Source organism: Arvicola amphibius, chromosome 6 (genome assembly GCF_903992535.2).
Source record: "Arvicola amphibius chromosome 6, mArvAmp1.2, whole genome shotgun sequence".
Lineage (NCBI taxonomy): Eukaryota > Metazoa > Chordata > Mammalia > Rodentia > Cricetidae > Arvicola > Arvicola amphibius.
The window spans coordinates 124,231,020-124,291,967 of NC_052052.2; the positions used below are offsets into that span (position 1 = coordinate 124,231,020).

The window sequence follows — 60,948 nt, forward strand, 5'->3', positions numbered from 1 at the left end:
GCAGATCCTCCCCAAACACTAATGCACTAAATAGCCGAAATACAGGAAACCATTTAAAGAACACACCTGTCTTACCAAAACTAAGACCTGAAACGGAAGCTTGGTACGTACCCGACTGGCCCCAGTTTTCAGTTGAACTAAAAATGTAACCGTGTTTCCATCCCCAGTCTGGCTTTCTAAACTTGTTTGGCTGCCCAGCATTGATTGATAGGGCCGTACTTACTTGTTTGGAGGTCTCACCGTTCAGTTCACTGAACGTATAGAGAAATAAACCAAAGCGTACTCAAACTGAGAATTCCTCAGCCGGTACAATGCACGTAGCACGGCTCAGCATTACAACGCCTTTTCAGAGTAGATGGGCGGCCCTGAGAAGGGCCTTTGGTTATGAAAAATGAATGAATAGCCACCAAGCTTTTCGAGGACCAAATCGGTGGAGGAAACGCAGCAACAACTTAACCTCCGAAGCCGTAGAGGGTGCGGCCCTGGCGCTTGAGCGCGTAGACCACGTCCATGGCGGTGACGGTCTTGCGCTTGGCGTGCTCCGTGTAGGTGACCGCGTCGCGGATCACGTTCTCCAGGAACACCTTCAGCACCCCGCGGGTCTCCTCGTAGATGAGGCCGGAGATGCGCTTGACTCCTCCGCGCCGGGCCAGGCGGCGGATGGCGGGCTTGGTGATGCCCTGGATGTTGTCGCGCAGGACCTTGCGGTGGCGCTTGGCGCCGCCTTTGCCCAGGCCTTTCCCACCTTTGCCGCGACCAGACATAGTGACAAAAGAAGAAAGAGAAGTGAGTGATAACTGAGAGAGCGGGTCCTTATATAGCTGCTTCGCCTTAGTCCCCACCCCGACGGAACGAAAGCCCGCCGGCGGGAAAGTGACGTCACAAATTCGGCCTTTGAACCCCGCCCAACAGAGCCGAAAGCCCGCCAAACCGATGGCGGGAAAAATGACGCCACAAATCCCGCCTTTATGTCTTGGCGATTTCAAATGACAGCCCGCCGGGGGGAAAAGTGTTGTACAGACACAACTTTTAACCACTGCCCAACAGCGCCGAAAGCCCGCCAAGCCGGAGGCGGGAAAGTGACGTCACAAACCCCGCCTTTATGCCTTGCCCGTGCAAAATGAAAACCTGCCGGCGGGAAAAGTGACCAGACACAGCCCTTGAGCATTGCCTCAAATCCCAAGTGGTATCATAACACCAAAGCAAAACTTATTTTAAAATACACGGTTCCTAGGACTTCTTTACTAATTGTCAGAATAGAGCATTAAGGGGTAGAACCACTAAAACGTTTCCACACATTTTATTCATGACGGTTGCTCAAGTGGCAGGACCTAAATAGATTGGGTTAATGGAATTCAATTCGCAAATGCTTAAGAGAACGTTCTAACATATTTCAGGTTTGAAAAAGGAAACCGACCCGGCAGTTTTAGACAAAGTTTCTGCCCGATCAGGCCGGTCGTAGGGACGTAAATATTATCTCACAGCTATTTTACGTGAAATTGTGGGTGGCTCTGAAAAGAGCCTTTGATTGAGGTTAAGACGTTACAATTACGCCCTCTCCCCGCGGATGCGGCGGGCCAGCTGGATGTCCTTGGGCATGATGGTGACGCGCTTGGCGTGGATGGCGCACAGGTTGGTGTCCTCAAACAGACCCACCAGGTAGGCCTCGCAGGCCTCCTGCAGCGCCATGACGGCCGAGCTCTGGAAGCGCAGGTCGGTCTTGAAGTCCTGCGCGATCTCGCGCACCAGCCGCTGGAACGGCAGCTTGCGGATCAGCAGCTCGGTGGACTTCTGGTAGCGCCGGATCTCGCGCAGCGCCACGGTGCCGGGCCGGTAGCGATGCGGCTTCTTCACGCCGCCGGTGGCCGGGGCGCTCTTACGGGCAGCCTTGGTGGCTAGCTGCTTGCGCGGGGCCTTGCCGCCGGTGGACTTGCGAGCGGTCTGCTTTGTGCGAGCCATAACAGCAAATAAGTACAATGACCAAACAGTTGACACATGGCAACGACGGGCTCAGAACTACTATTTATAGTACACAAAGCATCCTGATTGGATGAAAATACTGTTCACCGGTGACGTTTAAGGCTCTGATTGGTTTACTTTTAAGAACCGCAATTGCACAGTTTTCCTGACTAAGGTTTGCGGCTGTCATTTTCTTGTATGTGTGCATTTTTTAAGGGAAATAAAATAAAATTTCGGTGACTGTTAACTTCTCCACCACCTCTGTTGACCAATACATGGCCGTTTGATCTTGCTGCCCTTAAAGAATCGAGAATAAACTTGATTTGTAATGTTGAATTAGCTAATCTTATGAGCTGGGAGATGGTCGTCCAGAGTCTACCTTTTGATTGGTTTACTTAATAGCCAGTAAAAAGGCAGATCTTGAATCCTTCATTTGCGTGCGGCTTCTCCATTTCGTCATAAGCTACAGTATAAACAACGGAGTGGAATGTAGAAATAAAAATACAAAAATCTGACTCAGGTTATTCTGCGTACTTTTACCTTTATATAGCTGAGTTTGTTTAGAAGCTTTGCATTCTTGCATTTAAATCCAACTCTTGTCCAGAAATCATTCCATGCATGTGAACATTATTTTTTAATAAATAGTAGATCTGGTCATACAGTAGGTTAAGATTATTTAGTATTTTATATAAGAGAAAGTGTATAAATCCTTCCCAAAGCTATTTCGACTTGCATGTGCCGGGATGAGAAGTCATGTCATGGCTTTGCTCTCGAGCTTTCTCAGATTTGTAGGGGACAGTCCAACCTCCTGTCATTAGCAGTGTTGATTGGAAATGTGAAATCCCTACAGCAAGCTGATACTTCTTAAAGCCCTAAAACACTTTCTTAAGTAAAACATAAAAACTAACGTCACATAGTTCTTAGGTAAAGATCTGCAGCCTGATTTTCTGATACTCTACCATGGAAGGAAACCCTGAGTTCTGGAAGCAATCTCTTATACTTCAACTGCCCAACAGTTTGGCTTTTGATTGGCTAATTTGCAGACGCCCTTAACCGTTTGAGCTACCTTTTGATAGACGTCTTCCATCTGGAGGTGCCCCTACTGTGCTTGAATTTCCACCTCAAGCAGCCATCTAGCGAGGTTTGGGGGCAACTCTAGGCGCAGCGATCTTGCAGGTGCGTCGGGGCCCGAGGGGGCGGGGCTTCCAGGGGTCAAGGGGCGGGCGTTAGCGTGCACCAATCACAGCGCGGCCCTGCTCTATAAATACGCCGAGCGGGTGCCTGGTCTCCCTACTTCTTTTCTTCGTTTTGGCAGTAGCTGTGCTATCATCTGCAGCTATCATGTCCGAGACTCCGCCTGTCGCTCAGGCAGCCGCCGCCGCTGCTCCTGAGAAGCCTGCGGCTGCAAAGAAGACCAAGAAGCCCGCCAAAGCTGCGGCAGCTAAGAAGAAGCCCGCCGGCCCCTCGGTGTCCGAGCTCATCGTGCAGGCGGTCTCCACCTCCAAGGAGCGCAGCGGCGTGTCCCTGGCCGCGCTCAAGAAGGCGCTGGCGGCTGCCGGCTACGATGTGGAGAAAAACAACAGCCGCATCAAGTTGGGGCTCAAGAGCCTGGTGAACAAGGGCACCCTGGTGCAGACCAAGGGCACCGGTGCTGCTGGTTCTTTTAAGATCAACAAGAAGGCGGAGGCCAAGTCTAGCACCACCAAAGTGTCCGTGAAGTCGAAGGCGTCGGCGGCGTCTAAGAAACCCAAGAAGACTGCCGGGGCCGCAGCCAAGAAAACTGTGAAGACCCCGAAGAAGCCCAAGAAGCCTGCCGTCTCCAAGAAGCCCTCCAAAAGCCCAAAGAAGCCGAAGGTGGTGAAGGCCAAGAAGGTGGCCAAGAGCCCTGCAAAGGCGAAGGCCGTGAAACCCAAGGCTGCCAAGGCGAAGGTGACGAAGCCGAAGACCGCAGCTAAGCCCAAGAAGGCTGCACCTAAGAAAAAGTGAACAGTTCGGTTGGAGGCTTCTTCAGTAACCCAACGGCTCTTTTCAGAGCCACCTACACAACTTAGAAGAGCTTGGCACTCACTTTTCCTGGTACATACTAGGTGACTTGTTAGGAACCTCGAGTTAACATTGTACACCTGGCTGGCTTAGGCAGCTGAGGGCTTTTCCCCACAGAACAGGTAGATCGTAGCTTGTTTGCCCTACCTGACTTAAACCCAGGGAGGATTATCTTATGTTTCCCTTTCAAGGTAAGTCTTGTCCCCTCAACATGAGACGCAAGTGAGGTGTGCTGACATGGGGCAGGGTCAGAACAATTTTGTAAGTCCAATGGGTGGGTGCTATGAAGGGAGCAATACTTAGGCTATTTATTTCGAGGCAGGTATAGCCCTGACGGCACTGTAACCCACTACTGCCACCCAAGTGCCAGGATTAGACGCGTCACCACCTCCTGGTGGTATTAAAGCTCTTAGAGTTGGTCCATCTCCCAAAAACTGGAAACTGCATCACTTTAAGCCTTTTGGAGATTTTTGGTACCTGCTAGTGCTCTTGAATTGATTCTCCTGTCTTCCGAGTACTAGGGTTACTCCCAACCCCTACTACCCCTACTCAGTCCTTTACTGGACTCCCCTACTCAATCCTTTGAGTTCCGTTTTTTAAAGAATTATTATTGGTGTGGGTGTACACTTGTGTCTGGAGGTTGGGGAACAATTTAAAATTGGTCCTCTTTCTCAATTTGGGTCCAGGGGATTAGCTCAAATGATCAGGTTTGTGGGCAAGTGCCTTTTACTTACCCTGAGCCATCTTTCTGGCCCTGAATTTAGTTGGGCTCTTTTTTTTTTTTTAAATACATTTGGTCATAATAAGATTGATTCATCTTTCACTTAAGGGTCAATTTACTTCAAAGTGATATATGCACATTTAGACATCTTGTTTTCGTTCAACAAAACTTTAGAAAACCAATTAGTCAAGACACAGGCCTTTTATCTCAAGTACATGGGAAGTTGAAACTAAAGAATACTGAATTAAAGTCAGCCTAGGCAGCAGTCAGAGGCCGTACTAAAACAAGTTCAGGGAAGATTTGGTTGGGTTTTGTTTTCAACCAAAAATAAGTTATTTTTTATTTTTAATAAAAAGTCTCACACAAAGTATTGTATGCTAACCATTTGCTAATCTGTTAGCACTAAACTGATCATGATGCAACAAACAGGACACCATACTGCTAAATATGACATAGTCTAAGGACAGCTCAACCTCCAGAAGTGTCAGTTTCTACTTCCCCTTTTCAGTGTGAGCTCATTAACTTCTACAGCGTTTAAAGGATGTAGAATAATTTCTGTTATCTTAATGCAACATTTCTTGGCTATTCGCATCAACTTTCTTTGTTGGCTACTTTAGTACTCCTTCTGGGAATTGCTTGTTTCTATTGCTCATTGTTTCAGAGTGGTCTGTTTTCTTGTTCCATTATGAGTTTTAGACACACATTTTTATGTGTTAGTGTTTTTCACACATATATGTATGCAATTAGGAGTCACCATGTGGATGTGGGGAACAAATCACCAAGGGTGTGTTCTCTCCAAGAACAAGTGTTCTTAACCACTGAGCAATCTCTCCCCTTGCCTCTTATTTTTTAACATAGTAGAAAAATGAACTTTTTTTTTTTTACCATCAACATTGCACGGTGTTTTAACTTTGATCTTTTAGTCTCTCTTTTTTGTGTGGCATATTTATTTTCATCTGTGATACATTAAAGTTTTGAATATTATATATAAATGTTTTAATGTATTAAACATGCATATATCTTTAATGGATTTTTGGTTTCAAGTCTTGATTCAGAAATTACACCCGAGTGCCTGATTTGTGTGGTCTCTTAAGATTTTGAGAATGTTGCTTTTAAAAACATTTTAGGCTCAGCTAGACCTGAAGCACAAGTGTCCTTGAGAGGGTGAGGGAAGGTGATCCCAAGTTCATGTACTGGTTGGGCTACAGAGTGAGGTTTTTGAGACCATACAGAGTGAGGTTTTTGAGACCATCATAAGCAAATTAGCAAGACTCTGACTCAAAATAAAAATGTTGAAAGGAAGGGATGAGGGCTGGGAGAAAAAAAAGGCTTAGCACGTAGCCCAGTGGTAGAACATTTGTCTAGCATATATTTGTAAGACCCTGGGTTTAATTTCCAGTACTGCCAGAAGAAAAATTAGTTTCTTATCCATAAATACTATATTTAATGTTGTTTTAGTCAGCTGTTCCAAAAGCATTTCTTAAACAATCCATTCATTTCCTTCACTGGGCTAACATTCACTCTTTTTTTTCCTGTTTATTGTTTTTTATTTCTTTTTTATTATTATTAAAAATTTCCACCTCCTCCCCTCCTTCCATCTCCCTCCCCCTCCCCCCTAACATTCACTCTTATTTCTAAACTTCTTATATAAGAGGATCTAGGGTCTATTTTTGCATCTACTGTTCTCCATATAAACTAGGTACCTTTTAAATTTTTTTATTTCTATTTATAGGCATAGTTCTACATTGGTAATAAATCCACCTTTTAAAAATTCCTCGATATGACTTTCATGCATTTGCTGGGGGTGGGAGCTTGAGACAGGGTTTTGCTGTGTAACAGCCCTGGCCTCCCGAGGGTGGGGACTAAAAGCGGCAGCACCACCACCCAGCTGAATTCCATGCATTTTTTTGTGCTGCTTTTGCTACAAAACTCCAAAGTATTGATTTTAGCATTTCAATTTCTGGTTTTAATTTATATTGTATTGAATGTTTGTTAGCATATTTTTATTAATTTTTTAGTGTATTTTAAGTAGTTCCCTTTCATTCTCATTTGACTTAAATTGTTTTTAGTAGTTTATAGCTTTACTTTATATAGTGATATGATTTTAATTTTTTTGCACTTTCTTAAATGTTAGGCCCTCAAATATGATGTGACTGCAAGACTTAAAAGTAGATGTATAAAACTTGTTTCTCTACGACTGATGTTTCTGAAAGAGAAGCAGAGGGAAGTGATGGAGTTGAGAGGGGGCATATCATAGTTCTGAGAGTCTGAAGCCTGCGAAATTACCAAGTAGAAGACAGACTCAGCAGCTGACTTCGATGCTGCCGGTAGACTGGGAGTCAGTTCCTTAGCTCCGCTGAGCTGAAACATTTCATGGCCTTGATAGCAGTTTGTGGGAGGATGAAGTGATAAATTTGAGTCTTTCTGCTTTTAAAACTAGGAGATTGGGTCAGGCCGCCAAGATAGTGACTGTGGTTGTATATATATAAAAAAGAAAGAAGCCGGGCAGTGGTGGCACACACCTTTAATCCCAGCACCTGGGAGGCAGAGGCAGGTGCTGATCTCTGAGTTCAAGACCAGCCTGGTCTACCAGAGCTAGTGCCAGGACAGGCACCAAAGATACAGAGAATCCTTGTCTCAAGAAAACCAAAATGGGGTCTCATGTTGCTCAGTATGCAGCTGGGGATGATCTCGAATGCCTGATGCTCCTGCCTCCATCTCCTAACTGCTGTGATGACAAAGACATGCCCTACCATGGTTGGCTAAAGCCATGTTTCTCAACTGTAGATTCCAGCCTGGTAGGAATGGAATAAAACACATGCTCAGCGTGTCACATCACAGTGGGGAAAATGTCTTCCTGGAATATAGCGTATATTTTAGACATTTTTGTTGTTAGCTGTGTGCAAGCATTTTCTGCATCATTTTCACCGATATTTCATAATGGCAATCATTGTGAAATACTCTGAAACCAGAGGTTAAGATGTGACTGCAGTCATCCAGTCTGGAGAGTCTGTTTAAATGACTGTTGTCCTGACTGCAGAGCTGCAGATCTACCTATGCATACAAGAAGCAGAGACTTTAACAGAGCTTCCGGCATCTACAAGGTGACAGCAGGCACACACATATTCTTTTTATTATTCTTTTAAAAATTATTCCATTTATTTTGTAAGTGAAAGGGAGGTGGGGGAGAGGGGGGAGGGAGGAGTGGAGTGAGCATGTGACCCGATCTCCGGTGAAAGTTAGAGATTGGCTTGTGAGAATCAGTCCTCTCCTACCACGTGAGCGAAAAGCAGGGACTGAAAGTAGGTCAGGCACTTTTTCTGGCTGAGCCAATCTTAGGGATCCAAATTCTACCCCTTACCACTTGCTTTGCCTCTGCCTTTGGAGCTCTTTGAAAGGAAAAAGGAAAGGCTGCCAAAAGTCACCGGAAATGACTGAAGACCCGTAGGGCCTCAATAAAGGGGTGCACCTACACTACAAATAATGGGATTTGCCAGTTCGTACAAAGATCGCAGCTCAAACAGGAGAAAGATGGGAGTTGGAGGAAAATCTCTCATGCAGCTTTTATTGTGTCTTATGTAGCTAAATTACAAAAGGAAAATGTGGAAGGAAAAGGGGGTAATTTATTGTTTTCTTAATAGTTTCAGCTTCTGGACAATGTACAATGGAATGTAAATTCGAATATGCTAATTTATATGGAAAACATGGCCCGAGTGATGGTGAATGCTTCAGGAGGAAGGGTATTTGCTGCAGCTCAGATCCGAGTGTGCTGCTTGTGACCCACATTGCATTCAGCTCTCACAAGTTCTCTGACTCATAGCATGCCTGTGTGTCAGGTGTGAGGGTGTATGTGTGTGGGTGTAAGATCGGCTGTAGGCAAGCCTGTTGAGCACTTTAATAAGCGATTGATGAGGAAGAGCCCAGCTCTTTGTGGGCTGGTGCTATCCCTGGGCTGGTGGTCCTGGGTTCTACAAGAAAGCAGGCTGAGCAAGACAGGTGTCATGAGCCAGTAATCAATACCTATCCATGACCTCTGTATCAGCTCCTGCCTCCAGGTTCCTGCCCTGCTTAAGTTCCAGTCCTGACTTCCTTCAGTGATGAACGGAGATGTGGAAGCGTCAGCTCTTTCTTCCCAAAGGTGCTTTGGTCATGATGTTTCATCATAGCAATGGTAACCTTAACTCGGACACCATCTCCTTTATTTTTTGTAACATATGTATTTTTAAACCAAACCATAGCATTGCCCCATCTCCACCCTAACTGGTCTGGACCTCCTCCTATAGGAGTAAGGTCAATTTGGGAACTCAAACATTCAGAAGATCCCTACTTAGTGATAAGAATCAATGCCCAAGAGAACCCACTGCCCAGCTATTAGAAGGTAAGGGCTCACAAATTCCCCAAACTTTGAAGGTAGGAAGATAGTTACACCTGCTTTATCTCTTCCCGAACATTGAGCTTTGATCCTCTGCTTACTACTCCAGAGATTGTAACCTAGGCTATAACAGTGTATCTTACTTCAAGCAAGAGTATATTCTCTGTGTTAAGGCCACATCCTAACATTTGGTGGTTTGAAAGAACCAATTGGAAATTTTTCAGGCATTTTTTGAGCCCATTGTTAAGCCCAGCAGTTACTAAAAGCATGTACGTTACAATTAAATAAGATATGTTTAGAGTCAGGTACCACACTCTTCCAGCTATGTAGTAAGCATCTGTACCTCTCCTACCGTGAGTGGTGAATGCATTACATGATCCGGTGCTGTGTACTTTTTCAGTCACGCTGTTAGTTCATTATCTGGTGGGAGTAGTTCAGCCATAAAAATGGATGACGTTATGAGGGCTTTTTTTTTTGTATATGTATGCTGGGGAGATTGATTTTCTATGAGTTGGCTTGGAGGAGTAGCTACTGGGTTTTCTGTAAAAGCTGATTCTAATGGGTATAGAAGATGCTGATTGCTGTTACTGGATCCAACTGTCGGTGCTAGGAGGAACTCTTTCTGTGATGGTCTCAACAAACTGGGAAGTAAATAGAAAGCGAAGTCTTTCTTATCCGTGCAGCCTTCATCTCCCCGTGGTGCTCCCATGTAGGACCTGAGTGGGGGTGTGAGGCAGGGAGATCTGGAACTGGGGCTAAGTCTTCACAAGTAGCACAAGGTAGCTTAGGTCCTCACTGTTCCTGATCTTGTCCTGTCCCCTACTCACTGGTGCAGGTCTCAGCCTTGCCACACCTTTGTCGGAGATCCCTGCAATACATGTGTTTGATAGTCTTTTGATCTAAATTTTTCATGTGGGAATCCTAATATCAGATCCTTTCATTTTACATCATAAAAAGAGTAAAAGATAATAAATACGTATCAGTCATGATGTTGGTATCCTACTGTTTTTATTGCCCCTGTAAAGGGAGCAGGGTGGCAGATAAAGGTAGGGGCTAGAGGAGGTTGGGAGAAACAATGCTTACAGGGAGCAGCATGTAGTTGTCTTATAGAGTCTCAGGGGCCTGTTGCTGTGATCAAACACCATGACAAAGAGCAGCTTGGGAAGGAAAGAGTTCATTTCACTTACATTTCCTCAGCCAGGGTAGGAACTCAAACTAGGCAGGAACCTAGAGGCAGGAGCGGATGCAGAGGCCATGGAGGGATGCTGCTTACTTGCTTGCTCTCATGGCTTGCTCAGCCATCTTTCTTAAGGAACCCAGGACCACCAGCCCAGGGGTGATGACACCCACCATAAGCTGCACATACCCCATCAATCACTAATTAAGAAAATGCCCTACAGGCTTCCCTGCTTATGCCCTGATCTTCTGGAGATACCCTCGTCTAAGATGACCATAGCTTCTGTCAAATTGATGTAAACCAAGCCAGCACATGGAGAACAAAGGCCCAAAGGAGACAGAGACTCTGCTTTCCACTCTTCATTCACGCTGTTTAATAAGGCAGAGCCCTCGGATGTAGAAGGAAACATTTGTGATCTCTGTTAATGTTGATCATGAATCCTTAGGTCTTTGCTATAAGCACCTCTCCTAGCGTCCATTTTCTATGAGTAATCAAAGGTGCTGGTGGCTGGAGCCATCTGACTCCCTGGTGCTGGTGCTGGAGTCATCTGACTCCCTAATTGGCAGGGATTGGACTCTTTCATTGTCCACTGGCTGCCTTGAGGAAAAAGAAGGTCAGTCAAACATATAACCAAACTACATTTATGCCAACACCAGCTGATTCAGATGTCTCAGACGCCTTGAGACAGCCATACAAAGAATGCCCTGACTCTTGAAGGTACAACCTCAGCCAGGATTGTTTAAAAGTAGTTGGATGAGAACCTTTGCAATCACTAACTTGTGTGAACTCTGGATGACATTATAACTTTTCCCACCTACCTGCTCCTAACTCAGTCAGATAGCTCTGTAAAGCAAGTAGGGCTTAGGAGGAGTCAGCATTGAGTTCAGAAATGTTTAATGTCAATTTGACACACAAACTAGGGTTATCGGAAAGGAGGGAACCTCAACTGAGAAAATGCTTCCATAAGATCCAGCTGTAAGGCATTTTCCTAACTGGTGCTTGATGTGGAAAGGCCCAGCCCAGTGTGAATGGTATCTCTGGGCTGGTGGCCCTGGGTTCCATAAGAAAGCAGGCTGAACAAGCCAGGAATAGAAAGCCAGTAAGCAACACCTCTCCATAGCCTCTGCGGCAGCTCCTGCCTCCAGGTTCTTGCCCTGTCCTGGCTTCCTTCGATGATGAACAGCAATATAGATGTGTAAGCCGAATAAACCCTTTCTTCCCAACTTGCTTTTTAGTCAGGGTGTTTCGTGGCAGCAATGGAACCCTACCTAAGACAGGAAGGAAAAGAAAGGAGCTGTGTGAACCATACAGCATCAGAAACAGATACATTGCTGTCACTGTGCCTGGCAAGCACCGTTATCCTTTCCTGCCACGATACAAGGTCTGGCATTTATCCCTAGACTGGGGCCTTGGCATGTTGAGATTATCATGCTAATAATAATGTACAAAGGGCTTGGGGAGATGGTTAAGTTGGTAAAATGCTTGACTTGAAAGGATAAGGGTAAAAGTTCAATTCCCAACGCCTAGGCACAAAAAGGTCTATGTCCTCTCTGGTAATCACTTCCTCTACTCTCCTTGAAGTTACTTACCTGTGTCTCCCTGCCTCTTACCTTCTTCTGAAGACGGTAGGAACTTATAGATCTCACTGGGTTTTAGGAAATTCTCTTTTCTTTCATATAATATTCTTTGCATGTGAATAAATTCTAAGTAACTGTCCCCCTATAACGAGCTTGATGTCAGCTTCTTTCCTAGACTGGGTTCTAGAACCCGTAGAGTGCAGCGGCACAGATCTTCACAGCCTCCATGTTTCTGTTGTGTCAAATGTTCTCAGGCCTGCCTGTCTGCCGCCTGCTCCCTGTCATCACGGCTATGAACTCTAACCCCTGGAACTGTAATCCTCCAGTAAACTCTTCCTTATACAAGTCGCCTTGGTCACAATTGAAACACAAATGAGAAAGAAGGGTCACGTGGCTAACGCTTTAATTTAAGACAATGTAGAAAGCAGCAGCAAGAGAAAGGTAGGGATCATTTTTAAGGCACAGACCAGTAATGATACAAATCATATTTCTAGAAGCGTTGGAATATAAAAGTCACTTCTTTTGAAATCAGCAAGATCGGTTTCTTTGTCAAAAAATTAAGCCCCATGTGGTAGCAAATTCCTGTGATCCCAGCCCTCCGGAGGTTACAGTGACTGAATTGTACCTGCCAGGCATGTTAGATGTTCCAAAGGGAGATGTGCATCTCCTTAGCCTATCAGACTGCTGAAGTGATGGATCCCAAAAAGGAAAAGCTCCCCAGAAGTCCCAAGCTTGGGAAAGGGAAAGGATAAAGCCCCAGTGCCAGGCAGGGGAGGAATCTGCCTTCCAGGAGGAGACTTCAAACAATTCTGAGAACTTATTGGATTACACAGAGAGATGAGAGCTCAGACCATACCTTGGTAAGGTAGAACAATACCTTGACCTGAATAGTTTACCTGTGTGTACTAGTTAAGTCCTTCCCTCTATTTAAGCCTAAGCCTTATGTCAGTATCCATGAAGGCTACCAGACCCCCTGTTTGTTTCTCTTCCCACTGTGGATGACATGAGTAATCCCCTTTCCTCTCCAGTTCACTGTTTCATTAATTGGTATAATGGGCACAGGTGGCTAAGCCTAGATTGTTGAGGTTTGGGGAACCTAGATCTTGCCCTAAGAACTCTAGAAACAACTAGGACACAAATTCCAGGCCAGCTGCCTCCCTGGCAAGAGAAATAGGAGGATGAAAAGTAAACAGTGAGACAAAAATGTATTTGTTGCTGCCCAGAACAAAGTTTCAGTGGAAGTGTGTGACTTGGTTCGGTTGCAGACAGTTTCACATATTTTTTTCTGCTGTATAGTACTCCATTGTGTAAATGTACCACATTTTTTTTATCCATTCTTTGATAGAGGGACATTTAGGTTGTTTCCAGGTTCTGGCTATGACAAACAAAGCTGCTATGAATATAGTTGAGCACATGTCCTTGTGGCATGATTGAGCATCCTTTGGATATATACCCAAAAGTAGTGTTATTGAGTCTTGAGGAAAGTCGTTTCCTAATTTTCTGAGAAATCACCACACTGACATCCAAAGGGGTTGTACTAGCTTGCATTCCCACCAGCAATGCAGAAGTGTTCCCTTTTCCCCACAACCTCTCCAGCAGAAGTTGTCATCGGTGTTTTTGATCTTGGCCATTCTTACAGGTGTTAGATGGAATCTCAGAGTTGTTTTCATTTGCATTTCTCTGATGACTAAGGATGTTGAACATTTCCTTAAGTGTCTTTCAGTCATTTTAGATTCCTCTGTTGAGAGTTCTCTGTTTAGGTCTGTACTCCATTTTTTTTTTTATTGGATTATGTGATCTTTTGGTGTCCAATTTCTGGAGTTCTTTGTCAAGACCTCTGTCTGATGTGGGGTTAGTGAAGATATTTTCCCATTCTGTAGGCTGTCATTTCGTCTTATTGACGAAAAGCTTTTCAGTTTCAGGAGGTCCCATTTATTAATTGTTTCTGTCAGTGTCTGTGCTGCTGGGGTTATATTTAGGAAGTGGTTCCCTGTGCCAATGCGTTTAAGTGTTCTTCCCACTTTCTCTTCTATAAGGTTCAGTGTGGGTGGCTTTATGTTGAGGCCTTTGATCCATTTGGACTTGAGTTTTGTGCATGGTGATAGATATGGGTCTATTTTCATTTTTCTACATGTTGATATCCAGTTATGCCAGCACCACTTGTTAAATATGCTTTCTTTTTTTCATTTGATATTTTTTGCTTCTTTATCAAATAAATATCAGGTGTTCGAAGATGTGTGGATTGATATCTGGGTCTTCTATTCGGTTCCATTGGTCCTGCTGTCTGTTCTTATACCAATACCAGGCTGTTTTCAGTGCTATAGCTCTGTAGTAGAGTTTGAAATCAGGGACTGTGATGCCTTCAGAAGTTCTTTTATTGCCCAGGATTGTTTAGACTATCCTGGGTTTTTTGCTTTTCCAAATGAAGTTGAGTACCATTCTTTCGAGGTCTTTGAAGTATTTTGCTGGGCACAATAAAAGAACTTCTGAAGAGAATGAGTTAAATAAGAAAAAGGATAAATATAAAAAGTATTCATCAAAATTGGTTAAAAAAATAATATTCAACCAAAAATAAAGGTTAACAGAAACCTGCGAGGAAGAAAACGAAAGCATCAGAGCTGATCGAATGCTGTGAATCATGTAATTCAAGAGTTTCTGATCCATATATGAAAGAATATACTAAGTGTGTGCAAATACCAACCGAGAACGCCACACCCACAAGCAAACTCTAATAAATGACAAGATGTGGAAGTAAGGAAGAGAGGGAGGGGCAGGGAGGGAGGGGCTGACCGATGGGAGATCGCTACTGATTGTCTAGAAAGAGGAATTTACCATGGATATCTCTTAGTTAGAAGCCATCCTGGTTTAGAGTCCCAGAACAGTCAGAACTACATAGAAAGACCCTGTATCAAACAAACAATAAAACCAATCAACCAAGCACAACAACAAAATCAAACAACAACAACAGAATCAAGAAAAATTAACAAAAAGGCATGAATTTTGGGCTGGGAAGATAGCTGAGTTTAAGAAAGCTTTCCTACAACCACAAGGACTAGGGTTTGGATCCTAGAACGCACAAACACCTGCTACTCCATCTTCAAGCGATCTGGCACACCCTATGCTTGTCTCTGATACCCTTCTCTGTCTGTCGCTGTCCATCCATGCCCCCGCCATACACATGCACACATGCACGCTGCGCTAAGCACACCATGGCACACCATGGGTACAGGGCTGCTGTGACTGACAGCTGGAGCGGACTGGGACAGCTGGACATCACTTATTGAACACGGAGAGGGAATGATGATAGAAGACGCTGGCACGTTATAGGCCTGGGGGCTAAGTAGTAAGCTAGAGTGAAATGCAGGGTAGAAAATGGATAAATAAAAAATCTAACAACACACTCAAGGGAAGTCTGAAAGAACAAACACGAAAAGGCAAAGGTTAGTGCCCGCCACCACAGCCAGGGGAAGAGAGTTGCCATAGGAACCATAGACGAGGAAAATAATTCAAAGAAATTACTTGCTTTTAAAAACAACTTTGAGATGTTAAACAATCCTATTCTATTCCCCTCCTTCTCACGCCCCTGCTGTACGAGGGCCTAAACCTAGGGCCTTATCCACACTGCATAGGTTCTCTTCTCCTGAGCCACATCCCCAGGGCAGACAAGGAAAAGCAATGTCCCTGAAAGGCAAGGCTAAGCAGGGCACTGGGAGGTAACAAGTGCCCTCAAGGCCTGTGGCTCAGAACTTGAAACACTCCCCCTCAGAATGAACATTTCTGATAATATAATACAGGGAGCAGGGGGAGTCGAGACTGACTTACAACCGCTGTGAGTCCCAGGGGCACAACAGCATCATTGTAATCCGCACACACGCCCCCAAAACCTGGCAGTCCCTATTCTCTACATAGAAATCCAAGCGTGGCTCCGAACAGAAAGGCGAAGAGGACACCTGGAACAACACCACACTCCTCTAAAGACAGCTTGCATCCCGACTAGACGCTGCTGTGTGGAACAACCATAATAAACCTTGACAGCCCCCTTACAGGGACACCAGGATGAGCCAGGCAACTCAGCTCATATTTCATAAAACATCAATGCACCATTATTCACTTACAGAAACAGAGAATATTCTTTATTAGTTAAGCAATAAAAGAATTTCAGAGCCGCGAGAAAACCTTAGAGACCATAGTTTTTAATGTTCTAGCCAATAATCAAACTTATCCACAAAGTATATGCTTCTCCTCTCTGTCTCACTCCAGGACTCATGTCTTCCTGTCAGCCCTTTGAGAGTCTCACTGGGAGTCTGGGTAACACCTGCCAACTCAGGCCCACATTTCCGTATGCATTTGCTCTCGCAGTGTGGCCTTCAGTCCAAGCAAACCACAGGCTCGGAGGGAAGGGCGGCACTTCTGCTGTATCATCTCACCACTGCTGATGGCTGTGGTAGGGCTCCTGGCTCAGAGGACCCCGAGTCTCTATCCAGTTCCCGTACCATGGAGAGCGGCTCCGCTGCCTGAGGTTCCGTGGGCTCTGGTGAAGCAGCCCCTCCTGTGCCTTCATTTCTTCAAGGTGTTTGTTCAAAGAAGTGAGTTTTGCTTTTGCATGAAGTTTTATTTTTTTTTTTAATTTTGTTATCAGCAGCTTCACGCTCCTCCTGCCGTAGAGCAATGAAGACAATAAACGAGTTTACCTAGCACACAATTTACTCGCGGCAGGCAGTGCAGCGATTTACAGCACTTAGGAATAAGAAGCAGGTTCTAATGCTCTAAGCAGATGGCCTGTCTTTATCAAATGCTCAGCGAATGAGTGAACGACAGCACCTGCAGAGCTTCATCCTTCTGCTGGAGCTGAACGTCCTTCTGTCTGATGATATATTTTAGCTCCACCACTAACTTCTCTGCATCAGTCAGGCATTCCAGAGCATCACCTTGCATGCTATTATTCAATTCCATGCCAAATTCCTGGTGTAATTCCTGGGATTTAGACAGACAGCAATAAAAATAATGCACAGGGGAAAGGCAGTGACTCCCCGCAGGGACTGGTACATCCTCACCTCAATCACTGGCCAATTCCTCTCTTTTGAAACTGAGCCCTAACTAATCCCACAGCAGTTATCCTTGCCATTACAATATAGTATTTTGTCTAATTTAGAGTGTTTGTTTTAAAACTTGATTTATTTCTAGCTTATATATGAGTACTGTGTACATACACCTGCAGGCCAGAAGAGGGCACCAGATCCTATAACAGATGATTGTGAGCTACCCTGTGGTTGCTGAAATTGAAAACTTGGGGCCTTTGGAAGAGCAGCTAGTGCTCTTAACTGTGGAGCTCTCTCTCCAGCCCCGGAACTTTTATTATCCTAATTTCATCCAAGAGGAAAATAAAGGGAGGCAAGGATTCCACAGTATTAAGTGGAGGAACCCCAAATTTAAAATTAGAGGCGAGCCGAGGGCTGGAGATGGGGCTCAGCTGGTAGAGCGAAGGCCGCGCGTGCACAAGGCCTGGCTTCAGTTCCGGGTCCTGCATCAGCTGGCGCAGATGGCAGCGCACACCGAGGACCCAACACGCAGAAGGCAGGGGTTGAGAGAACGGGAGTCCACAGCCATCTTTGGCTAGCTACAGGGCAAGCTGGAGACCAGCCTGGGATACATGAGACCCTGTCTCAAACAAAATAAGTTAAACTGAGTTATTTGAAAATTAAAACAAAACAAAAGCCCTTAACTATTTGGCTTGCCTCTTGTCTTTGAAAAAGTTAATGGACGTCTTTTGAATCCTTAAGGGTTGGAAAATATAATGCAAATTACAGGAAAGGCAGACAAATTTATATAAATAAACAGAGGTTTTCAAACAAAAATGGTGCTCCAGTCCCATTTACTCTTTACACTTTTCCCGTGGAACAGGAGCTATGTCCCTAAGGAGGAGGAAGGGGAGGAAAGGTATCCTCAGAAGAACACACAGTGGAGGTCTTGTTACTCTGGATCTGGACAAAGTTACAGCTTCTAAGGGAGCTGTCATGTTCTGGTCAGCATTATATCCTGATAATTCATGTAAAAAAATTTGCTAGTCCTGATAATCAGCTCAGCATCTCTGCGAGTGAAACAGAAAAGAAAATGCAACGATCAGTAAAAACAGACACAGGCTGCTGGAAAGTAAGTAAAGCAGACAGCTGCAGCCAGACGTTAGTACCCGTGTCATCTGTGTGAGAGAAGGAACTGTCAGAGGATTCAGTGTGCAGCCAGCTGTGTGCATGGGTAGCCACACCCTGTTCTGCTCAGGTGCCATACTGTAAGCACCACCACTAGGAAGGAACTGACGCTGACCAGGTAAGGCGACCTCGGAGCACAATGTGATGAAGCTGCTGCGTGCTGAGCTGGAAAGCTGTTACTCGCTCCAGATTGTCATCCTCTTCCCATTACCCTCTGGGTTATTTTTAATCAGTCCATCTTATCTTTTAATGATGATGTGCAAAATATTTAAGGTCTGGTGCTCCGGGTGGGCATGGGCACACGTGCTGTGCCCTAATGTGCTGTATTTTTACATTCTCTAAAGAAATTCTGGCTTGAAAACAACTGAGGAATTCTAGGCTGCTTTACCTCGTCAGCGTCAGTTCCTCCGCCTTAAGATGAAGACTAAGAAGGGCCGGTTTAAGACAACTGACACAGGTCCCTGGCTCTGGAGCGGGTTCTGTAACTGCAACTAAAGCATGCATCTGGGAGGGCATCTTTCACGCAGCCGAGAGCTGCAGCTCAAAGGCTAGGAATCCAAAGGCAGGAAAGTTAAATGGAGCAAGATGGTGATCCCTCTCTGTGGGGCTCATCACAAAATACAAATGGCAAATATACCCGTAAGGATCAGCAAACGGAAAACACTGTGATAATAAATTCACACAAGGAAAGTGGGACTGCTGTCATTTTATACAGCACCAGAATCACCATCAGAAAACTAAATCCGAGCTCCATGTGAAGGCCAAGCTTCTATAAAACAGGAAAATAAAAACAAGCTCGCCAAGCTCACCACACACTCCCGGCCACAAGACCTGACACTTACAGGAAGCAGCACTATGAATTCAAATAAAAGGCCTGGGGCTGGAGAGATGACTCAGTTGTTATGATCACTGGCTGTTCTTCCAGAGGACCTGGGTTTGATTCCTGATACCCACAACCATCTGTAACTCCAGTTCTAGGGGAATCTGGCACCCTCTTTTAGACCCTAGGGACACCAGGCACACACAAAGTGCAAAGATACACATGTAGGCAAAAAGTCATACAAATAAAACTTAAAGTAGAGACAAAAATAAAAAAAAAAATCTCACAGCCTTCACTATCTATTGACTATTATTTTAAAAATATGAGCCAAGAAGTGTTGGCACATGCCTTTAATACCACCACTTGGGAGTCAGAGACAGGTGGATCTCTATGAGTTCAAGGCCAGTCTGGTCGACAAGAGCTAGTTCCAAGACAGCTAGGGTTACACAGAAAAACCCTGTTTTGAAAAATCAAAAACAAGAACAAAAACAAAAAACAACCCCCCCAAACAAAACAAAACAAACACAAAGTATTTGGTATGTAGTGTTTCACTAGGAAATACAGAAATAAGGAAATAGATGACACGTCCCTAACCACGGGGAACAAAGTACAACATGCACAAGAATATGAGCCAAATAATCATGCAGCAGAAGTGTATCCTGTGTGTTCACACTCCTGCATCACCAATAATCATATAACAGAAGTGGATCCTGTGTGTGCACACTCCTGCATCACTAATAATCATACAGCAGAAGTGGATCCTGTGTGTGCACACTCCTGCATCATTAATAACCATACATCAGAAGTGTGTCCTGTGTGTGCACACTCCTACAACACTTCCTTTGGAATTTGAATTGCACGCCCACAGAACATTACTGGGCCACTCCTCAAGTTTATATCATGCATATTTGATTGCATCTCAGTGGATTTGATTTCTTAATTTTCAAAGTGACCCACAACTGGGTTAAAGAGTTAATAGGACTGTGTTACTACCCCTATAAAAATTATATTCGATATTAGGTGATTCCTTTACAATTAGAAAATGTTATTAGAAAGATAACATTCCATAATACAAAACTGATATCTCTTAACTTAGAAATAAATGATAACTACAGCATACAGACACAAGCACCGCCCTAATCCTAACACTAAGCAATGTTCCAGACTTTGCATACTTATTTATCCTCATTGTTTAACTGATTTTATCCAAGAAAAGAAGTTTAAACTTTTAAGCTAAAAAGATGTACTACCAATTACATAAAAAGATGTACTTACAATCCCTAATTGTAAGATGAGTAAACACAGGGAATTTCAGTAACGTGTCTGATAACACAACTCTCCAAGCTTCTTGGTTGGTGGAGACACACAAAAGCATCCCATTTTCTGAGTAACGTTCTCACCTTACGCTCTTCATTCAGGATGAAAACAGAGATGCAGGTAAAACACCATGTTAATAGCGACGTAGGTGACCTTATTTCGTTGAGTAGTAAGTCCATAGCCAAACTGACGACTCATAGGCGTAAGCCCTTAAATAGCTTATTATTTTTCCACCTATAGGCTCACACAGACACGAGAGCACACAGACACAAAGAGTGTTTGGCTGCTCATGACTGGGATCCGTCTACGTGCCCTCCAGGGAGGACGGCTAACTGTATTTCTGTATTTATCCAAGGGAATTCTGTAGAGTTGTCTGAAAGAGTAGGGTGGTGTGTTCAAAGCTCGTGTTTACTGAAAATGGTTTTTTATATAGATTGAATTGCTGTATCAAAATTCTTCGGATTTTGAAATATTTTGGACTCTGGAATATTTGTACACATATAAGGAGCAGGACCTAAGTTTAAACACAAAAATCAATATAGTCCATATATATTTAACACACAGAGACTGAAGGCAATTTTATACAGTATTTTTAATTATTCGCGTATGAGGTGAAGTTTCACCACAATAAATTTCCTACTGTTAGCATATGAATACTCTCCAAGCTTTACTTTTGAGCCCTTCATGTTTCAGACATTAAGACTAGAGACGCTGTATAATATTAAGTGGCAAAAAGATGTATTATGGCTCACTTGAGGAGAAGTATGTATTACATATGTGCTTTAGCAGTCAGAACGTCTCTTAGGAGCGAATTATTTGCTTTGCTGATTTCTGGAGTGGGGAAAGGTGACAGAGGTAAGAGGGTAGAACTGGGCTTTACATTATCATACCCTTTGGTTTTGAATTTCCTTTGATCAAAAGTGCAAATAGTTGATCCTAAAATAACTAAAATGAGAAGGACTATTATGAGGGGAGGGGAGGTGTACCTTAGCAACAGAGCGGTTACCTAGCAAGCATTCGACTCTGGGTTTGATACCCAGCCCTTAAAGGGGGAGGGGGCCTTAGGCAGCCGAGTCTGTGTTCCACAGGGTTGTTAATAACAGATGGCATGTAATAATCAGAGATCTCACAAATAACTTATTCCTAATAGGTAACCAAGAAAAGTTAATGATATTTTATAAACAACGGTAGTATCAACATCTCTTTAATCTAAATGGGTGGGGGCGGCAGGGAAAGAGATGAACTTTAAAAGTCAGTGAGAAGGTTAAGAAGGAAACCTTCTAGAGATCATTATTTTTAGGACGGGCTGGCTATATTACAGTAGAATGAAAAGTCCACACCCCAAAAGCGTAAGAATCCTCAGAAATGCAGACAATCGTCTTGAGAAACCAAAGGAGGATCTTCTATGTGATCTTCAAATTCTGTTGAGTTGGGCCATATTTTTTATTTCTTAATTCCCTTAATTTGTAGCTTATATTTTTATAAACATATGTGGCATATTTACAGAGGTATTCACACTATTTAAAATAAACATAAGATATACTCAACATAAAATAAATATACTTAGGAGAAATAGGCTCAAAGTGTTTTACCTATAGCATATGCAATTAAAATTGTTCAGGAACAGTGCAGTCAAATGTAACTGGAGCTAAGAAGGAAGCATCAAACGGTCTTTCCAGGATTGAGGAAGTAAAAGCAGTGTTATGAATACACATCGCTTCAAGCCGGGTCCTCCTGGAGGCAAAAGTTCTACCATTTGGGTACACTTTCAGCCCCTGAAACTTTTGAGTTTTTTTCCCCCCCATCTATTTCAAACCGTCTCATTTTTTTCTAACAACATTTCCGGAACCTGACCCTTCACAGCCATTCAGAGCATCCAATCCTTATTAACTCATGTTCTGGAAAGAACTCTACACTGTTAGAAACTCTTCTAGAAACTCTTCCGCTGTCACCGTGCTCAAATCTGGAAAGTCGTCCTTTACGTGCTTGGAGAACTTCCAACTATCTCCCAAAGTGAACGTGTTTATTATCCATGATTTTAAATATCTGTCCCACCCTCGAAACGGTCCTCTCTCCACAGACCAACTGCAGCGCTTTAAATAAACCAGGCAAATACTTTCTCTAGTCGCCTAGGGCTCACCCTCCTGTTCTCATTCCTGCGACGCAGCGGCAAACACGCTCCCACACAGCCAACCCCAGGTTTTCCCCTCCAGAACTCCCTTCGAGGTTCATTTTCCTGCGAACACCTCTGACTCCTGGGTCAACTCTCCCTCATCTTCCCAGCCCATTAGCACCAGCAGGATCACGCGTGGGCCTCCGACTGCGACAACAGCGTTGCCCTTTGCCTAGTCTGAGTCCCACTGCCCCCGCGGGGCACAAAGTTTGTGCGTGCAGGGCCCGAGCTCAGGGATGGGGCAGGCTCCCTCCCCGCGTCCTCGGCTGCGTGCCCAGGCTGGCTGCCACGGGCCGCTCGGACCCAGGGCCGTGCACTCAGGACTGGCCGGCTGGCCCGACTCCGGGTTCTCCGGGGAGAAACGACCCTGCCGGCCGCCAGGCTGTCTGTGCTCCCGGACCGCGTACGGCGGCGGGCACCGGGCGGCCACCTGGGCTGCACAGGTGACTGCGGCGGAGCCCCGAGGAGCGGGGCGGCCGGCTGAGCGCCGCTGCCCGGTGTCCCCTGGCCCGCGGTGCGCCGCGGGGCCGGTACGGAGCTTCTCGCGAAGCCTGCCGACCACACTCACCTGTAGGTGGGCGCCACTGGCAACGCCGGCCTCCCCCTGCTCGACCTAAGCCACATCAGCGCGGGAATCCCAAACTCAGCGCCTCCGCCGCCGCGCCCCTGAAACACGACCTCTCTCCGTGGGACTGAAGACCCGACTGAGACTGAAGCCTCTCGGAACTGCGAACGGGCCGTTACCATGGCGACCAGGCATGCCTTGTTTGTAACCTATCGTGTCACAATGGTAGACAGCAATCATGCCCTAAAACCTTCCACTTCCTCAAAGACGGAACCAAGGGATTCTAAGGAGGAGAGGCATGGCGGGTGACTATGTGTTGGGGTGTGACCCGAAAGAAGATCCAAGAAGGCCGGGCGAGGCCAAGAGGGTGGATATTCTGCCAAGATCAGGTGTTTGCTGTGTAGTTTGGGAGTTTCGGTTTACCCTAATTTCTTACATACTGCTGTTCCTGCTAGAGACTATGGTTCAGGCTTTTGAGGAGATTTTGGACTAGGGGCACCAGCTGCTAATAATATTGGGATTTGTGTGAGAACCAACCCGGAGTAGAGCCTGAAACTTCAGTATGGCTTTTTAACTTTGAGATGAAAAAATGAGAACCAAAAGTCAAAGACAGAAGCAATTTAGCAACAGTCGGACTATAACCTGACGCCACAAGGCATCCTTTGCTGATGTGGCTCAGGATGTGAGTGTAAGGGACAGGGAAGAGTTGGGAAGGGCGCTTCAGCTGGGATAATCAGACAGATTTAAGGGCTCAGGCTCTGGGAAGAGTCAGTGAGGAGCTCCAACAAGAGACAGAGAGCACTCATCAAGTGCTCCTTCCCCCTAAAAGGCCGGCGGAGGGTGCAGAAACCTCGCCAACTCCTAATGATTTCAGACATTCTTCGTAAGAATGTTACTATGAGTTTATGGAATCTCATTATACACCAAGCACTCAGCTAGCCCACTTTATTTGCAATCTCAACCTAATGATCACGCAATCTTTAGGCTCAAATATCAGCTCAGTAAGACATCTCTTAGCTGCTTATTTAAAGTTGTGTATTTACTATATATATTTGTCACCTAACATAACTATCGTAATGCCTTATCACAGTTTATTGTAAGAAATCCTGTGTGTGTGTGTGTGTGTGTGTGTGTGTGTGTGTTTATCTCAGTTGTATCTCCGGGTCCCAGAACAGTATACAGGAAATACTAAATGTCCCTTGAAGCAATATTATGTGTGACTATCTTTAATTTAAATGCAATATAATAAACTTCAAAAGTTGTTTTATACAAGGTGTTTTGGGGGAGGGACAGAGTCAGGATAAGAGGTGTATTTTATCTGTTTGTATACATACCTATATTTAGCCTTAGCTAAATATAGTTTTAGGTCTCTCCTTACAGAAGTTATAAAATGATCTAGTAGGTATGGCCCTACCTTCTCTCGGGTGGGTCCAGACTGGTCATTCCCAGAGAACTGCAGTGAATGCAAAGGGAGTGGAGTGGGGAAATGTGGAGAGGTTGGAGCTGAGCTGAGCTCCTTAAAACTCCTTCAGACATCACTGAAGGATGGAAATGGTTTCAGATGCAACCCAGCTGCAGCACACTGACTGAGAGATTGACAGGGATGGCAAACAGTAATTTAGGAATTATCCAGGTGCTGCGTGACACCTGACTTTAATCCCAACACGTGGGAGACAGGCAGGCAGATCTCTGAGTCTGAAACCAGTTTGATTTACAAATGGAATTCCAGGCCAGTCTGCTGAGTGAGTCGGTCTGTGTCTCCATTGTCTCTCCCAAAAACAGACAATTAGGAATTGGCACCAAATGGGAGTAAAGACCAGTGGGGGTAGGTTTCAGCACCATGTGTGGATGGACTGAGACATTTGACAAAAGTGATATGAACCGATAGGCCAGGAACATGTTGTCTATATAATCTGGTGTGCCATTTTATGCAAAAACACTTGAATATTCTTCTGAAACCAAAGAAGTTTGTATCACTCAGGTGTCTCTTGGAGAGTGATCATTTTGGGGTCCATGAGATGGTTGCTTAGGAAAAGCTCTTGCCATGCAAATATGATGACCCAAGTTTGATCCCTGTGCAGGCAAAAGGAAAGAAACAAAAGTTGTCCTCTGACCTCCACATATGTTGCGGAAGTCATACGCACACATCATACACAATGATAATCATTATTATAAAAAAGAATGGCCATTTCCCTTATTCAAAGAATAATGAAGAAAAGTTGACGGGGAAAAAAAAAAAGCAGTCCTATCCTGCAGCACAGATGTAATATTGGAGAAGGAAGGCTGAGGAGGGAGGGGATGAAAGAGCAGGAGTAGAGATGTGTGTGGAAGAGAAAGAATGAAGGCAGAAAAAGTCTGTGGAAAGGGGTATGGAGATGTTAGGAAGGGGTCAGGAGACAGCTAACCAAACTAAGATGTATGGGAAGCCTGATGGAAGCCACTACTTTGTGAGCTCATTTTTAAATATATTGCTTTTCTAAAGTGGAGTTTGAACAGAGATGCTTTGTATGGGTGGACTATGCTGTTCCCATACCCATGGGTTCTTCAGCAAACCCCAGTGCTAGGTCTGTGAGTTATAGCCAAAGAGGGCCCAGAAACCCAGAAAAATCCAAGCTACTGCACTTGTGCTTGGTTGTCCACCAGAACTGGACGGTGAAACTGTGTTGTAGAACATACACACTTTCATTACGGGACAGAGAAATCAATCTGCGACTGACCTGGAAAGTGGCTAAAGTCTGCCTACAGCTACTGGGGGAGAAAAGTTATCATTGGTCTCAGCCTACAGTGGATGCTGCATGCAACCATACTGGCCTGACACATAAGGTGCTCACTGGGGCAATAATGGCATGAATGTTTTGGGAGTTACCAACCCCTATCTGTTTGGATATCAGGCATGCTCTACAAAAGGGAATTCATGTCTGGAATTGTAAATCTTGTCCAAAAGTCCTTAACTGGGAAGGTATAGACACTAGGAAGGGACTTCTATTGTCTTGCTGAATGGACATGTTTCCACATTGCCTTGTAAATATGTATATACCCATTGATTAGGGATGTTTCTTTTTGCCATGAGCAAAGGTGAATGCAGAAATTCATAACTAGTCAAAGGATGTCCAAATTTGAACAGATTATTTTCTTTGTAAAGTATTGTCTTTGCAGATCCCAAAATTCTGATTGTGTTTGTGTTACAGTCAGTGTGACTCTGGAACCCGACACAGCCTATCATGATCCAGCACTGTCTAAAAGTCAAAGACGAGTGACTTACAGATAATGCCACAAGAATCTTGCGGCTTCTACCAAAAGATTTTCTGTTTTACCCTGTGCCCTGGGCTGTAAGGAATTTACTTCAGGAAGATATTACTTTGAAGTGTCGGTTGAGAATACAACCTCTTGGGATGTAGGAATCTGTGTAGAGGATGTGCCAAGGGGCTTTGACATGAAGAAGGAGCCTGAGTTTGGATTCTGGACCATCAGGATGTGTGAAGAGGATGGGCTTGCTGTCCTCACTTGCACCCCTACTCCCCTTCACCTGAGTGAGAAGCCACAGCTCGTGGGAGTTCTTCTAGACTATGAGGTTGGAGTTGTATACTTTTACAATGCAACCAGAGATTCCCATATCTTCACCTTCCCCAAGGCTTCCTTCTGCGATACCCTGAAGCCTTTTTTTTTTCAAGTTTATGAAAATACTTCTTTGTTTCTGCCTGCCAGAATTAATCAAGGGAAGAGGTAAGGTCCCCAGGGTATAAGTAGCCCAGAAAATGCATAAATCCCATAAGGCAAAAACTTGGATGTTTTTCTTCATTGCTATTCCAATGCTTTTAATGAGCTTTCAATAAATGTGCTCTGATTTGATTGAAGGAAAGGGTAAAAATACCATACATGGCCAGTTTTGATGGAGGGGAGTTATCTGTCTATGTTTCTTTCATTGGTTAATTAATAAAGAAAACTGCCTTGGCCCTTTAAGAACAGAAAATTAGGTAGGTGGAGTAGACAGAACAGAATTGTGGGAACAAGGAAGGAGAGTTGGAGAGACGCTTCAGGCAGTCGCCATAGGGAGTCTCCATGCTTCTCCTCTCCGAGATGGACGCAGGTTAAGATCTCTCCTGGTAAGCCACACCTCGTGGTGCTACACAGATTACTAAATATGGGTTAAAGCAAGATATGAGAAATAGCCAATAAGAGGCTACAGATAATGGGCCAGGCAGTGTTTAAAAGAATACAGTTTCCGTGTAATTATTTTGGGTAAAGCTAGCCAGCGGCGGGTGGCGGGACGCAGCCCCGCCACTTCTCACTACAGATTGGCGCTCCAACGTGGTGACTAAATCCACTTAAAAACCTGAGTTGGCTTTAAATAAAGGAGAGCGAGAGTTTAACACAGCTTTTTGCTGTTTGCTAGGACGTGCCGTAGAGAGATTTCCTGTTTCGGCAATAGCGGCAGAGAAAAAGCTGAGTCATTTTAAAACGCAGCTTCCTTGTGCTGTGCCACCAGCGTGAACTCTGGCTTTAAAGCATTTCAATGGCTTTTATAGGACTGGATATTTGTGTTCCCACGTGGGATCGGAAGGAGAGTGCACTGAGACCGGTCCAAAGGCTCAGAGATCCCTGCCTGCACCTGGGCAGATGGCGGAATCAGGCTTAGGCAGGTGGAAGAGCATGGCGGATTCCTGCCACAATACAGAGAGATGTTTTCAGACTGCACAGTGCTCTGCATGTCAGATTTGGCTGTAACTTGGATGAAAAGAGTTTTTGTGCTGCACGCTCAGTCTCAGAGTTAAAGTGCTGAGTGCGGCTCCTACCTGGCGGCCCCAGAGCTAGTAGAAAATGGTACATCCTCCATTTTGAAATTGGAGAGAGGTGGAGCCAACATCCAGAGCAGCCCGCAGCTCTGCAGCTCAGAGCTGCAACCGATTCAGAGTCACAAGCGGCTCCACCATGTTGGACTGGGCGTGGCAAGCTCACAGTACCTGTTTTTGACCTAGGAATGTCACAGCTTAGAGTCTTAAGCGCTTAGCAATGTAAAGGCTCAAATCAAACAAGTTTCTCGACAGTAAAAAAATTACAGATTCACAATAGGACAGATTCAGACATAAAAGACTTTTAAATGAGTCACAGTGTTGGATGAATGTATGTAGGCTTGAGAGAGAGAGAAGAAAATATAAAAAATAAAGTTAATGCCTAAAAAAGGCTAAAGTCTTTAAAGAGACAGAATAAAGTAAAGTGATAGAATGAAAATAAGCCGCATAAAAATGGAAAATTCACAGAGAGTCTGGATTATGTATTTTGTTGTGTTTTCTTTGATTTTTTTGACTGTAAAGGAGCTAAATACAGAGAGACATTTCATTATATGGGCTGCCAGTCTAGACCAAAATGGACATCTTAATGGTATGACTTCAGGATTTGGATCTAAGAACATGATGCTTTGGAAAAGAGTTTCTTCTTTTGTTTTCACAGAGGACGAGGCTCTGTGGATTGCTTCTATCCCAATATGGTATGATAGACCACGTCCTCCTGAAAGGTTGCTGTGAACACCCTCAAAAAATTACTTCACTCAACTGCCGACTGGGATGAACCTAGCAGACAGGTTATACCATGAAAGACCTAAATAACAACGCCCCCACTCAGCAGGAAGCAGTTTGGAGAGAAATAACTGCGCCCACATTCCCAAATATTGTTTATAAATGTTCTTTTACATTTAAAGGGGGATATGATATAGATATGAATAATTTGCATTGGTATGGATTTTAAGGTCAATTTGTTATATGTATATGTATTTCTGATTTTGATTAAGCTATTGTGATTGTAGTTCATTTTAAAGAATGTAATGTATAATTAGGAAATATAGGTTGTTAATGGATAATCATCGATTAATAGTCAAGCTTGTAGTCATGTTAGTCATTTTCTAGATGTGCATAGATATATTTCAGATAGGCATTCTTCATATCTTTCAAAGACTGCAGAATATGGCATTTAATGTTTTAATAACTTAGGGTTTTTCATGACAATGAGACACATCTGCTCCTGGAAGCACCAGTCTACTTCGAGAGGAAGATGGGCATCGAAGAGGCTACTTATGGAGTTTGTTAGCCATTTGGGCAAGAAACTGCTCTTGGCTGGACTGTTGCATAAACTGGACACAAGGAACCCACAGAAAGAGGACTGCTGAACTTGCCTAAAGGTGAGATGGTCTTTCGGGGTTCCTGATTCATGAAAGAGTCTGCGAGACGTTCTGCAGGACACAGTAGAAAGTGACTGAACTGTCTTTGGAATTTCCTGCTTCATGAAAAAGTCTGATGGACACTATGGGCCTGTAGGCTGAAGATGGATGCCCCAACCGTACAGAGGAACTTTGGGTGACTGTCCAGGCAGCGAGTTGTCTCTGTCATTTCTAGAGTTTTATAAGTTACTTATTTCTTGTTTACTTAGGTAGCATTATATCCTTCTGGAGTCTTTGATGGAGTTGAAGAATGGTTCAATAGTTATAGTTTTCCTTAGTTATGATAAAAGATAAAATAGATTTAAATATTGTAACTGTAATTCTTGCTTGATAACTGTTTTTTTATATGTAATTTTGCTATGTTAAAGTTGAAGCCTTTCTTTTTTGTTTAAACAGAAAAAGGGGAAATGATGGAGGAGAGTTATCTGTCTATGTTTCTTTCATTGGTTAATTAATAAAGAAAACTGCCTTGGCCCTTTAAGAACAGAAAATTAGGTAGGTGGAGTAGACAGAACAGAATTGTGGGAACAAGGAAGGAGAGTTGGAGAGACGCTTCAGGCAGTCGCCATAGGGAGTCTCCATGCTTCTCCTCTCCGAGATGGACGCAGGTTAAGATCTCTCCTGGTAAGCCACACCTCGTGGTGCTACACAGATTACTAAATATGGGTTAAAGCAAGATATGAGAAATAGCCAATAAGAGGCTACAGATAATGGGCCAGGCAGTGTTTAAAAGAATACAGTTTCCGTGTAATTATTTTGGGTAAAGCTAGCCAGCGGCGGGTGGCGGGACGCAGCCCCGCCACTTCCCACTACACAGTTTCAATGAGACGAAAGCAAAATAATAGTGATGATTATATCTTCTCTTCTCCTTCCCTTTCGTACAGTGGTTCTCAATCTTCCCAATGCTGCAGCCCTTTAACACAGTTCCTCATGTTGTAGTGACACCCAATCATAAAATTATTTTTTGTTATGACTTCATATCTGTGATTTAGCTACTGTAATGAATCATAATGTAAATATTTTTGAAGATAGTGGCTTGCAAAAGGGGTAGTGACACACATTTTGAGAACTACTACCTTTTATGGGTCAAAAGTTTGAGTCTTTACATTTTTTTTCAATGTGCTTCTAACTCTTGTGTGAGAAATGAACTAATGGCAGTGTCTTTTTATGAATAAAAGAACAAAAACTGAAAATAGCACCAACTTAGCCCTTGTTCTTGCTGTTGCTGTTGTTTTGGGTTTCTTCCCCCCTGACAGGACACAAGAGTCAAAGTTGTGTGAAAGACCATTTGGTATACCCTAGCTAGACCTCCACATTAGAAAGAAGTAGACAACAGCATATTCATATAACTCTTTCAATATGTGTTAAGATGTGATGCTAAACCTACTGCACACGCGCGCGCACACATACGCACACACACACGCACGCACACACACACGCGCGCGCGCGCACACACACACACGCGTACACACACGCACACACACGTACACACACACACACACGCACACACATGCACACGCGCACACGCACACACGCGCACACACACACGCACACACGCACGCACACACACGCGCACACACACGCACACACACATGCACACACACACGCACACATGCACACACACGCGCACACTCACACACACGCACACACACACGCACGCACACACACACACATTGTGGTGGTTGGTACCCATGTTCCATTCCTCCTGTGGAAAAGAGGCATGGGGACTGAAAAAAATATTTTATAACATTTTATTCTACAATAAGCAATATACTTTGCAGGAGTTTTTAAGAATATATTTTTCTGTTTCCTAGAAAATTCCATAACCATATTTCTCTTTTTTCCATCCTTCCTTCCTAGTTTACCTAGTACTCCTTGTGTAGCTTCGCCATGCTGTTAGCTAATATGTTGACCAGCAGATGGCAGGCTTGCATTTTTGGTGACTCTGGTCATGCGACTTTGCCTTTAATAAATTATACTTCTTGGACCAAGATCAAATGAATGTAAAATTCATCTTGTTCTTAGTGATTATTTTAGATAATTTAAGCCAACAATATTTTTTGTGCTTTTCATTGCTGCTGTTTTTCATTTTTGTTCAAGACAGGGTCTCGCGGTGTAGCCTGGAACTAGCTTTATAGACCAGGCTAACTTTGAACTCACAGACCTTCAGTGGCCTGACTGCCTCCTGGGTGCTAGGAGTAAAGGCATGCATGATACACTTGGAAATAATATTAATTTATATTCAAATCAAAATCTTTTTCTTTTAGATAAGGTCTGACTGTATCCCAGGCTGTCCTGGAGTTCACTATTGTAGCCCAGGTTGGCTGCAAACTGATGGAAGTCCTCCTGCCTCAGCCTCCCAAGTACTGAGTGCTGAGATTGCAGGTATGAGCTACCACACACAGCTATGATGTTATTGACTGGTTAAGTGATTTTAGTTTTCAGAGACAAGCTCTCATGTAGTTCACACTGATGACAAACTCACTGTGTAGCAGATGATGGCCTTGAACTTTTGATTCTTTTGCATCTGGCTCTTGAGTGCTAGAAAGAAAGAAGGTACCACCACATCCAGTTTATGAAGATCTGGTGGTCAAGGCGGGGGCTTCATACACGCTAGGCAGGCATTTCACCAACTAAGTTATAATATATTCCTAGGCCCCTTGGTAGTTTTAAATGTTACTTGAAAAGAGCCTTGGATCTTATTAACTATTCAGTTCTATTGATTTCTTTTAATTCAGCAAATAATCAACCTCATTAGATTCATGTTTCATCATCCTGTGTGATTCCTTGGCAAATCAGCTCTCAACGTTTTGTGGTGTCATTTAGATTTCTTCTGTGTGGATCATTCAGTGACCCTTTAGGGCTCTTAGTGGCATTCCACCCACAGTTCATTTATCAATGACTGCAGTGAACTGTTTAGGGTAAGATTGGGGTTCCAGACAGCTCACCATTCCCTAATGGGCACAGAAGTACAGATGGGTTCAGTGTGTGTGCGTGTGTGTGTGTGTGTGTGTGTGTGTGTGTGACTGGCTGTACTTCCCTCCCTCCCTCCCTCCCTCCCTCCCTCCCTCCCTCCCTCCCTCCCTCCCTCCCTCCCTCCCTCCTTCCTTCTTTTCACTGTAATTCCCAAGCAACCACATCCTGAAAATTTTAGTGAGAAGAAAGTTCATCTCAAATCAGGGAAACTGTCATCTCAAATTTGTGTTGAATGTTTCTTCCTTTCTTTTTTTAAGAGAATGGGTGGGCTTTTCCAATTATATATGGATTATTGGTTTAAAAGTAACATAAATCATGGAAGAGAAAGGAGTGGACATTACTCTTTTCCTCTAGGCTTACTCCATGGGAACTTTCCTCCTTCCCAGGGCTGCTTAGAGCAAGCAGGGAGCCTTGGAAATGTTCACCTGGGGGAACTATTTCCCCTCCCTGTGTGCATTCCACTTAGATGGCAGGAGGAGCTGGCAAAGAGGTCCCATTGCTCCTCATCACACGGAACTAATTCTGAGTGTGAATAGGAGTCAAGCTACAAACCAAGCAAGGGCTCCTGCTCCTGAAAGGGTACAGGTGGAGGGGTTTGTTTGTTTGTTGTTTTGTTTGGGGTGTTGTTGTTGTTGTTAGGTGGTGGTGGTGGTGTGTGTGTGTGTCTGTGGTTTCTCTGGGCCCCCTGGCAGAGTCAAAAGGATTCAGGTGCCCAATGGGAGGGAGCACAGGTCTTAAGTGGGGTGGAGAAAGTGGGTTGGTGTTTATCTTTCTTCTCTGGTAGCATGCAGAGTACCTTTTAGTACTCTGAACACTAGTCAGTAGGAGGTGAAGGCTCTAGGTAGGCACCAGCTCGATTTCTCTGTGTTCAACAAGACACATATGTGTGGTCTTCCACAATAGGGCCTTGCCATAAGTCATGGCAATAGCCTGAGATGTTTGTATGAGTCTATGAAATCCTTTTAAGTGTCAAAAAACTCAATTAAAACCTATTCCTGGCTCTGGAAGTTTCTCTTGGTGGCAAATGATGACTACTGAGGGCATTGTCTCCCCCATTTGGGGACTCCACTTAGATTTCTTAAGAAATGTACATATCTTAAGAAGCTTCTGCAGTACTAGGTTTCCACACGATCCCTCAAATGGCCCTTAGTGTTAGTTGTCCCTCCCCATATTCCCCCCCCTTACCCCCTATTCTCCTCCCTTGCCTGATTAGTCCTCCTATTCCAGTCTCCCTTCCCCTCCTATTCCAGTCTCCCTTCCATCTCTCCATAACTATATTTCTATTTCCCATTCCTCGGAAGGTCCCTCCCTCCTCTCTAGTCCCTTACTATGTACCTAACCTGTGTAGTTACATGGATTCTATCCATGTCTATCAAGCTCTTAAAAGCTAACATTCACATAGAAGTGAATACATACAGTATTTGTCTTTGAAGTCGGATACCTCATTCAGGATGATTTTTTTTCTAGCTCCATCCATGTAATTTCCAGGCAAATTTCAACATTTCATTTTTTTAATCGCTGAGTAATAGTCTATTGTGTAAATGTACCACATTCTCATTACCCATTCGTCTATTGAAGAACAGTTAAGATGTTTCCAATTCCTGGGTATTATGAATAGAGCAACAGTGAACATGGATGAACAAGTGTCTCTGTAGCAGGGTATAGAGTAATTTGGGTTTATGCCCAGACTGAGATTCCTGAAGATCCACTAATTGATTTCTATAGTGGCTGTACAAGTTTACACCCCTACCAGCTATATAAGAGATACGTGCTCCCCTTCTCTCACATCCTTGTCAGCATGAGCTGTCATTTGTTGTCTTGATCTTGGCTGTTATGCTTGGTATAAGATGAAATCTCAAAGAAGTTTTGGTTTGCATTTCCCTGATGATGAAGGATGTTGACTTTGTTTTTCAACCATTTGTGACAACAGAATTTTAAACTGGAGCTGTATCTTAATAGCTCCAACCAAAAGGAATAACACAATAGAAACCTGAAGTAAAACTGACGCTGTAAAGGCTTTACAAACAAACTCTCTTAGGACATATTAAGTTACATTAAGTAGAATTTAGCTAATGAATGCTGCCTCTGATATACTGGGAGCTAAGTAGTGCACAGGTCTGCTAGAAACTACAGGATAGAAAATCTTGTGCCACAACTGAAGTTTCAGGTTGTTATTAGGGGATTGTTCATCAAGATTGACCCCCGCTTAGGCTCCATTCCCTTAACAAAAGGTAAAAAGCCTGACTTAGAACCAGCGGTGAGGCCCATCCCCATATCAAAGAACATGCCTCTAATGGGCCTCTCAAGAGGGGCAATGCAGGGTGACAATCATCATTAAATTAAATCCTGGTCTTCTGCTAAGTCCCCTGGGCTCTTGTCAGGAGAATCAATTCAGCCAGGTGGGCAAGAAGGACCTGGGTAGCAACTATACAGAAAACAACAACAATGGCATATATCAGAAATAATTCTGGCAGTATCCTTGTTGTGTAAACATCCCACCTGCCCAAATCAACAAACTTGCAGCCTCCCATCTCTGTTTAAATCATTCAAAGTGTAACCTGGGACTGGGACCTCATGGAGGGTTAAGGATAACAGTGTATGTGAACCGTGCAGGCCCAAAGTCCGTAGAAGCTGGTAAAATTCTGTTTGTGGCTGATTCCCTTTGTGTGTCAGCCAGAACCAGTTGCGTGCATTCTTAATGAGCCTTTTCCTTTGTCAGTCTGTGAGTCGGGTGCGTTCTCACGGGGAAGGCATGTTAACCCTGGAAGAGTGTCCGGCAGACACCACTGAGCACACCGCAGACTGAAGCAGAAAGCCAACTGAGACATCAGCCAGGAGAGTCACAGAATTTAGCCCAATGCTGGCTCCTGAGCAAAGACTAACAACAGCCAAGTAAGAATGAGGACAGAACCATGGAAGATGTTACTGAGGCTCTACACAAGGCGTTTCTTTCTGTGAGTGAGGAAAGGCATCTGTTACTTGATTATCAACCATCAGAAGGGGGGAATAAATTGAGATTACGATAGACTAAGGTCACCAAAAATGACCTCAGATTCACAAAGTTATTCCAGGGGGATTCATTTAGCAAGAAAGCACTAATCATTTCTAGAAGTTTAGACCATGAGAACTTTGGCTACAGCCTCCCTCCCTGTGATCCCTGCAGCACACTGGAAAAGCTGTGAGTGTTTGTATCTCATCACTGCAGGCAGGGCCGTCTGCTCCGCTTTCCCCAGGCTCATTCTCTCAAGCTCTTCCCTCAACATCGTCAGTCCCAAATGTCAGCATGAGACAAGAGAAAGCCAAGCCAACGTGAGGTCCACTAAGGAAAAAGCAGCTCTCTGACTTGGATGCCATGGCACTGAGAGACAGTTAAAAGTTGTCATGGAGAAATAACACAAGAAAAAGCTTTTCGTTCAGACAACTTCAGGATCAATGGAGAGACAGCACAAGACAGTGAATTGGAGCAAGAGAGAAGCCAGAGTGACCTGTGTCTCCTGCCCAGGGTATTCGATACACTCATGACTTAAGAAATTAATGTGCTTGGTTCCACAAGATTTTTGGCTACTATTCTTTCAACTATTTCTCTTCTCTGCATGTGGACCCACCCATCAGCAGCATTCAGAGCCCTCTGTCCGTTGCCTCTGACTCTCAAATTCATTTTGCCATTTGTCTCTGCTTGCATGCTGAATATGTTCTTCCAATTACTCCTCCACTGTCCTAAAACGGTGCTCTTTCCCACAGAGTCATCTCATCAGCCCTCAGAACTTAGAATCACCTTTTGTTGCTTAGTCTTCTAACCGAAGGAAAAAGTTACTTTACTAGTTCCCAAGATAACCAGTAATCTGCCTAATGTAATCATGTACAAACGAACACACACACACACACACACACACACACACAGAGAGAGAGAGAGAGAGAGAGAGAGAGAGAGAGAGAGAGAGAGAGAGAGTCAGTCTTTGGGGGAAACATTTAGAAAAATATTAGACCTTTTATATGCATTTATTGTATTTACTTTATTTACTATGTTGGTACACAAAACAGGTTGGTACACAAAACAAAAAGGACCCCAAAGAATCTACTATATTTATGTATGTAAAAGCATCAAATCCACGAGATGGGACCCATCCCTCCTTTGCTGGGACGAGGCTGTCCCGTGTCTCTCTTACGTGTGTCACTTACTCTGTCTCCTTTGGGGACTTTAGGCTAACTCTATCACGCCCTTTTGTTTTCCTTTCTTTTAATCCAGTAGCCACGGAATTGTTTATTCAGTGGTTTATTCATTTAAAGAGAGTTAATAGTTCATGATATTAAGGGCTTTCCATCTAAGAACATAGTATTTGGTTCTTGTCTTAGTTACTTTTCTATGCTCTGATAAAACACATGCCCAAGGAAAATAGAGAAGAAATGGTTTACTTGTGTTTACAGTTCAGTAGGGTTAGGGCCTATAGTAGGGGACAACATGGCAGCTGGCAGCAGATATGGTCACTAGAGCTGGGGGCTGAGAGCTCAAGTCTCACACTCAAGCACTGGAACTGACATAGGATCTGATACTCAAACCTGGCCCCCAGTGACATGCTTTCTCCATTAAGGACATACTTCCTAAGCCTCCCCACTGGGGATCAGACATGCAAATCTCTGACATCTCTCACTCAGTCCGCCACAGTTCTATTTAGACAGATTTTGCCTGATGTCCTTTAATAATTTATTATCGTTGTTGACTCATACTGTTTAAGTAATTACTGCTCAAGTAAGTCATTACTTGTTCACGTAACTGTTGCGAATTTTACAGTTTTTGTCGCAGGAAACATTACAGCATTTTTCTGTTTTTATTCTGGAAAATCTATTTCTACTATTGGGAACAAACAATCAATTTGCTGAAAAGAATGATCAAGTTTCAAGTCAGCTTACCAAATTCCCTTGATGGTTTTGCAGCTTACTCCTCAGTCATGAGAAACCATACCAACCTTCCATGACTGCCCAGGACGGTCCTTCCCCCATGGTATTTATTCAGCCTATGAAACCAGCCACAGCCCCACCTCCTCCGAGAAGCCTTCCTAGGACACTTCTGTGTTGGCAGGGGTCCTTGTTTGCTCTTTCCTACTACCTTGTGCAAGATTGTGTGGCTTGCGTTCATTGCCCTTCATCGTAGGTGTCTGTCTGTGTACAGCTCCACTCAGTGGACTTTGGGCTCTGTAGCTCATGGGCATTAAACAAATTGATATTCTCAGAAAGTGAGCGTCATGTCTAGAACATACCAAATGTAAAAAGAATTGAGAAGCATTTTAGTTAAACTGCTTTCACTGGGGACAATTGTCAACAACAATCTAGCGACACATACGTGTTTAAGACTTGACCAGTTCTGTTCTGTCATTCTTGTTGTTTATGAATGCTACAGATGTAATATAGTCAAGGTTTTTCTAGTATTGGGTACTAAATTGGGGGCATCCTGCAAACTAGGCGAGCACTGCACTACTGAGCTATATCTCTAGATTTCATTATGTAGCTCTGAACTCATAAGCCTTCTGCCTCAGTCTCCCAAAATCTAAATTGTCAAAATATGAATCATACTGAATTTGTCACATGAAAATCACAGTGTGATTAAGGAGTTTGAGCCAGCTCAAAAGACCTTCATTTTTTTTCACTGTGAATGTAACTCAAGAAGTCATTTGTACCATAAGCTACTCTACTGAGCTCACAGTGCCTTATTCTGTTCAGGCTGCTGCAGCACACCTCTGGAGCGAGCGTCACCCTGCAGACACTTTGATTTTGGCCTAGTGAAACACATTTTGGAGTAGGGGCTTCTAGAACTGAGGAGATAAGCATAGATTACTTTAAATACCCCAAGTTTGTAAGTGATCTATAAATACAGTACTAATAGGCAATTATGGCAGCTGGGGAGATGGTGTTGTGTAGCAATATCCTGCCAGATGAACATCCATCTTGAGGGAAGCTCCTTAAGATCTCAGAGAAGTGAAACATTCCATACTGTAGGGGGCCTCCTTAAATTCAGGAAGTAAACAACTCAAAGACTTCAGGAAGTCCCTGAAACTTACCAGCTACTTTAGGTCCCACCCTATCTAAGCACACACACACACACTCACACACACACACACACACACACACACATATGTATTCAGACAAGATACAAAGATAAGCCTGGAAGAAGCTCTGGCCAGCTGAGATACCTGTGCAGTGAACTCCAAGTTTCTAGTTTCTGTGAGTTGTCAGCCATGCTGGAGTCGGCCTCTGATGATGCAGCTCTTAAAAGCAACCCCCTCACCTCTACTCCTCTAAGTAACCCCAATAAAGCTCAGTCATTTACCAAGTTGGACTTCGGTGGGCTCCATACTTTGGTCTGTTGTTTGTTCCCTATCTCAGTGAGCAGATCTTTTTCCATGTCTCCCCCAGGAAGAAGTATCACACAATAGACGGCTCAGCAGTTAAAAGCACACACTGCTCTTCTGGAGGACCTGAATTTGTTTTCCAGAAACCTCATGGGGAGTAGATCGGTCACAGGTACCTGTAACTTCAGCTCCAGGGGTTTTCAGACCTTCTTACATACTCAGACACACGCTATACATGCACACAAGCACACACACATACATCAATAAAAATAAGAAGGCTAATATACTTTAAAATTTTTAAAAAATAATTTTAAAAAATCAATAGAGACCACTCAGACTGGCTAAGGGGCTGTGTCGCAGAGGCTTTTTGGGGGACTATGATGATAAGACTGGGGTCAGAAGCTCAGTGAGGGTGACCAAAAGTAGAGAGGGCAGGGTCTCACCTTGTTTTAGGATGTCCAAGAGGCAAACTAGAAAGACTTGCTGCCATCCACATCCAAGAACTTAAAGGCACAAAACAAACCCAGAAGTCAGGAGCCAAGAAAAAGCACGTCATGGGGACACAGAGAAAAAAGAAGGCGGAAACAGGGACATTTTCAGAGCCACAGTTCATACTGATTCCCTGTGGGCACCAGAGGCAGGAGGACAGTCTAGCTGATGACTTGGCAGGAACATCTCATTAAGGCCGTCTACCTGTTAACAGATTTCGTCTCATTTGTCCAAGAACTCGGCATCATGAACATTTCAAGCCTAGTTTCTTAAGCAAAAGCCAGTTCCAAAAGGTGGAGTGCTTTGTCTGTGGACACAGGAACCACTCCTGCTTCCCACCACGCCGCTCAGTTAAATGGCTTGTTGACTGAATGACTATGTGCACACTTCAAAGCAGAAAAACATAGTGACATCTTTGAAGTATTCACTAGATCAGTGAGAACTTGGAAGTGAAGTTAAAAATTAAGCGGCCAAACCAATTGCAGACTCCCTGTCCTGAGGGCGAGGGGTCAAACCTGGCGGTGTCCCATTCCCACGTGACTCATTATGTCTCCTGGGAAGGAAAAAAGGAACGCCCTCTTTTCCCAAGTTAGTTTTCTAGTGTAAGGCTTCAAATACTAGTTTAATGGTGAAGGTAAGTGTGTTTCTTCTTTTAAGCAGGATGCTAATTACTAAACTAGGAGAGATGCATTCATTAACTTTACGAGCACTCAAAAACACACCAACTGCAGCCTGAGGATCTCCGTTTGGAAATGGTGTCCAGTTCCAAAGTGAAGAAGAGGCTTTCTTCCAAAATAACCATCCAATCCAGAACCTAAGGCTGGAGAGGCCATTGATGCTGAGGTGGTCAGTGGTCGCTAGCCAGAGGAACGCGTGAGTATTGGCTGCGGTATGTGGATGAGTTAGTTCACTTGGCTTTGGCTGTAGAATGAAAACCAAAAAAAAATGAACTGACGGGTTTAGATTTGGGACTGTGATTAGTCTCTTCCGGGTTCAATATACTTAATCTTGGCTCTCCAGAAAACGAGACTGACAAAAGTCTGAATAAGATGAAGATCAAGACACCTTGAATGCTTCTAGAAGGCTTGCTGTCTTGTACAGTCAAGAGGTCCCCAGAGAGACTGTGGTGGGTGCCTGCTGTTCATGGCTGGGAGCCATAGCAGAAATGATTCAGTGAGGATCCCTCTCTAATCCTACCCAGAAGGAATCCTGATTCAGAAGCACAGCTCCAAACTGGGAAGAGGGACTTGTGGACAGCGCTACAGTTGAAGTGTGCTTGGTTTTTTGGTGTAACACTGACTTCTAGAATTTTCCACTTTGGTCCTAGGACATTTTTTTCTTTTTGCCATGATTTAACTCATAAATGCCTTGTCTGAGTAATGTAAAAACACATGGGACGGCTCATTTTGTTTTAGCCCCTCAGAAAAGTAGAGAGCAGATGAGGACTTCATTTTGCCTAACGCTCTGAGGATTGTTTTCCTCAGGTTCTTTGAGGTTTGTGGCAAGATAAGCCCCTTCTTCATCCATATTGTAGATTCCAAGGCAGAAGAACTCACATTTTAAAAAAAGTTTAAAACCAACCCAAACCTTTTATCAGAATGCCTTTATTTGCTATATGCCTGTATTTGTTCATGGGTCTGAGACGGTCTAACATGGTCTGAGGGTGAACATAGTGGCTGTTACTAATGTTGTTAATACTAGTGATATTTGACAATGAGGAACTCCTTGCCATGAGTGACCCAGGCACACCTCATATTTCACGCATACTATCCCGCGAAGGAATATCGTCCCCTCTTTCCCTCTGAAACAAGGCTCTGAGAGTTTATGAAACTTGCTATGATTCGCAGAGTGGAACTCAGGCTCTGAACTGCTGGCTCCTGATATTTGAACAATATGCAACATTTGCTCTGAGTAAACCAGGAGACTGGGCTAACAGAATTATGTAAGACAAGCAGATTGTGAGGGAAAATCAAAGAGTATTGGAAACACCCTTGCAACAAAATGATGAGTTCTAGACTAAGAGGACTAGGATGAAGCCTTTATGCAACCATAATGTCCATAGCCCCATTCCCCCTCAAATAAAAGCCTACATGCATGATCGTGATGCCTGTATTTTCCTTTGCCCCTAAATACAACCCATACTGTCATAAACCTTTTTAAACACAAATTTTACTTGAACTTAATTTCACTTCAGCGTTTATGGGTCTACTTGCAACCTTGACACTAGGATTTACTATCATTTCCTGAATGGTTTCCATGGTAGCAATTGTTTACAGCTAGACTTTGAATGATTGACTGTCTTTCAATCTCACTAATGACTTGTAACTTTGTAAACCCTGGTGATTGTTTGAGAAGCATTATTTCATCATCATCATCATCATCATCATCATTATTATAAATATTATATTATATATTCATTATATATTCAAATATATTATATCAATATATTTCATTATTATATCATAGAAAGACTACAGTTTGGAAAGGGCAATTTTTATGTTTGTCTTAGGAAAAAGAAACACCAGACAGCAAAACAACAGAAAATTATTAAAACAAAATTCAAAGTAATTCTTGAAGGCAATAGAAGCCACGTGTGCCCGCCTAGGTGGTGGAATGTAGCTCAGAGGCACGGTGCTTGACAGGCACACATGGTCCTAGGGGCAATCCTTGAGGAAACAAAAGGTTGTTAAGACTCCTCATTCCTGTCTCTTTTAGGCTTAGACTGAACACGGTCAGAACAGATTTATAATACAGTTCTATGAACAGAAAAGGCAAGAGATAATTGGATTGTGTTTCTTTAATATTCAAATCAAAGTTCAGCTTAAACTTTTTATCACCAAATGTGCTTTGGGAGTAAATGGTTAAAACTTTGAAGACTTCAGAATGAAGCCTGTGGTTGTCTTTTAAACTTAAGTTTAGAACAAAGGAGCCTACACGGATAGAAATACAAGCAGGCTGGCCTTTGAAGGGCCAGGTGCTGGCCCTGTGAGCTGTAAGGTGGAGACAACTTTCCAGTCTTCTGCACGGGCTTCCTCACCAGAGACGTGCACATCTTCACTAGAAGACCTGCGTCTTTGCCTCTCTAGCACTGTGTACAGAGCAGTGGGAGGAATCCTGGCATCATCCAGATGCTAGGGAGACTTGGAAGCCTTTCAAGCCAGAGCAGCCAGCCGGCATCAGCCCTGGTGCTCATTGGTTCTTCACAGCAGTTGAGCCTAGATGTGGGTCCATTGTAATAAAGTTTTAGTTAATCCCAGCTCTTAGGAGACTGAAATAGGAGGATCAGAAGTTCAAGGTCAACCTGGGCTACATAGTAGACTCTGTCTCAAAAAAGAAAGAAAATCTCAAAATTGAGATGTCTAATAGTTATTTGTAAGTAAACTTTGTTTCTTCGGTATGGAGGTAGGGAGGGCATCAAGCAGGACCCTGATGCTTCTTGGCCAGACAGCCTAGCCAGATCTGCAAACCCAGGTCTTGGTGACACAACTCAAAAAAACAAGATGGATAGTTCTTGAAAAATGCCATGGGAGTCTGACCTCTAGCACCCTTACACACATGCACAAAACCTGAACATACATGAACACACACACTTGCACATGCAAATAAAACATTATGAGAAATAATGAATAATACAGTTAAAGTAACATCCATGGCTCCATTTGTGTAATTTGTTTTCTGTGTATTTACATGTTATCTTGCTTACACTCTCTGAGTACAAGTATTTCTCTGGTATTATCTCAATAGTTTTTTTTTTTTTTTTTTTTTTTTTGGTTTGGTTTTTTGAGGCAGGGTTTCTCTGTGCAGCTTTGGAACCTGTCTTGAAACTTACTCTGTAGACCAGGCTGGCCTCGAACTCACAGAGATCCACCTGCGCCTGCCTCCCAAGTGCTGGGATTAAAGGCGTGCACCACCATCCCACAGCTAATAGTTTTAAAAGCATTGTTTTAACAGAATTCATGACAGGAAGTTCTCAGAACTGACCCTCTGAACTGTGTCTCCAAAATTTTGCTGTTATAAAAAATATTCCAATATTCCAATGGATATTTTTGGATAAAATTCTTCATCGATATCTTCCATCATGGTTCTCTGTCCTAAGGTCACAGATGATTAGAATCTTTAATAAGAGCTTGGGGTTCAGAAAGTATAAAATCCTGAATTATAAAACACAAATATGGTGCAAGTGGTTTTAACAATCATTGAAGATACAGTCTAAAATGGATATAATTCACAAGATTTTTTAGAATGTGTATTCTTCTGTAAAAGAGGCAAATGAATAATATCCCTCTTAAAGACCTATAAATACTGAATTAAACATACACATATTTGGGGGCATAAATTTTGTTTGCTTTTCAATGTAACTAAACTCATTTATGATTACAGCAAAAGTCCCCCATGTAACATAATTTTATAAGTGTTTTAAAGATCTTATCAGCTCTCCAAGCTTGTTCCAGGACAGGCACCAGAACAATAGAGAAACCTTGTCTCGAAAACAAAAACAAAACAAAACAAAAAAACCAAAAAGATATTGTCATCTCAATAAAATGCTCATTGATTGTGTAGTAAAGAATACTTTTAAGTTCTTTTTTAAAATTGTTTTTATTGAGCTATCTATTTTTCTCCGTTCCCTTCCCATAAAGAATATTTTAATCATGGAAGGGAAGTCAAGGCCTCGGGAGCTTGAAGCAGCTGCTCATATTACGTCAGTCAGAAGGGAGTGACGCATGCGCGCTAGAGCTCAACTTTCTGGTTCCACTCTTATGCAGTCCAGGGTCCCCTGCCTAGGGAGTGGTGCCACCCATGTTAGATGAAGCTTCTCATCTCAACTAGCATAATCAAGGTAATCTCACACGAAGCTACCCATAGGTCCATCTTCCCAGGTGATTCTAGATTCTACAAATTGGCGATTAGCGCTGACCATCGCAGCCTGGGAAGGTCATGCAGCATCTTCAAAGAAGATGTCCAGAGGGACCAGGAAAATGGCCAGGATGAGAGTAAAGCCTGCTCTGGAACCTTCATCTTCAGCTCTTGGACTGAACTGTCCTTTTGTGGTAGGCTATAAGTGATGGTGCTTCCTAGCATTGCATGGGATCTCTGTGGTTTGATAAAGCCTTTGCGGCTTCCGCCTTTCAGTTTTTATAGCACCACACAGAAAGCAAATGTGTTCAAGAGACGAAAACATGGGTGACCAGAGAATTTAAACAATTTGCTACAAGGATTTACAATCAGATTTCCTTATAATAACACAGTCTACTGAAAGCATAGTCAGAATCTAAAAGAGTCAGAAAGAAAAACAAATGAACAACAAATGCCCACCTCTTCCTGATCCCTAGAGGAGGCGGCATTGGCAGGAGGAGGCCATGTGTCATTTCTTCCATAATGTTCTTCTCATAGGCCAAAGCCTGTCGTGGTGACAGTGATTCGGAGCAGTGGGCAACTCCACCACAGAGTGCACATCATTCCCCAGAGAAGCAAAATGAATGAGAAGTCAACCACCAGGAAAGGTAAGGCCACTGTCCTTGTTTGCAGGCCGTTGTAGAAGACTCGGTGCCTGGCTCCAGCTCATTCACCTTTGCCTGCTGTCCTCTCTCTCCCTGCCTTTTCTTTATACTGCTCCTCTGGATGCTTTTAGCGAACTTCTGATCCCATTTCAGCCTCCTGAGGGCTGGGATTAAATGAAACAGACCAAGCCTCCATCTCAAACTGTCACCTTCTACTTTACTGTTAGGAGACACTGTGAATTAATCTGGCAGAAATTGAACCAAATGATCAATAAATCCTGTATGTAAGGAGTGCAATGAGTTTTGAGCAAGCGATTTTAAAGCAAATTATCAATTTAGGAACAGATTCCTGCAGAAAACACTTGCCAAACATCTGGCCACTTCCTCTGAGTTTGGAAACTCAAATTGCTATTGAAATAATTCATTTGTAGTTCTACCCCTCAGGCTAGTTGGAGATTTCATCCATGTATTTTTCTGTTCCTTCACAGACTCCATTTGTGTCCTACAACTCTGTTTTCCAAATATGCAGGGGGAAAAAAGTCTAACCCATCAGCCACATGGAAATCCTCCTAATATAGGCCCATTGTTTTATTTTATTGGAAATACATATATAATATCAATACATACATTATACATACATATATTAGAAATATGCTGAATGTGTAAATATATACATGTGTGTTATACAGCCAGTGAATACTACTCTGTATCATTTTACCTGTAAGTTTAGCAAAATTGTTTCTGCATATTTGTCTGAAAAGCTGAAGAACCATGAAGGCAGGGTCTAGTAACACGCTGGGGAAGAGGAGTCAGTAGAGTGTTCAGCGTACTGTAAAGCATCTGCTCTCAACTGGGCATGGTGGTGAACACCTGCAGTCCCAGATGTTCCAGGGGCTGAGCTGGGGTGTCCCTTGAGCTTAGGGGCTCCAGACTAGCTTGGGCAACAAGGAAAAGAGAAAGCAGAGAACTGGGATAGCGAGGGAGAGAGTTCAGAATGGGAAAGGAGAAGCAGATTATTTCTCTGAGAGTTCAAAGGAGAGTCCTCAGACAGGGAAGTAGTATCTCTGAAAGGCAGCAGTCAGTGTGTGGTCTCACAAAGCCCTGTGAGAAATGAACATGCTAAATAAGACGAACCACTCATTTGTAACTCCCTGCCATGCAGGAAGTTGGCATTCGTGGTTGGCTCTGCCTTGTTTCCCCCAGTCTCTTATTTTGGAGCAGTGTAGCATGAGACTCTTGCGTTGAGGTTTTCCCTTTACTCATCATCTGTCTCTAAAAAAAGGCCATATTTGTATGATTCCAAACTCATCATAATCATTGTAGTAAAGCTAGCAAAACAATATGGCAATGGGGTTTAGAGGCAATATTATTTTGGTGAAAAGGGGTCATCGGGATTAGCTGGGTTTGATGACAACTGGTCTGTAGTTCTGGTAACATGGAAGGCTGAGGCAGGAGAGACTGCAAGTTCAAGACCTTCATGGCCATCATGGGTTACAAAATAAATCCAAAGCCTATCTGGGCAACTTAAGGAGACCAGTCTCAAAAGCATTCTAAAAAGTGCCGGGGGTGAAATTCTGTGGTAGATTGTTTGCCTGATAAGCACGTGTAAAGACAGGATTTAATCTCCATTATAAGAAAGAAAGAAAGAAAGAGAGAGAGAGAGAGAGAGAGAGAGGGAGGGAGGGAGGGAGGGAGGGAGGGAGGGAGGGAGGGAGGGGGAGAGAGGGAGAGGAAGGGAGGGAGGGAGGAAGGGAAGAAGGAAGGGAGGGAGGGAGGGAGGAAGGAAGGAAGGAAGGAAGGAAGGAAGGAAGGAAGGAAGGAAGGAAAGAAAGAAGGTAAAAAGGATGAAAAACAAAAAGAACAACAAATAAAGCAGTTTTTGAGTCGTGCGATCTGGAGTTGTTGAGTCATGTGATTGGAGTTCTCGCAGACTTAACTGCGGAGGAGATGCGAACAGCATGCTTTAGCGTGCTCACCGTGTAACTCTGTGCTACCTATATTCAGGTTTCTGCTCGTTGCGCTATGGGCTGGCTCTCATCATGCACTTCTCCAACTTCACCATGATAACGCAGCGTGTGAGTCTGAGCATCGCCATCATCGCCATGGTGAACAGCACCCAGCATCAGGACCCAGCTAACGTATCCAGGGACAGCCCTTTGACAGACCCTCTCAGTAACTGGAGCAGAAGCATCAAGGACTTTAGCGCGCGGGTGAGCGCGGTAGCAATGACAAAAAGGAAGAACCTGAATGGGAGGTTTCAGTCTTAGCTCTGCTGGGTGTGGAATTCAGCTGTAAACCGAAAGAACTGAAATTTTTATTTTTGAGGCCTTGCTTGATGCTATGATAGTAATAATCATTCTTTGAAGTAATATTATAGACATGTAAGAAAATGTTAGCAATTTAAAAATAGGACAAATAAGCTACTTGGGTATCTTCAGAGAAAAACTAGTTATTCCTAAGGGAAACCCTTCTGTGTTACCCAATTCTCTCTGAGTCCCTACAGCTTTCATCATTTTTAGCTATGTATAGCTCTTCAAAGTCTATATGAAGAGTAGAAATGCTTATGATTCCAGTCCCGTGACAATCAGTCCCGTCTTCTCCAGTCAGCAACTCCCCGACTGTGGCTGAATAAGGCAGTTTGCCATCTACTTAAATTCCATTTCAGCTTAAACATGTGTGGTTCTTTTTCTTCCCTTTTTCACAAGCTGCCACATTTTTTTTTTACCATTTTCCTCATTAACCAATGAGTTAAATAATACCTCTATCACATGTTCATCCCATCTATATATGAGCCATAAAGATACCCTATTTTTGCAAGCATCCTTTATCCCCTCACTTCCTACACATTCCTAATGTCATCCCTATAATTCATGGCTTATGATTGTTTTATATTTCACCTACCCATTCACACTCCTGGGTTCTGGGACTCAGGGCACCTTCAAGTTAACTGACATGTGTCTGGACATGCTGTGCTCCACCAGAGCCTGGTCCTCCTCCTCAGAATACACCCATCCATAAATGGTCCAGAAAAGTCTCTGCTCCGAGCCAGCCCTTTCACTGTCAGTATAGGAGCACTTTATATCCCAGATGCCGTAAGCCCAGTTTCCTTTCTTCCTTGTTGTCTTTACACAAATCACAAGCATCCTTCAAAAGATGCTCAAGATTTTTCCCTCTCTTGGACCTTCCCAAATTATCTTCCCTTCCTCAAATTTTCTGTTCTATTTATGTTCATCCTCAAATGTTAATTCTAATATGAATTATACTCTGAATTATAATAATTCTTTTTCTTTCTTTCCTTCTTTCCTTCTTTCTTCCTTTCTTTCTTTCTTTCTTTCTTTCTTTCTTTCTTTCTTTCTTTCTTTTTTTGAGACAGGGCCCCTCTCTATATATAGCTCTGGTTGTCCTAGTACTTGTTATATAGACCAGGCTGGCCTTGAACTTACGAAAATCTGCCTTCCTCTGCCTCCCTAGTGCTGGGATTAAAGGCATGTTCCACCAACTCCTGGCTGGTAAGAATTATCATAAGTGAATAAAGTATTTCTTATTTTACACTCTTTGATGATCTAATTTATAATATGATTTCAGATCTAGATATTCAGAGACTATCAAAATTAAGTATTGAACTATGTCAGAATTTATTCATTCATAATGTATACCTTAGTAACTTAGCTCTTCCAGTCAGATGGTCCATAACTAAACTTGATTTTTTTTCAATCAGGGGTTGATAAGAAGTCAGCAAAATTGTATTCACTTTATTCAATGAGAGCCAATGGTACTCAGGTTTTAAAGGAAGTTCTTAAAAAAAAAAAACAAGGCATCCTGCTGTGGTTGGTTACAGTTTCTATCCTCTCACCTCTGTAACTGGTCATCTTTTTCTTAAAGATTTCTTTATTTTTATTTTCTGGGTGTGGGCCTGTGTCACATGTATGTATGTCCTCCACCTATGTGCCTGGCATCCACAGACGCCAAAAGAACATCAGATCAGCTGGAACTTAAGTTACGGTTGTGAACCACCACATGGGCTCTGGGAACTCAGTCCGAGTCTTCTGCAGGAGCGGCTCATACAGTTAACAATTAAGACATCTCTTCAGTTCAACCCCACAATTATGTAGCTTTCTCTCCTTCTTATGTTTAAAACTTTCCTTTTCTAAGGGAAACAAATTGGGGATAGAGTTGATTATTTGTAAAACAATCAAACAAAAATCATAAGTTAGGTAAAATTTTGAGAGAGGAAAAATACCTAAACCAAAGTAACTATTGTTATAATAATAAGTGTTTGGTATTCAAGATACCAAACAACTGTGAGTATAAAGTAGATTTTTAAATCAGGATGTCTTAGCAAAGAGGGTTCCCCTCCTCACCCTTTTTCTTTTTTTCCAGGCTGCTGTTTATCAGTGGAGCCCAGAGACTCAGGGTATCATCTTTAGCTCTATCAGCTATGGAATCATACTGACTCTAATACCAAGTGGATATTTAGCAGGGATATTTGGAGCAAAGCAGATACTTGGTGCTGGTTTGCTCATCTCGTCCCTGCTCACGCTGTTTACTCCAATGGCTGCTGACTTTGGGGTGATTTTAGTCATCATCATTCGCACAGTCCAGGGGATGGCCCAGGTATCCAGATGTTTTATCAGACTGAGTGGGATACAGAGTCCCAACATCTGCAAGAAAACCAAGATCTTAATGACTTTTCTTGCAGGGAATGGCATGGACTGGTCAGTTTACAATTTGGGCAAAGTGGGCTCCTCCACTTGAACGCAGCAAGCTCACCAGCATTGCTGGCTCAGGTGAGGATCCGTAACACAGTAAGGAATTTAGATTTGGTCACATTGGTATTGGGGAGTCATTGAAGAATCATGGAATGCATCACAGCTATTTATTAATGCCAATTACTACATTATAATGTTCTTGGTGGAGACGTCAGGGCAGCTTGTAGACCTGAGAACAAGTATGTGAAGAATAGAGCTGAGGTCCTATCAACACCTCACTCATGTGTCCAGCACAAGCCATATCCTGCTCTCTGTTCCCTCCTGTTTGCTTCTCCATCAGCATTGTCACTACTTCCTCTGGGTCAAACTTCCCACAGCTAATCTTCCTTCTCTGGCTGGGTTTCTTTTCTTTGTATCAATGCTGATTTATCCTTTGTACTGTTGAGGCAATTGTTTAGTCTTCCAATTTCTGTTAATATAACTTTGTCTGCTCCTATCACCCATTATAATTTTATTATCATATTTACATTCTACATCACTTTTCAAGACAAACAATGGTGTCATGAAATCAATTTAGTGGCAGCAAAGCCTGGGATTTAACATGAGAATTTACGGAGAGGATAGTATGGGGTGGGAGAGTACAATAGAATAGAATAGAATAGAATAGAATAGAATAGAATAGAATAGAATAGAATAGAATAGAATACATTGGATTGCATTCATATTGCACAGGTGACTGTTAGCTAATGAAACCTTTCTGAGGTTCATATGTGTGATTGTATGTTCAAGTGTTTATGTACACTAGGCATATGTAATATTGCTATCTAAAATGCATTTCCTACTGTGAAATGCAGAGTCTGTAAATGCAAGCTGTAATTGTTGTTCGGTTTTGTTTATTTGGTTGTTATTTATTTGACACAAGTTTTAGTAGCTAGCCATAGCTGGCCTGGTACTCTAAATGTAGCCTGGAGTGGCCTCAAATTTGTGTTACTCTTCTTTCCTGAGACTCCTGATTCCTGGAATTACAGGTATGTGCCTCCATGCCTGGCTGTTGCTGTCAGCACTGACCCCAGTCTGCAGTCGTAATCTAGTTGGAATACATTTATGAGAGTAAATTTTCCTCACGATTTGCTTACAGATTAGGCTAAAATCTCATTGAAGGTAGGGACTGTACCTTTTTAATTTTGGTAAGTTGTACTTGCAGAGTTTCTATGTCAAACTGAGTAGTTAGAGTTGGTCACACTGCTATTAAGGAGCCACTGAAGTAAACTATTGCTTATCACAATACTTGTTATTTCATGTGATGTTGGGACAGCCTTGTGAACAGGAGTGAATCCTCACCCAGCTATTCCAAATCAGCTACATCTCTGTGAGGACATCATCCACGTTCTAGCCATTGCATTTCCATAGCTGATTTTTCTCCGTCTTCTCTTTAGGGGCAGCATTTGGGTCCTTCATCATCCTCTGTGTCGGGGGATTAATCTCACAGGCATTGGGCTGGCCTTTCATCTTCTATATCTTTGGTGAGTCACTGTCTCTTAAATCATAATTTAAATTTAAATCATACTTCTATTTTTTCAGTCATTGATTTTGAGACATTACTCGTACCCTCTCCATGTCCTTTGTTAGATGAAAAATGATAAAGAATGTTGAGGATTGGTAGCTTTCTTGATGTAGTTCATGTGTCTTAGTCTCACACCTTCCCAGTGGTTTGGACAATTCACATGCACAGGGCAGATGAGGTCATTCTTCACATTCCAGCTTCTGAGAAATCAGTTATAATGCCTATCCTGCCTTCCACACGCACCTCCCAGTATCTCTACCACCACACATGAAGCACCTGGCCTTGGGACTCTGTACAGTTAAGACATCAGAGCTGGTTGGGTGCACCTTCAGTTTAGGAGGGATTTAAAGAACATTAGTCCCCCAAATCATTTAACATATAATATTTTGAAATGACAAAAATCCCAATAAATAGACAACTTTCTGCAGTTTGTTCTTTTGTTTTTAGCCCTATGGTATTGTTCAACACATCCCTGGCGTGAGGCACCTTCTCACTAACGATGTTAATCCCAGTCATTTTCTTTCACGTATATTAACCAGGCATGGAAGAGCTTCTCTTCCTGGGTCTCCACAAGGGATTTATAGTTTGCGTACAAATTGCAATCTCTTGCAAACATATTAGAAATAATTCTGTGGTACAATGGCTGACTTTATGGCCAGTAGTTTCATGCATGCATAACTACTTTTCCCTTCAGTTCTGACCATGCAAACCAAAACAAGACAATGATATGTGCACTCAGATATTGCTGTGAGGACCACATGAGTTTAAACACTGGATCCCCAAGCCTCATCTGTGCTGTGATTTATTCATGGCCACATTATCTCCAAGATTCTGAACAAAAAGCAAGTCTCTGTTTGAGAGTTGGCATCTAAAATGGTTCAGTTAATGAGTTCTGTAGGGTAGAAAAGAAGATAGGGGAATTTCAGGTTTTTATGGTAGAATAATCCTAAATTGATATTTCAGACAAGACCCTATTCTTCCAAAATATAAATTTACCATGAAAGTAACTTCATTCCTACTTCCCAGGTAGCATTGGCTGTGTCTGCTGTATCCTGTGGTTCACAGTGATTTACGATGACCCCATGAATCACCCATGCATAAGTGTGAGGGAAAAGGAACATATCACATCCTCACTGGCTCAGCAGGTACACTACACCCTCTCTTTCCAACCTTTGGGTCATGCAGAGGTCTGCAGAGCACTGTTCGTAGGGAGATCTATCTTAACACCGATGTTGGTTGATGTTTTTTTCAGTCTAGTTCTCCCAGAAGATCCATCCCCATCAAGGCGATGGTCAGATGCCTGCCACTGTGGGCCATTTTCATGGGGTTTTTCAGTCATTTCTGGCTGTGCACCATAATCTTAACATACCTACCGACATACATCAGTACGGTGCTCCACGTTAACATCAGAGATGTGAGTACACTCCTCTACTGTGACCCTGACAATAGTGACTGTCGTCCTATGCTGTCCGTTATATTCCAGTGGATAGAATCATTTAACTTTCACAATGACGGTGGCAGAGGCAGTGCCACGATTCCCATTCCACAGCAGTGGAATTGGACCCTCAGAGGTGAGATAATTTGCTTTGGGTTATATGACTACCGCATGGCAGAGCTGCTGTGCACTCAGGTTCTTAATCACCATGGTCTTCTGTACTCACGCTGGTTCAGAAGTTTCCCCCAGAAACTGACATAGCTTTTCTCAGGAGTTGGCTGTCTTACCTAAGACAGCGCTCTTTCAGTGGGACGAAGGTGCTAGTTTCCCTCAAACAACTTGGAGTGGTGGAGGTTAGGCGGAGATGGTGTGTGTGATAAATGCTGGCGCCTCGCACTGCTCTGTGATGTTCTGTGTCCATTTCCTTCTTTCAGAGTGGGGTTCTGTCCTCCCTGCCTTTTATTGCTGCCTCAAGCTGTACAATTTTAGGAGGTCAGATGGCAGATTTCCTTCTGTCCAGGAATCTTCTCAGCTTAATCACAGTTCGAAAACTCTTTTCATCCCTGGGTAAGGATAGGTGTGTGGATTCAGGTAACCAATCCCTTCTTTTGTGGGATTTGAGAAGCTTCTTGACTGTGTCCTTATTCTCCAGGGCTCCTTCTTCCATCACTCTGTGCTGTGGCCCTGCCCTTTGTGACTTCTAGCTACATAGCAACTATTGTTTTGCTGATACTCATTCCCGGAACCAGCAATTTCTGTGACTCGGGGTTCATCATCAACACTCTAGATGTTGCCCCCAGGTAAGGGCTTACCTGTTGTCTTTATCAGACCTCCCGAGTGCTGGTAGATCACAGCCAACAATGCCACTGTGCAAAGCCTGTCTGTTGCTGACGTGCCCTAAATCAAAGCGGAATGACAGATAACTAGAAATGTTGGTTCGCAGCCATGGGCATGTGTCTCATTCCTGGCTAGATAAAAGTTTTTCAAGTTTCCTGATAAGAGATTAGACTGTGTGTTTTGGGAAAAGGCCACAGACATCTGTTTTGAAAATCTTCAGGGTGTTTATCCTGTCAGCCACCACAGATGGACTACTCACCATGAACCAGACCTATGCTAACACATACTCATAAATCAATGTATGTCATCGTCACATCAGGTGGATCCTAGTATGCCCTTCTATTTCAGGGAGAGGAGACAAGGTATAGCCAAGGGTATACAACATATGTCTACGATCACACAAGGACAGAGCCAGGACCTGAGGCAGAGAGTGGCCTCAGTGGCCTCATCCTGTCTGTCATGCAAACTGCCGTCTGCACTGAGCAGTGTGACGGAAACACTCAGCTCCCAGAGAAATCCTGTCTCTGGTTATTCTAACTATTGATTTAGTGGACAGATAATTTCAGAGCTGGTAAATAGACATCTCTTTGGATGTCTTTAGTCATAAAAACTATGCTAATCCAAGTGACCTAGCCCTTAAGAAATGTGTTTCACGAACGTTCAAGTGCTACAGGCGTCCCAGGTGGCTTCTACATAAAATCGTCTCCTCCACAGATACGCGAGCTTCCTCATGGGCATCTCCAGGGGATTTGGGCTCACTGCAGGAATCATCTCTTCCACCACCACCGGATTCCTCATCAGTCAGGTTGGGCATGTTATTGAACATCTGCAATTGGCAGGTATTGTTTTAGGCGTTGAAAATACACACTGTGTTCTCAAAGATGGTAGGGTTGGCCATGGGAAGCGAGCATGGATTTGAACGCTCAGGTCATGAGGACCTCTAAGTCAGACAGACCGTGGCACACCATGCTTCCCAGGGAAAGAAAAATGAAAGCTGAATGTTTCAAAAGGGATAGGCATCCACTTTGTGAAAAATGAGCTGTTTGAGTGCAAATGGTAGTTTTTCTATGACTTCCTGGAGGTGGAAAGAGGGAGGGGCAAGAGTGAGTAACAGCTCAGCAACTAAAACCTGGGCTCACAGCCAAATGGACACGTGAGAGAGGTCTTCACAATGGTGAGAATGAGTAAGATATGTTGAGAATTAGTAAGCGGTGGAGACAAAAGGAAGAGGGAGATCATGAGGAGCCCAATCTGATTAATTACAAATGTTTTTTTTTTTTTTCAAGCGAGGGTTTCTCTGTAGCCTTGGAGCCTGTCCTGGCACTAGCTCTTGTAGACCAGGCTGGCCTCGAACTCACAGAGATCTGCCTGCCTCTGCCTCTCCAGTGCTGGGATTAAAGGCATGTGCCACCATCACCTGGCTTATAAACGGTTTTCAACCTCATAAAAGGGAAAACCAAGCATCCCAGGGTCCGTTTAAGGACATTAAACTGTAGAGAGAAGAGAATGGCTGTGAGAGCTCAGGGAGCACGGGGTGGGAGGTTTGCTCCAAGCCTGCAGGTTGGACTAGTGAGCAAGAGGGACAGCAGAAACAAAGTCTGGCTAAGATGGAAGAGTATCAACCTGAGAAGCATTTTGTTTGGTTTTGTTTTTAGTTCAGCTAGATAACCTAGATTCCAGTCTAATTTCTGAGGAAATTTATAAGAGTCCACTAGGAGGATAATGCCACCAGTGATCCATGATTGGCTTCTCAATAGGTCAAGTGTAGTTCATACTGCATTAAAAGGTCCTCATAGGAAGCTGAGCTGGTGGGACTCAACAGCCAAAAAACTAAGCAAACAAGAAGGGTAGGTCTTAATGATGTATTTCAGTCACAACTGAAAGCTTTCATAATTGTTGAAATTCAGATTTCTGGAAAAATATCAATATTGTTTCATTTGGTTTTGTTTGAAGAAATAGCTACCACAAAATAGGATCCAATATGCTTTTTTGAGTCATTTGGTTCCCAACAGTTTCATGACCCCTCTTGGCTGAGAAGATGCTAAGTACATTCTGTATTTGCCCCCTAAATTTTTTTGTGATTAGTATTGCAATATGCAAAGGAGAAGATTTGTATAATTGGTGGTGAATGAATTTATAACATTAATAGTTATTGTGTATTTCTGTGTTCAGGATTCTGAATCAGGATGGAGGAATGTGTTTTTCCTGTCTGCTGCAGTCAACATGTTTGGTCTGATCTTTTACCTTATATTTGGACAATCAGAAATCCAGAGCTGGGCCAAAGAAAGGACTATCACCCGCCTCTGAGGATGTAGGATTGGAGACCCAAATGAAGTACTGAGCCTTAACTTCCTAACACATTTTGCTGACCACCATTCTTTCTTCATCCTCATGACCATAGACACAGCACTTCTCTACCCTAGTTAGGTGATAGTTTCTCCAAAAGAGCTTCAAAAGCATATGCCCGGGCTGCATTTCTCAGAGTGAGTTAGTCTGGGGTGGAGCCCAGGTGCCACTACATTTTAGACTTCCAGGATTTCTCCCAACATGCAGTTGTGGTTGAAAATTGGTAGAAGAATTTTCAGGCAATTCTAGTCACCTTTGAATTTTCTTCTTTGGAGCATACTAGATGTATAAAAATCGACCTGAAATAATCTGATACATACCGTCATGGGACTGTTATGAACACAGAAAAGATCTTCTAGGAATTGTATCTGTGAGCTATAAAACTCAGCACAGAACAGAATTTAAATCTATAATCACAGAATTAACTTTGCCCTTTTTATAATACTGCATGTAGACAGTGTATCCCTCTGAGACAGATGGGGTACTAGTGCCGAAAAGGGGAGTGGACACAAGCCCGCACCCCTAACCCAGAAGCTTTCTCCAGCAGACAGCCATTCACAAGGGAATCATTTGCTTTCTCTAATGAAGTCTCACTAAGTATACAAATCATACTTGGAGTCAAAGCCTCATGCCCTGCCATAGATGGCCAACACAAAACCAACCCAATAGTACTCTTTAAGGATTTTTTTTTATCATAATGGTTTGTGCTTTTAATTTTTTTTAACGTTGCAGGTCTTTTGCTTGTCCATTGTGGTTTCTGTTTGTACAGGAGTTCCGTGTGTGTGAATGTGTATGTCTGCATCTGTGTGCGTTCCTTGTTCTTTGGCCTTTTTTTCTTTTCTATTTATATGTTTGCTTTGTCCTATTCTGATTAGTTTGTTTTGGATTTTCTGTTTGATTGTTTTCTTTGTTTTCGAATAAGAGAAAAAAGGTGTGGATTTTGGTGGGTGGAGAGGAAGGCAGGACCTGGAAAGAGTTGGAGAAGGGGAACCATAATCTAAATCTATTATATGAAAAAAGATATTTTTAACTAAAAAAGAGAGAGAGAAGCAAGTAAGTTCAACTTCGTCAGTCACTAAAAGGTAAAAATCAAACAAAGAGCTATCACTAGCCTGCAGAGAATGAATAGGATGAAAAAATAAGAGAAGAGCATGTGTTGGTAAGGTGTGGAACGGATGAACTCTGGCATGGTATCACTGTGAATTTAATTTAAACCTCAAGACACAGGAATTTCAGTCAGAAAAGCACACATATGTGAAAACGTACATTTGTAGGAAGTGGAAAGCAATTCAGCTGCTCCTTCAACTAAGGATAAGTAGTAAGTCATGATCTACTGCAGTAGTGAGAACTGACACACCCCCGCGCACAGCACCATGGTGGAACTCAGAAACCCAATGCTAAATGAAGAAACAAGAACACAGAACTATGTTATAGTGAAGGTTTACACTATAAACCTTCCTAAAGGAGGCAAAACTAACATTCTGTCAAAAATCAATTGGGAGATTCCATTGGGCAGAGGTGGGAGCCTTGCTAGGATAGAAGCTGTCCAAGACAGACTCCTTGAGTATAGATAATACTTTATTTCTCAGTTTGGTTTGCTAAGAGCTTACTCTGGACTTGGATCACTGTATTGCTGTATAGAACGAAGCTTGCTGCACACTGCCTGTGCTTTTGTACCTTTAGCAAGCCTAGACATGAGACAAAAAGGAGGGCCCTTCCTTATTTCCAGCACTCTGGCAAGATTGGTAAGAATGAAGTTTGGGTAATTGTTGTTGCTATCTGAACTCTTGAAGCATTGGTTCATAAAACCAGTAGGCTGGAAGGATTTCTGGAGACGATATTTTGAAAAAGCTTCCAATTCCTTTTTCTTTTTGATCCATTATTGTGTGTGACTGTGGGGGGGGGGGGCAGTAAAGTTTTAGAAAGTCTAAGAACTTACTTAGTTGAATCATTGGAAGAAATAGCAGTGACTGCTCTAAGGGTTACAGGGAAAGCTTACAAGGTCTTAGCTTATAGCACTTTGCTCCATTGCTAATATAATTGTGTTTAACCTGTAGTTTTTATGCTCCTCTTTCTGAGCTCAATAGACTCAGGAGAGAATTTGACTGTTGAAAATTAGTTTAAATGTTCACTCCTTGGCTTTAAGAGAGAGGGTGGATGGACTCTGAGCTTCTAGAGAGAAATAAGTTCTTCATGATTGTTACAGTACATCACATAGATTAAGCCAGAAGGTATTTCCCAAAATGAAGTTGCAATGCTGGCAACAAAGGGTAAGAAATGAGTTTATATAAAACCTGTTTATTTTCGTTTTTAATGATTGAGGACTAATTCTTCCTAACCAGATATTTAAGTAAATAAAGTAAGGGTAATTTCGTTTTACACACCTTCTTGTTTTTCTGAGTGCTACTACAGTTCTCAGGATCTGACATCTGGCATCACGTGATGTCAGGTGAGACAGCAGAATGATTCTTTTAAGTGACAAGTGTGAGGAGAGAGATCAGAACCCATTAGGGTTCCACTGGGGAGTGGCTGTCCCCAGTCTGTGTTGAAACCACGTTCATAGCGGCCACATCTTGCTGTCTCTGTGGGGAAGGGCAGGTTAAGATACATAGTCTCCCTCTGTAGCCCAAACTATTGAACTCATTCATGCTCCTCTCTCTTCTCCTGGTCCTCACTCTCCTGAGTGCCAGGAGGGCGGGGTATGCTCGCAGGTCTGGCTGCTCAGTTGCTTTTGGGAAACCAGGGAAAGTGGAGGTCACAGAACAACTCAGTTGAGGCTTTTCGGGAACCACCAGCCACTTTTGGTTTTGTTTTGAGACAGAATTTCTCATTGCACGAGCAGTTACAAAGTAGAACAGCCAGAGATCTGAAAGTTCCTGCTTCCCTAGCACAGGGCCTATGGGCACTCGTCACCATGCTCAGCAGCTTCTATATGGCTTCTAGAGAATCTAAGTCTCAACGCTTGCCCAGCTATGGCTTTACATTCTCTCCAACTGCCTTGCCTCTTTTGATGTGTGACTCCAGCTCCAGAAAGCACCATCCAGTCTTTTCTTTTCTTTTTTTCTTTTCTTTTCTTTTCTTTTCTTTCTTTCTTTCTTTCTTTCTTTCTTTCTTTCTTTCTTTCTTTCTTCTTTTTGAGACAAGGTTTCTCTGTAGCTTTGGAGCCTGTCCTGAAACTAGCTCTTGTAAACCAGGCTGGCCTTGAACTCACAGAGATCCACCTACCTCTGTCTCTTGAGTGCTAGGATTAAAGGTGTGCACCACCACCGCCTGACTAGCACCATCCAGTCTTAACCATGAATTTTCTTCAGTGGTCCAGCTCTATGGACCCACATAACCCTACCACCTAGAGAACTATCAGAAAACAAAACAAAATATGTTGTGAATGTAAGGAGAAAGACACTGAGGGGCAGAAGAAAGGTTGAATGCCACAAAGATCGATGTACGGCATCGTCACCTATAACTCCACTGTCACTCTGGCATGTGAAAATTTCTTATTCATGAATGACTATTTAGACAATGCAGAGCTTGGCTCATGGAATTTGCCTATCAGTGAATCTTTGGCCTCACACTCAGAGAAATGAAATAAAACATGTCCAAGAGGCTGAGGGTGCTGACAGAATATTTCTTATAACCAAGAAACTTTTTCCTCTTGAGCACATATGATCCTTATACACTTATTTCCCTGAAGCTGTTACCAATCTTTGCACTGGCTGCCTTTTGGTCAGAACCGCCATGCCCCATTGTGTATGCATGGCACACAGAATAGAGCGTATGGTCAACTCCTGCTTCTCTTGCTGGTTGCTCCATTTCTAGAGTTAAGAAAATACCAGCTGATCTACCCCAAGGTTTCAGTAAACACAGCCAGGGCATTTGGAAAGGGGTGTTCTTAGTTACATTGTCTCTGTACCTGGATTCACTAAGCCTGGTTCTTTTGGTTTCCAGGTGACCGCTGTCTGGGAGAAAGCCCCACACCTTTAGAAAGCACTGTGGATTTGGCTGGCTTCTTTACTGTTGAATGCTCCACACTGGACTTTCTCCACTACCACCTGGTTTGTTTTCTCTTTGGGACTTGGCACTGATTCTGACATGACTGCTAACTCAGCAATCCACGGTCATTGACCTGTTGCCTCATGGGTAGGATGTCATCATGCCTGCCATCCTCCCACCTCCTTTAGACTTGGATATTAACATTATTTCAGTCCTTGTGACTTTCTCCCTTTATGTCCTGTTGATGCCCTGGAACTCCTATATGTAGACTTGTTTCTACTTGTGCTTGTCCATACGTCCAGAAGAATCTGCAAACCTGAGTGCTTTGTGAGTTTTGAACCAGAGGACCCTTTCCCTCTAGCCATAATGTTCAGCCCCCATCACCAAGCCATCACTCTATCATGCATACTTTCTACCATTCTTGTTTTTCTACCTGGAAAATTGTTAAGAAAACATTTGGTCCCTGATATGAGATTCCCCTCTGTATGCTGTGAATATGCTTTATTACCATTGGCTAATAAAGAAACTGATTTTGGCCTATGGCAGGGCAGAACAAAGCCAGGTGGAAAATCCAAACAGAACTATATGTAGATATATGTAGAGGAGTCAGAGAGATGCCATGTAGCTGCCGAAGGAGAGAGACAACAGAATCTTAACAATAGGCCACAGCCATAATTAATAGATTAATATAAATGGGTTAATTTAAGATGTAAGAGCTATCTAGGAATGCGCCTAAGCTATTGGCCAAACAGTGTTGTAATTAATATAGTTTCTGTGTGATTATTGGGGTCTGGGCAGCTGGGAAACTAATGAGTTATCTCCTTTTACAAAATAGCACCCACCATCTGCATCATGGAACCACATAAGACCTAAAAAAAGCTTAAAAAAAAGGAGGGCTTCTAGACCCACAAAAAAAAATGGAAGTCAAATGGAGCTTCTTGATAGCCAAAGATTTTTAGATAGTCTCTGTCTGCTGTCAGTGAGCAGAAGCACAGCTACTTGAAGACAAGGCTTCCTAATTCAGTATTAGCAACAAAAATTGCATGGATTCTTTGGGAGACAGCTTCCTGGTTCATGCTGGTGCAGTTACAGAGCAGTGAGCAGGGGTGCCACAGCTCCTTTAAAAGAGGTCTTCCAGATTTAGCATTAACAGCAAAAACCCACACAGTTTTGAAATGGTGGCTTCCTGGTTTGTGCTAGTTGCACAATCAGCTCTGGCTTTTGCAGGAGGCCAAGCACTTAAATGGGGTCTGTGAGCAACATGTTACAAATTGCTTAATGGTAACATAGACCTGCTGTGACCCTGGAGTTGGGGCAATGTGTATGACTCTCAGAGGCGGTGAACATGCCTCCACCATATTTGACTGGGCAGAGCCAACAGACAAAGCCTCAGAGCTGGTCCTAGTCTCACCCGCTTAGCATTTAAAAGAAAAAAGCTCTTCTGGTCAAAAAGTAATTGCAGATATACATGCAATAAAGACAGATTCAGATGAAAAAGACCTCTCAATGGGTCACAGTGTTAGACAAATATATGTAGGCTTGGGAGAGAGAACAAAGAGTATAGTTATAAAAAGAAGTAAAATCTTTAAAAAGACAACAAAAGTAATATAAACTCGGGA

At 43.1% G+C, this 60,948-nt stretch overlaps 5 protein-coding genes across 9 annotated transcripts in view; 3 read left to right on the top strand and 2 right to left on the bottom strand.

Moving 5' to 3' along the window:
* Window positions 1–764, bottom strand: part of LOC121677209 (histone H4) — a 1,839-nt gene extending 1,075 nt beyond the window's left edge. The window contains exon 1 of the mRNA XM_042055190.1: window positions 1–764. This exon is cut by the window's left edge and continues 1,075 nt beyond it. Within this exon, the coding sequence (XP_041911124.1) occupies window positions 453–764 (312 nt within the window). The 3' untranslated portion in view covers window positions 1–452.
* Window positions 765–1,284: 520 nt separating this feature from the next.
* LOC119816077 (histone H3.1) lies at window positions 1,285–2,311 on the bottom strand. Its single transcript, XM_038332340.2, has one exon. The coding sequence runs from the start codon at window positions 1,957–1,959 to the stop codon at window positions 1,549–1,551; it is 411 nt and encodes a 136-aa protein (XP_038188268.2). The 5' UTR covers window positions 1,960–2,311; the 3' UTR covers window positions 1,285–1,548.
* Window positions 2,312–3,277: 966 nt separating this feature from the next.
* H1-1 (H1.1 linker histone, cluster member) lies at window positions 3,278–6,496 on the top strand. The gene has a single exon (XM_038332338.1). The coding sequence runs from the start codon at window positions 3,301–3,303 to the stop codon at window positions 3,943–3,945; it is 645 nt and encodes a 214-aa protein (XP_038188266.1). The 5' UTR covers window positions 3,278–3,300; the 3' UTR covers window positions 3,946–6,496.
* A 16,732-nt stretch (window positions 6,497–23,228) lies between these two features.
* On the top strand, window positions 23,229–39,144 carry Trim38 (tripartite motif containing 38). Its single transcript, XM_042055326.1, is given in 4 exon segments — window positions 23,229–23,319; window positions 26,119–26,653; window positions 38,311–38,453; window positions 38,915–39,144. Coding segments are annotated over 4 exon segments (999 nt in total).
* Window positions 39,145–39,499: 355 nt separating this feature from the next.
* Window positions 39,500–60,093, top strand: Slc17a2 (solute carrier family 17 member 2). 5 transcript variants are annotated; one of them, XM_038333201.1, is made up of 13 exons: window positions 39,502–39,839; window positions 44,342–44,451; window positions 46,453–46,658; window positions 48,829–49,062; window positions 49,148–49,235; window positions 50,594–50,680; window positions 51,748–51,866; window positions 51,974–52,135; window positions 52,591–52,723; window positions 52,809–52,956; window positions 53,708–53,798; window positions 55,166–55,327; window positions 59,285–60,093. In XM_038333201.1, the coding sequence occupies exons 2-12, from the start codon at window positions 44,424–44,426 to the stop codon at window positions 55,298–55,300; spliced, it is 1,431 nt and encodes a 476-aa protein (XP_038189129.1). In that variant the 5' UTR covers window positions 39,502–39,839; window positions 44,342–44,423; the 3' UTR covers window positions 55,301–55,327; window positions 59,285–60,093. The 5 variants fall into 5 exon arrangements, with proteins under 5 accessions (XP_038189128.1, XP_038189129.1, XP_038189127.1 ...); XM_038333199.1 differs by having other exon boundaries at window positions 39,502–39,823; XM_038333203.1 differs by having other exon boundaries at window positions 39,566–39,584.
* The last annotated feature ends 855 nt before the right edge of the window (window positions 60,094–60,948 follow it).

Bases quoted from the DNA above. Each gene is read 5' to 3' on its own strand.
- Slc17a2 (XM_038333199.1), top strand. From the start codon at position 39,786: ATGCTGAGGTGGTCAGTGGTCGCTAGCCAGAGGAACGC. The intron at 44,452-46,452 runs GTAAGGCCACTG...ACCTATATTCAG, and splicing joins GAAGTCAACCACCAGGAAAG to GTTTCTGCTCGTTGCGCTAT. The intron at 52,724-52,808 runs GTAAGGATAGGT...CTTATTCTCCAG, and splicing joins AAAACTCTTTTCATCCCTGG to GGCTCCTTCTTCCATCACTC.
- H1-1 (XM_038332338.1), top strand. From the start codon at position 3,301: ATGTCCGAGACTCCGCCTGTCGCTCAGGCAGCCGCCGCCGCTGCTCCT.
- LOC119816077 (XM_038332340.2), bottom strand. From the start codon at position 1,959: ATGGCTCGCACAAAGCAGACCGCTCGCAAGTCCACCGGCGGCAAGGCC.